This window comes from Thalassophryne amazonica, chromosome 2 (assembly GCF_902500255.1).
Source record: "Thalassophryne amazonica chromosome 2, fThaAma1.1, whole genome shotgun sequence".
NCBI lineage: Eukaryota > Metazoa > Chordata > Actinopteri > Batrachoidiformes > Batrachoididae > Thalassophryne > Thalassophryne amazonica.
The window spans coordinates 99,014,425-99,086,513 of record NC_047104.1 but is presented as its reverse complement, the minus strand read 5'-3'; the positions used below and the strand labels follow the sequence as shown (position 1 = coordinate 99,086,513).

General features: G+C 43.1%; 1 long non-coding RNA gene across 1 annotated transcript; it reads right to left on the bottom strand.

Moving 5' to 3' along the window:
- Positions 1 to 28,043: 28,043 nt before the first annotated feature.
- LOC117502664 lies at positions 28,044 to 46,642 on the bottom strand. The gene is made up of 3 exons (XR_004558378.1): positions 46,633 to 46,642; positions 43,125 to 43,127; positions 28,044 to 28,163 (listed from the first exon to the last, which is right to left on the bottom strand). It is a non-coding gene; the product is annotated as an uncharacterized LOC117502664 (long non-coding RNA).
- Between the last annotated feature and the right edge of the window lie 25,447 nt (positions 46,643 to 72,089).

Sequence of the window (72,089 nt, the reverse complement as noted above, 5' to 3'; positions counted from 1 at the left end):
GCACGCACACAAGTGATTTGCCACCCCCTGTTGGACTGACATCCTTGACCCAAAATACATAAGCATACCAAACAGCAAATGTCAACTGTCCTCAGTTTGTCCATTTCCGAAGTTATACATACACATACATGCATGCACGTATGGAGAGATTTTTATCTTTTGCGTATTCTGCTGCAAGCAGGTGCTTCTATTTTTAGACACAACATAGACGGTGGCAGAAGAAATCAAATTCATCACACATTTTAGTCAGGGTACTGGCAACATAATACGTAACTGACTCATGGTAATAACAACATGACACTTAATTAAACTGAACTAAACCAACTGAACTAAAAAACACAAAATCAAAAACACTAGTAACACTGTTAAACTAACGTAAACCACAATAACACCATTTAAAACCCCAACACTCGAACTCCCATGGTGCATTGCAGCTCTACGTCCATTGTTTACTGGTTAGCTAAAATCGCTAATTTCTCAAAAATGTTAGCACTCCCCAGTTTTTTCATGATTGTAGCAATACACATGGCTCAGCTTTGCCTTGTTGAATGGAACATTCCATCTTTAACCTCATGAAATATTTGTCCCATTGAAAGAATGAAAAAACATTCATTATTTGTTTTATATAACAGCTAAAATAGATCCTTGTCATTTGATATTTTATTCATTTATAAACAACAGAAAAGGGACTTACATTTTGGTGTGCATCACTGGTGCTATGACATCAACAGTCCAACACAAACTTTAAAAAAAGTGTCCAAAATTGTTCTCAGTCAACTTGCAAGAACGGTTCCGATAGTTCAAAAATAATTCTGATACCGTGCACTGACTTCGTATACTTCCTCAGTCCAGTGAAAAATTGCCTCAGAAAATTGTCCAGATTTTCATCTTGGCTGCATCCTCTACATCAACAGCTTTTCATGCCTCCAGACGGCTTATGGCGTAGTGGATTTGTTTTTTTGTGTTCGAAGAATTAGCACCATCGTTCATCAGCAAAACAAACCCCGCCATGTTTAGCTAAATGCCAACAGCTAAATGCATTCACACGGGAAACCCCAAACTAACCTGCAAAATCATGTCTGAAGTAAGGTCACAAAAGACAGAGTGAGGAATAAAAGTCATATCAAAGACAAATGATATGGAAAGATTGAGCAGCGATGCAACAGCAGCCTTCAGTTACTGTGTGTGTGTGTGTGTGCGTGTGTGTCACATGTGTATGAAGTGATGCTTGCAGTGTGTTTCAGTGTTACAGTATTTATTCTTGTTTTTAAGTATGCCACGCTATGCTTGGCTCACATGCCCTCTGGACAAGGTGTCATTACTACAAACAGCAGTGTGGTTAAGAAAGTGGGGATTGCCACATGGGCACACAGATTGGATCTGGTCACTTGCTATATATAATGTGTACAATCAGTGGGATAACCAGTGGGATAACATTTGAATATGATTTGAACTGGCAGTTTGAACAAAGCCTAGATGTCTCCATGACAAGTTGCATGTATTGTTAGCATGAAGTCTAGAACACCAAAACAATGACTCAACAAACTACACTGAGCTGTAGTTTACAAGCAATCTTTTCACTTGTGCTGTTGAAGTTTGGAGTGGTGTTACCCAGTGATCTCTGTGGTTAACTGCCCTGTTTTACTTACAGAACAAGGGCTGTAATAGCACTACGGTGTGAGTTAACTGAAGGACTTGCTGACAAATCAAGTGCATCAGGGATAGGAGAAGAAGATGGAACAGAGCAGAAAGGAGAGAATTTTATTGCAGCAGCTTTTAATGCAAACCCCAAGTGACTGCACCAGCCAAGAAGTCCAACCAGGAACTGTAAGAGTTGATGAGGGTGTCCGGCTGAATGATATACACTAGTGGCCACTGGCGAGAGCTGTCCATTAGTTACAGGGGTTCCTGTAATGTCCAGCTCCAGTACATTATTTCCAAATGCATCAGTCAGCGTCATGCAGCACAGATAAATTCTAATGCTTAAGATCTGTAATGCATACTCTCACCACTGCTATATTACGCCGCAGGTTAGGAGGGCAGGAAAAAAGAAGGGGAGAAATGTAATTTATTTTTCACTGCAGCCAGTAGTCTTCCCATTAGTTTCAAACGTGAAATAAGTTATGGACTTTCACAAGCGCCTTTAGCCAGCAGAGCACACTGCACACAAGTCGGCAGGCTGACGAGGTGGAGCTGAAGAATGAAAAGCTGGAGGGTTGCATGTGTGGTTCTGATGACCCAAGTCCCATGCTGTAGAGTGACGTGAAAGCAAGCCTTTGTCATGCAGGACGAAATTTCATGACACAATTGACAGTATATGACATAGAACCTCCTGTCCTCTACATTATATTTAGGACAGTGTCAATATGTAGCTAATTAAATCATTTGAGATCAATGGATGTTTGTAAGCAGTTATCACCTAAACATAACTAGAAGTCCCCCTTACTCTGGATGGCATACTTTGAAAGCCCCTTGTGCATGCCTTGTGTGTCAAAAAAGCAAAAAAATAAAACAAAAATGGCCAGGATTCTCAAGGGACTTAGAAGGGGCGGAAAACATGTTTCTGTGTAAATGCTCCAGCATCCTTTGGGTTTTTTTTACTTTCTAAAATGCAATTTCGGGTCAATATTTGATGTTCTATGAGCAACCTATACATACACTGAGCTTTCTCTGTGTGACCATCGGTGACTTCCAGCTATCTTGGCAATCCTTCTACTTCCTCTGTGCTTCATCTCTGCATGCTCTCTGCTTCCTCTGTGCCATTGGTGCTGGCAGCCATACACTTTTTTACAGCTTTTTTTCATGAAAATCATTCAGTATTACAACAATAAAAATAGTTTGTGTGAAAGCTACATTTAATGTCTTGATAGAAACGTGCATTGCACAAAAGATACCTTCTTTTTTGCTTGGGTGGGCAAAAAAAGAGACAAGCTTTCCATCGTGGAGCGTTCTCAGCATTGATTCAAGAGTGCTATGATGTCATGATAAACAATTCTGACGCTTAACATTCCATTCGTTTGTGGAAAACATTCAAGCGTGCTGCTCCAGTGAGTTGTCATGAAAAGAAAACACCAACTGAATATTTTCATTGATTTAGCAGTAGCAGTAGGTGCACTGTAAGCAGTGATGCTGACAGCAGTGAGGGATCATAGAGCAGTTCTCAGGCACTCATCTCCATGGAGGTCACTCACATCTGATCACATCTCAGCTCTTAAAAAAAATCCCTATGTGTCAGATCATTTTTGGAGGGAAATCGCATTAAAATGAATTAGAAATCAAACCACAGCTGTTTGCATTGCCATCATCCAGACCATTCTGTGGCATCTTCCCACATTTGTGGCCTCACAAGGGACTGCATTCCTGTGTGTTTGGGGGTGGGGGGTGGGGGCATAAGCAGGTATAGAAAATGGATGGGGGGATGAATGTATGAATGAACTATATGTCAACAGATTATTTTAAGTTACACAATTTTAAACATGTCTATTTCAGGAACACAACAGACTAGGTCCTTGGATTAGTTTTGTGCTCTTGCTAATAAAGAGGTCATTTTTAACTCCAGAAAGATTTGAAATTCTTGAGCAGATGAAAAAGATTCTTAACGTTTGGTTTCATTATTGTCCCTGTGATGGCAGAAAAAGACATGAGTTTGTTTTGTGCAAAACCATAAATACAAGTGGAAATTCACACGTCACGCAGCTGGTCTGCTCTGTGTAAGCCTGATCCCATCAGATCTCAGAAGCTAAGCAGTGCAGGATCTGGTTAGTACTTGAATGGAAGACCTCTTCGGAACACCGTTGGCTGTGTTTCTCCAGGTAAAACTGGAGTTGCGTCAGGAAGGGCATCCGGTGTAAAACTTGTGCCAAATACCAATGCGGATCTGGCTGTATCTGTTGTGGTGACCCCCGAACAAAAATGGGAGCAGGTGAATGAACAACATCAAGTAGAAATTCACACCATTTTCCACATATTGAAAGGAATCAGGATCCCTGTCTCTGCATGGATGGCAACCACCTAGGCAGAAAATCAGATCAGCCAAGTGAAAAGTGGGCGTACCCTTGGCCTTGTCCTGTTGCTGTGGTGCTCAACACTGAAGCATCTGTGTTCTGCCTCATGCACATACAAGTGCGCCACCTGACCAAAATATTGTAGCTGATGTTCCTTCACAGTGCAAGTAATCTGCTTCATGTGAATCTCCCAAAGTAGTTGATCATTCGATACAAAGTATTTCCAACAGTACCAAGCCACTATTTAGCATCCAGAGCTCACAACCATATAGTAAGAGATAGAATCAAGGCCCAAGACATGGACCTTTGTTCTTATGCCAAGGTACCAACATATTTGGGGACCTCATGATTCGCAAATCCCTCTATTCATTGCAAAATACCAAGCCAAGTAAAACCCATGTCTGTGCTGTTGTCTCTGGGACATCCTGAGAATTCATGGAATCCCCAAGAAGTTAATGGACATCAAAAGCGGCCTCTGCACAGATACTGAGAGTGCTGGACGGAGCCAAGGCAGAGAGTTTTTCTTAGTTAAAACTGGTATTCATCGGACACGTGTTCTTCTTCTGAGACTGTCCAATGCTTCTATTGACTGGGTTTTTCTATTGACAGCACTGGGTGCTGTGATCTTTGCGAAATCAATAGATATGCTGATTGCAGCACTTGAGAAGCTGAGTAAGGACTACTTCCAAGGTGCTGGGTCCACCTCCGGGCTGCTCCTGTTTAAAGCACTTAAAATACAAAAGGTGGCACTTATTCAAATGACCCTAGAGTTAAAAATGGGTGACCATGAGAAAAAAGTCCTTTCCATTCAAATCCTTTTTTAATGTTCTGTATCCTCACATCAGCATGCCCAGGGCATCCCACATGAAACTCTTCCTGCAAAGTGGTGGGCAGATATGCAGGTTTCTCAGAAGTCCCACCCCTCCATATATTTGAATAAATGTCTGATTTCATCATAAATAACTCACCCCATTTAGTGCCAGACTGTGCCAGATCCATTCTGCCTTTTGCACAACTTTTGTACTGCAAGCTCTAATATTGACATCATTGTCAACATAACTACTACTGATTCGAAAAAAATAATTAAATAAATAAATTGTGTGCAGGTGTAAAATGAAATTACAAAAAAATATATTTATTGTGCAACTTTTATTTAAAAAAGGGGCAGGTGGATGCTCAAGGGCAGGGGGTTCCAATGAGCAGATATAGTATGTGTGTAGGAGGTGTTTAAGCCCCGGTCACACGGCACTAACAAAGACACTGAAGCCAAAACTAAACAAGAAATCTGGACTTACATTGACCCTCGGAGGCATTGTTTAACCATCGTCCAGCTTTGTTTGTGTAGCTGGCACTTCATCAGAATTTTCAAACTGTTGAAAATGTGAACGAATCTCGATGACAGCTTCAATCCATTTTGCTTTCTGTGGTGACGGTTCCTCATCGTTAGCGTAGTTCCCGTACCGTCAGCATTCTATTTGATTGTCGTCCAACGTCATCCAACCTCACTGACGACATCTGAACAGATCAATAATTAAAGCTCAGATGAGCAGAACGTGACTCGTCCATGTGTGGGACAAAAAGCAACATTGTCATACAGAAACAATAGCGGCAAGAACGTTGTATCAACTACTGTAATTATTTATGCACGTTCACATGCTGTCTATGGCTCGAACGTTCAGAGCATCCGGCATAAAACTTGTGCCAAATACCAATGTGGACCTGGCTGTATCTGCCAGATCCAAATTGTCAAGACAACTCTCGTGCCTGCAGGTGCTGTGAAGAGCACAGGCTGGCTGCAGACTTGATCACAGGCTGGCACTCAGTCTGATACCTGCTGTCAAGTCACGTCATCATGAATGTTTCATTTTGATTTGGTTTAGAGCATCAAGGTCGCCGTTCGCTTCGTTTTTCTTTTGTTAGTTTCGGTTTTGTTTTGTTCTTTTATGCGTTCTGGACTCCCAGGCTTTTCGGTGATGGGAGAAGTGCCGGCATATTTGTCCACTTTTTCTCGTCAATATGTGACTTTGGGATTTTTTTTCCCTTCGTTCCGTGATCGCCATATGCCGTGTGACCGGGCCTTTAAGAATGTCTGTGTTATGCTCATGACTTGGCCTGACCATTTGAATACTTGTTGAATCCTTCAAAAATGGAAATATTCCTATGACAGAATGAACACACATAAATGGAATTTTCAGAAACAGAGACTACAACGTCACACCTATCTTTGCTTTCATGAGTGTGAGCTGCTTTTTAAATTAGTAACTGAAACTGTAATGGAGAGAACACATTGTACACCAGATATGAAAACCATATTGCACTGGGTCCAATCATTTCAATCCCATTTTTGTCACACGGTGCTTCTTGTGTTTCTTCCTATGGCTAAAGCTCAACACGCCAGATTATTCTACTCCATCCTGCCCCGTCTTTCACCTCTTCTTCAGTCAGTGCTGCCACCAGCATGCAGCATCCTCCTTCACTTCAGCCAGACACTTTCTCTTTGGGCTGATGTTGCACAGGGTTTCTGCTGCTGGAACAAAAACAGGGGCCAGAAACTGGTGTCTATTTTTGTAAACTGTCAATCAACAGTGAGAGGATACCAACTAAAACATTTCCTTTTTAACAGTCAAGGCACGGACTTTCTCATTGATTTGTTGAAATTGACAAAAAGAAACAAACACTCATGATTAATGAACTAACAAAGTGAACTTTGTGAATGAATGAACTCTCTGTGATTTATGGCCAGATCCAGCTGTGAGTCATGAATGTTGGAATCAGTGTGACAAAAAACACATCTGAACTAGAAGGCTGTGCCACTTCCATTTGAAGGAACATTAAAAAGGGTACATGGCTGTTTATATCGAATAAATTTCAATATCTATCTACTACATATCTATATTATAATAGTCAAGTGGCCTCTGTGTGTGTGCGTGTGTATAGCTGCGATCATGCAGAAACCGGGAAGAGCTGACATTTGCCGATTGGTATGCTTATGTATTTTGGGTCAAGGATGAATGCTGTGAAAATTGAAAGTTGATAGAACAAATATTTTTGTAGAAATTGGCAATTTTAGCTAACCAGCAAACAAGGAACGTTGTACTGCAATGCATCATGGTAGTTTGAGGTTTTAAATGTTGTTATTGTGGTTCATGTTAGTTAGTAACAGTGTTAGTAACAGTGTTGTTAGTGTTACTGATTTATTCTGTTTTTGCAGTGTCATTGGTTTAGTCAGTTCATTTACTCAGACTCACTTTTACTATCACTCGACACTTACAGGCAGAACAAAATGCAGTTTCTCCGGGTCTTGGTGTAGTTAACTGGGACATTTTTTTTATTTATTTTTTTTAGTTAGTTAGTTTAGTTTTGTTGCTGGCACCATACAGTAGCTTGCAAAAAGTATTCAGCCCCTTGGTATTTCACACATTGTAATTTGTTTATGCCATTTCAAATACAAAAAGTACATCAGGCTTCTCAATTTCTAAAATGATCTTTCTTAGACTTAAACTGACACTAAATCTCTATACATAAATTAATTAAAAATATAAAAGCCAGAATGGTGGGTTGTATAAGTAATCTGCCCCTTTGGTATAATACCTGTAAATAATCAGTTTAATGACATTTTCTTCACACAAGTCGGGGTGTTGTGTGGGCCGTTGAAGAGGAGGTCATCTTTTCACAGCGTCCCGTCATGTACGCGTCAGACGCTAGCCGGGTGGCTTACGTAATAAATCTGCTTCGAGGAGAGGCATGCGCCTGGGCTACGGCGCTCTGGGAGCAGAATTCACGGCTCCTAACGACATATACTGGGTTTGTGAGGGAGTTCAGACAGGTGTTCGACCACCCTCATAGAGGCGAGACCGCTTCAAGCGTGCTGCTATCGATAAGACAGGGGCATCGGAGCGCAGCGAAGTATGCAGTTGACTTCCGCATCGCGGCAGCGCGAGCCGGCTGAAATGCTGTTGCGCTCCACGCCGCCTTTGTAAACGGACTGTCTCTGGTCCTTAAGGAGCACCTGGTGGCGAAGGACGAGCTGCGGGATTTAGACGGGCTTATCGACCTAGTTATACGGTTAGACAACCGATTAACAGAACACCGACGGGAGCGAGACGAAGGGCGTGGTCAGGTACAAGCCGTCCCTCTTCCTCCCGGGTCCGAAAGGGAGCCGTCTTCCCCACGCTCCACAGCCAGGGTACTCCACGTGATGACAGCTCCCCCTGCTGACGCTGCTATGGAAACGAGCAGGGCCAAAAGGCGATCAGATCAGAGACAAAGGAGGCTGGTCCGTGGGGAGTGTTTTCACTGCAGCTCAACCGAGCACACGCAGAAAAACTGCCCCAAACGGTCAAAACAGCAGTACTCGTCCTTAGAGACTGGGCTAAGGGTGGGTCATAATACCCACGCGGGGAAGCCCGTAAATCTGCATGCATCCCAGTCACGATCCTGAGTGGGGATCTGACCCTTCATGCCCCAGCACTGGTAGACACGGGGTCGGAAGGGAATCTGCTGGACAGCAGATGGGCAAGGGAAGTCGGGCTCCCTCTAGTGGCTCTACCTTCACCTATGAAGGTACGGCCACTAGATGGCACCCTTCTTCCATTAATCACACACCAGACACAACCAGTGACATTGGTGGTGTCTGGTAATCGCAGGGAGGAGATCGTGTTCTATGTAACACCTTCCACCTCCCGGGTGATTTTGGGTTATCCTTGGATGATAAAACACGATTGGCCGTCTGGGGTTGTGGCTCAGTGGAGCGAAACCTGCCACCGGGAGTGTCCCAGATCCTCGGTTCCGCCTGGTGTGACAGCTAGTGAGGAGGTTAAAATCCAGAACTCCACCTCCCCGATGGGTGCTGGTTTCTTTTTTGTGGGCAAGAAAGACGGCGGACTCTGTCCATGCATTGATTGCAGGGGGCTGAACGAGATCACTGTTCGCAACCAATACCCCCTGCCCCTGTTAGATTCAGTGTTCACGCCCTTGCATGGAGCCCAAATATTCACGAAACTGGATCTTAGGAATGCGTACCACCTGGTTCGGATCCGGAAGGGAGACGAATGGAAGAACATGTTAACACCCCGTTAGGTCACTTTGAGTACCTGGTCATGCCGTTCGGCCTCACTAACGCCCCCGCGACGTTCCAAGCTTTGGTAAATGACGTCTTGCGGGACTTCCTGCATCGGTTTGTCTTCGTATATCTGGACGATATACTCATCTTTTCCCCGGATCCTGAGACCCATGTTACGCATGGTACGTCAGGTCCTGCAGCGGTTGTTGGAGAACCGGCTGTTTGTGAAGGGCAAGAAGTGCGAGTTTCCACCGCACTTCTTTGTCCTTCCTGGGATTTATCATCTCCTCCAACTCCGTCGCCCCTGATCCGGCCAAGGTAGTGGCGGTGAGAGAGATTGGCCCCAACCTACAAACCGTAGGAAACTACAGCAGTTCCTCGGTTTTGCTAATTTTTACTGGAGGTTCATCAAGGGCTATAGTCAGGTAGTTAGCCCCCTGACAGCCCTGACCTCCACTAAAGTCCCCTTCACCTGGTCGGATTGGTGCGAAGCCGCGTTTAGGGAATTGAAATGTCGGTTCTCGACTGCACCAGTTCTGGTGCAGCCCGATCCTACTCGCCAATTTATTGTTGAAGTGGATGCCTCTGACTCAGGGATAGGAGCCGTGCTATCCCAGAGCGGGGAGTCCAATAAGGTTCTCCATCCTTGTGCCTATTTTTCCCTCAGGTTGACCCCGGCAGAAAGGAACTATGACGTCGGCAACCGGGAACTTCTTGCGGTGAAGGAGGCTCTGGAGGAGTGGAAACACCTGTTGGAGGGAGCTTCGATGCCATTCACGGGTTTTCACAGACCATCGGAACCTGGAGTACATTCGGACCGCCAAGCGTCTGAACCCCAGGCAAGCCCGCTGGCCACTGTTCTTCGGGCGTTTTGACTTTCGGATCACATACCGCCCCGGACGAAGAACCAACGGTCTGACGCCCTGTCCCGGGTGCACGAAGAGGAGGTCAGGACCGAGCTGTTCAGACCCGACGGAAACCATCATTCCCGAGTCCACTGTCGTGGCCGCCCTCACCTGGGACGTGGAGAAGACCGTCCGGGAGGCCCTGACACGGAACCCGGACCCGGGAACTGGCCCGAAAAAACAAAATGTACATCCCACCAGAAGCCAGGGCTGCAGTGCTGGACTTCTGCCATGGTTCCAAATTCTCCTGCCACCCAGGGGTACGAAGAACCGTGGCAGTCATTCGGCAGTGCTCTCGTGGGGGTCTTTGGAAACCGACGTCCGGGAGTACGTCCAGGCCTGCACCACCTGTGCCAGGGGCAAAGCAGATCATCATAAGACCCAAGGCCTCCTCCAGCCTCTGCCCGTGCCTCATCGCCCCTGGTCTCACATCGGCCTGGACTTCGTCACGGGCCTCCCACCGTCCCAGGCAAGACTGTCATCCTCACGATAGTGGACCGGTTTTCCAAGGTGGCCCACTTCGTGGCCCTCCCGAAGCTCCTGACGGCCCAGGAGACTGCAGACCCCCTGGTCCACCACGTCATGCGTCTGCATGGGATTCCATCGGACATTGTCTCGGATCGTGGCCCTCAGTTCTCCTCCCAGGTCTGGAGGAGTTTCTGCAGGGAATTGGGGGCCAACGTAAGCCTCTCGTCCGGGTACCACCCCCAGACGAACGGGCAGGCAGAGCGGACGAATCAGGATTTGGAGCAGGCCCTCCACTGCGTGACCTCCGCGCACCCGTCGGCCTGGAGTGACCATCTGGCCTGGATCGAGTACGCTCATAATAGCCAAGTATCTTCTGCCACTGGCCTCTCCCCTTTCGAGGTATGTTTGGGGTACCAGCCCCCATTGTTCCCGCTAGTGGAGGGAGAGGTCGGGGTGCCCTCAGTCCAGGCCCATCTGAGGAGGTGCCATCGGGTGTGGCGTACCGCCCGCTCTGCCCTGCTCAAAGCCCGGACGAGGGCTAAGGCCCATGCGGACCGCTGGCGTGCCCCGGCCCCTACGTATCAGCCCGGGCAGGCGGTTTGGCTATCTACGAAAGACATACCTCTACAAATGGAATCCCAGAAACTAAAGGACAGATTTATGGGACCCTTCACCATCGTGAAGGTCCTCAGTCCAGCCGCAGTGAAGCTGAAGCTGCCAGCTTCACTGTGGATACATCCGGTATTCCACGTCTCCAGACTCAAACCCTGCCACACCTCTCCCCTCTGTGCCCCTGGACCGGCGCCGCCGCCTGCCCGGATCATCGACGGGGAGCCGGCTCGGACTGTGCGCCGGCTCCTGGACGTTCGTCGCAAGGGCCGGGGATTCCAGTATTTGGTGGACTGGGAGGGGTACGGACCCGAAGAACGCTCCTGGGTGAAGAGGAGCTTCATCCTGGACCCGGCCCTCCTGGACGATTTCTACGCCCGGCACCCGGACAAGCCTGGTCGGGCGCCAGGAGGCGCCCGTTGAGGGGGGGGGGGTCCTGTTGTGTGGGCCGCTGAAGAGGAGGTACTGCTGGCCCACCACCACCAGATGGCGCCCTGCTTGAAGTGCGGGCTTCAAGCATGAGAGGGCGTCATAGCAACCGGGAGTGACAGCTGTCACTCATCATCAGCACCAGCTGTCACTCATCCACATCACCACCACCATAAAGGCCGGACTGCAACTCCATCTCCCCGCCGAGAAATCAGCCATCAGAAGAGGTAATTTCTCTGCAGTGAGAGTATAGTCAGAACGTTTTGCAGCCGTTTTCCTGTGGCGTTTCCTTATCTGTGATATTGGCGTAAAGTGTGATCAGCGACGGCTTCGCTTCACACTCCAACCAGATAATTGGTTAGACAGGAGCTGCATGAGTGTGTGATTGGAGGTGGAGGTGCTCCCTCCCAGAAGAATACAGACTGTGGGATTACTGAGTGTGCGAACTCACACTCATCAACACTGTTTCTGTTCTCTGCCAGCAGTACCAGGTCTGACAGCTGGAGATGGTGACCACCTGGGGACACAGGACCTTGGCGGCTCCGGTGTTCTTCAGATCCGTTGGCAAGTGAGGGCCGTGTGGGATCCGGCTCGGCTCAAGACGGATGTCTCCTATCCTCAAGCCTGCCCACACATCACTCAAATCTGTAATTCGGTGGTACCTAAACTGTGATTGTCTGTATTTTGTTGTGCACTACAACATTAAATTGTTACTGTTTGGCTTATCCATTGCCCGTTCATTTAACGCCCCCTGTTGTGGGTCCGTGTCCTACACCTTCACAACACAGGATGGATATATGAATATTTTCCAAGTCACTGAATATGTCTTGAACTTTATTTACCTCAATTATGAAGAAATACAAACAATATGGCACTCTATGTTAAATCTGTGTGGAGTAGATAGTTCTCAAAAACTGAGTGACTGTGCAAGAAGGAGAAGTGTGAGGAAAGCCATCAAGACATCCAGACAACCCAGAAGAAGTTACAGGCTTCTGTGACTGGAGAAATTATGCATAATGCATATTTTGAATTTTATATCCCCAATTATACAGCTTCATGATGAAGTGGTATAGAGGAGCATTTTTATTAAAAAGAAGACCTGAAAGTTCAGCTACAATTTGCCAGGAGGTACATCTGAGATGCAAGCCTTGATTTAACGTTTTGGTGTAAGAAAACCCTGTAATAATTAATTTATGGTACGTAGAACACTAGTTCTGCCATATATATATATATATATATATATATATATATATATATATATATATATATATATATATATATATATATATAAGGTCTGTTAGAAAAGTATCGGACCTTTTTATTTTTTGCAATAACCTTATGGATTTGAATCACGTGTGATTGCATCAGCCAAGCTTGAACCTTCGTGCGCATGCGTGAGTTTTTTCATGCCTGTCGGTTGCGTCGTTCGCCTGTGAGCACGCTTTGAGTGAGCACTGGTCCTCCCCCCTCGTTGGATTTTCATTGTGAGGAAAATGTCTGAACGGCTGGAGCAGCGCTGCATGAAATTTTTCCAGAAACTGTGAGAGACAGCCAGGTTGGAAACCATTCGGAAAATTCAGATGGCTTTCAGGGACGATTTTATGCTATGTCCACCTCTCTTGCCATTTTCTCTGGTTGTCAGACGACGTCCCGGATCAACACAGCCTTCACTTTGGAAATGATCTGGTCGTTTCAGCCTGTTGATGGCCGCTCGAAGCGCAGTGCGCCCTCAGTGCTGTGGGCTGTCTTTAATCCGGTTGTAATGCTCCTTAATCTGTGTGATGGCCCATAAGATCTTCACCGAAAGCCATCTGAATTTTCCGAATGGTTTCCACCTGGCTGTCCTCTCACAGTTTCTGAAAAATGCTGCTTTTAAGAAGAAACCGCCTCTGTCCTCTGTAGACAAAGGAGAACTGGTTTCCCCCCCCCCCCCCCAAAAAAAAAAAATCATTTCTCTTAACCCCATACTGATACGTGGGGAATTTCACCCAAGTCATCCAGAGGCATACATTTTTAACTTATGGTTCAACCTTTTAACCAAACTAATGTCGGACAAGTTATTTAAATTAATGTCATGTCTGAAGTTTTTATAAGTGAAAATGCGCTAATTTTAAGGTTTTAGTGAGGATATATGCTATGCCCAGCACTGCATTATGAGTAGGATAGGTAATCTCAGTACGTTCACGACATGAGAAATGCATTTGAAACACTCTGATCAGGCTCTACGGACAACAGCATTAAACTCTAGTGCCTAAAACTCTAGTGAATATATTCTCTGCGTTTATAGTAGACATTATTGTGTCTGCGTTTATTAAATTCCACTCATCTTAAATGTAGCAGACATGGATTATCTGGAATTTTGTTTTGGCAAGTTTTCAAGGTCTCTACTGCCATCTACTGGCCAGTATAGTATTCATTCATCCTATTGACGTATCCCATAATCCCTTGCATGCCAGAGAGTCGCTGCAGTCAACAACATGTAGAGAATCAACATGATGACAGTTGTAAATTAATATTATACTACAAAAATGTATTTTTTATGCTTTTCATCACGTTAATAAGAGACTGCATGCATGATACCCTGAAACTTGCTAAAACAATTATAACAAATAATCCATGTCTGTTACAGTTAATCTGCACGGAATTTAATAAACGCAAACCGAATTTCAGACATATTATATATATTAGTCTCTAGCAAAGAGGACAAACAGTGTTCTAAAGAACAATAATCAAGACATTAAAGAGCAAACTTCACTTTCCCCAGAACGACATGAACAGCTCCCATTGAAAATAACGGAGAGACAGCCTGTGATTCTCGCATGTTTACATAAAATAGACACAATAACAACGTCTATAAACCCAGAGAATATATTCACGAGAGTTTTAGGCACAATATAAAAATAGTTTTATGTTGCGATGTTAATGGTGTTGTCTGTGTGCAGCGGACGGTTAAAGTGCAGCGTGATCAGAGCGTCTCAATGCAGTTCTCAATGTTACTGAGATCTCGCAGTGCGGCGACCTCTCCAAGGTTTTGTGGGATTTGAAATGTCAATAGGGCTAATAGCCAACATTTATGGGTCAAGACAATATTGAGTGCACGTTTTACAATATAATAAAACGTGCGCACAACATCATAAGACGTGCGCACATTCTGTCCACATGCAAAACATTTTGCGATGACACTTCCAGGGCTCCGTAAAAATGCCTGTTTTTACAAAAAAAAAAAAGGAATATTTTACAAAAGCACATTTGCATCTGTAAACACCAACACACGACACATCACATTAACGTGTTGGTTTACATAATGAATGACTGAACCAATCAGTGTTTAGCAGAGGCACATTTTACCCAGAATCCTTTGTGATCTGTCTGTGTTTGTTACAAAACCTCAGAATTAGTGCATTATTCAACATTAAAAGATATGTTATTTTTTAACTTTGTACAAATGACAGAATTGACATTAATGGAGTTATTCTATCGGTATTAATGTTATTTATAAATCAAAAACATAAGTCAGTACTGCTTTATTTTCCAAGACCTCCGCCTGACGGAGCGTTGTGATTGGTAGAGAGCTGGGCTTTATGGCTGCTCTCAGGTTGCTTCTGTGCTGGAAGCCATGTAGTAAACAAGAGCTTCCAGCAGGGGGCGAATGTTCAAAGACAGAAGTGTGGGCTCATTGTTTGGGTTGTTGTCGCTTTTGATGCTACCAGAAGTGATCGTGGTGTTAAAACTCAAATTCAGTTTATTAGTAGTTGCAAATATACCAGAGACAATACTGGAATTTATTGGTTATCGGTTATCTGTAACTTCTGATACATTTTTGGGTGGTTTATCATTTTATCTTTATCAAAGATAACTTTTCAGTTATCTGATTATCTGTTATCTAAGTTAATTTTTTGGTTATTCTTGCCCACCACTGCTTGTATGTAGCATTTACAGTGCAAAGGCAGTTGGAGATTGCAGACTTTACCCAGGCTGATCACTATAGTGTTTTTGTTGTTGTTGTTGTTGTTGTTACAGTACATCCCATCAGGTATAAACTGAAAAATGTAATTGTTTGTTTTGAGATCCAAGGCTTACCTCTGCACAAAATTTCTTTGAAATCTGTCCCGAAGTATTTGTTATACTGTAAAGAGTTAAAACAGCAAACCAAACAAAAAACAGAACTTCTCCTGCAGAGGTAAAAAATTATTCATGGCATGAAAGACATTTGACATTTTCAAAATGAACAGTGCTAGCTTAAGAGATGGTGCCAACGTCTTGGAATATGCAAAGAAAATGAAAATGAAAAATGTAACAAGTAAACTTTTCTTTGCCACATTCTAACTCAAGCCTGGCTTTTTGCATCTTAAATTAGATAAGACAGCAATTCTGTTTATGTGCCATCTCACACCACATCATCCAACCAACCAAACAGATGGGACTTTTAAACAGATGAATTATGAAGAGGCTACAAGAAGTTTAATTACCCCATACCCCAATCTGAATAATGCAGAATTGTGCTTACAACAGTGTAAGTCAACACTGTGTGCAATACTTAACATAACTGCTGAACTCCTCTGGGCCCCCTCCCACCGGTGTGTATTTCAGGGTTATACTCATTACATCTCTGCCAACATGTTTACGCCTCCATTGACTGTGGCAGGTGCTGCATGATGAATGCAGCCATTCAGAAGAGGGACATGTGGCAGTGGACATGTTTACCCTCTGGCACTTGTCTCTGGTTCACCAGGCAGGAGAGGACAGGCAGTCTTGGAAACATCTGCTATAGTAAGTGTGCAGTGGATTGGACAGAGACACGTACACGTACCTGCCAAACAATAACTGCCACTATAAAGTTATTTAATGCTACTATATTCGCATATTTCTTTTCACGTTATCTGCTGTGCAACGGTAAACATGAACCATTGACAGGTAACACATACTGTATGTACCACTATGAGAATGGGCAGACAGAGAGAATGTGAAATGCAGATAATTTATGTTTCTGCCTTTCTGTGTCCTTCTAATTGATGCGTTTCTTTTTCAATCATCTGCTACCAAGTCATACTGGAGGTAATATCCTGATACTGATTCTTCAGAAAGCTTTCTTGCATACATTAAAGGACATATCGCATGTTATTTAACTTCCCGGATAGCTACACAACATCAAGGTATTCATGATTGTAAATCTATCCATGCACATGCAGTAATAACTAGTGGTCCCTGATATATTTTATTGCTAATTATTCCTCTCGCTCCGTGAGTTGGCAGATGCATTTCTGGAAACTGTCTTACTCAGCATTTCTCTTTATTTCTCGGTGTGTGACATACATTTTACGAAAACCAGAAATATCCTGGTGGCCGACAGACAGAGTGAAATGAACACTGCTACGTCCAATAACAAAGCTTCTGAGCTTTCATTTGAAAGCGATGGCTCGGATTTACAGAGGATGTGCATAGAGGAGATGACATATTTCACTGCAAAACTCTTAACCTTTTTCAGAGTCTGATGGATTTTGGAACCTAATGTGTGTTGCAGGATGGTATTTTACTGCCACAAGGAGATAATGGAATTTCTATCTAACATGGCAGAATTGTGAGAGAACTTTGTGAGGAAAAAATGGTGGAGCTGCCATGTGACATTATTCTCCATCCGAGGACACTGAGTGGACATGGTCATTGTTTTCCGGCTGGCAGTCATGTGCAATCCGTGCGTGAGGACCTATAGTGGACCTAGACATTGTTCTCCGCCTGGCGATTGTGCGCGATCTGTGTGGGAGGAATTCTTTGGTGGAGTTTACATATTTAATCTTGGAAATCATTATGCAAGTGGGTGAGTGCCCTATTCAGTTTTTTCCATCAATGAGAACACTTATAACCATGCACAAAGCTAAGTCTCTAGCAGAGACTGTTTTAATAGGCTGCGTTCATGGTGGATGCGCATGTGCACTAAGTCTTCTCACAGTGGAGAGCAGCTCCTGCTATAACTGTGACTGCATCAAATTAATAGTTATGACCTAAAAACTAATCATCATAGCACAATAAGTGTTATGATATTGTGTCACACTTATGTGTGACACTGACTGTGACACTGACTACTGTCGCCTGTGTGTCTAGGGGTTGGTAAGGTTAGACCTTATTGTATGAAGCTCTTTGAGGCAGCGTTGTTGTGATTTGGTGCTATATAAATGAAATAAATTGAATTGAATGTAAACTTTGCAATTAATCTGTGGCTCTGTTCTCAATGTTAGCAGCTATATTTCATTCAAGCACGCACTGGGACATTTTCCTCAAGCTATGTAAATGCTGTTGGAAATACTTGGAAAAACAAGAGCAATCAGAGATTTCTGACATCTGCCAATCTAGATCTGGATCACCTCCAAAATTCGATGGAGTCTTCATGCCCTAATATCTATCTGTGGTGCAAATTTGGTGAGAATCCATGAAGTAGTTTTGAAGTAATCCTTCAAAGCCTATAAAGGGAAATATTGATCCAGAATCCAGATCTGGATCCGGATCAACTCCAAAATTTAATGGGTTCTTCTATGGCATAATATCGATCTCTGGTGAGACTTTTGTAAAAATCTGTTCAGTAGTTTTGATGTAATCCTGCTAACAGACAGAAAATAAATAAACGTAGATGAATTTATTACGTCCTTGGTGGACGTAACGAGTACTCACGAATACTTTTTCGGCAGTCTCCGTAGCTGTTTGCTGAGAATGCCATATACTTTGTGACCAATCACGGAAGTGCATAAATTTATCCCAGTGTATCATCAGGTGGTCACTAACAGCCTAAATCTAAATTGTTATGATTTCAGTGGGACATGTCCTTCAAATGTTAAGAAAATGGAAGTGTCTGTGATCGCTGCCAGAAGGGACCTGTGTTGTGAAAGTGTTGGAACACGGACCCACAACAGGGGGCGCAATGAACGGACAATGGAGAAAGTAAATACAAGTTTTACTGTTGTGAAAATGCACAACCAATACAACAATTGACAATTTGGGTTTACACCGAATTCCACTGGGTGTGTGGGCAGGCTCGAAGGTAGGAGACGTCCGTCCAAGTCGAGCCGGAACCACCCAGATTTCCCCTGCCACCGAACCCTGGAAATACTGGAACCGCCAAGTCCCGAATTCCCAGGTGGCCACTGCCTCCGCTCGTCGGATCCGGTACTGCTGGCAAGAGAACAAACACACAGGTGTGGATGCGGCTGCACCCAGTACACAGAGAGGGAAGAAGCTGACTCCACCTCACGTCAATACTGCAGAAAGGTGAGTACTTCTCCAAGCAATTTAGCTCACAATAATCAGCTGTCCTGCAAAGGTTTAACAAATCTTTTAGCCAGTTAATCAGAATATTAATGCAGAGAACGTTACCTTTAACGTAAGGCGATATCTCGGCACTGAGGTGGAGACGCCGTCCTCCTGATATACCTCTGTGCTGAGTGGAACAGCTGAGTCTGGTGATGGGTGACAGCTGTCACCCAGGCTACTCCCATTAGGCGGCAGCGCCCTCTGGTGCCTGGAGCCCGCACTCCAGGCAGGGCGCCCTCTGGTGGTGGTGGGCCAGCAGTACCTCCTCTTCAGCGGCCCACACAACAACCTGTTTCTATGAGCAATTTGCCCTCAGGTGGTAAAGGATGATGTGCATGAACAAATAGTTGCTGGTTAGATTCTCATATCTACGTACATGTTGAAGTAGCCTTAATCAAATCACTGAACCTCAGATTGGGCCTGACCTTGTATGGCAGCTCCTCATATTGAAGTGAGTGCTTGATGCATCGATGCAAAGCACTTTGAACATCCATCCTCAGCTAGAAAGGCTCTATAGCAGTGCATCCATTTACATATTTGCAAGTCGACTGTAATACCTTTCACACAGCCATTGTACTCAGGAAATATCAATGCTATTCGTCCACAGACTGGAATGTATGTAAGAAGAGAAAATGTCAGAAAAGCTGTGATTATTGTTATCTCCTAACCAATGTGTTGTTAACAGATAGTCTCAGTTGACAATAGGGGAGTGGTATGAGTGTGCTATCATCGTGATAAACATATGACATTATTGGTGCCAGTGAAAGTCGATGGAAAAAAAATATTGTCAAAATAGAAAACAGGAATGTTAATATAATCTCTAATTCATTCTTCAATCTCACTGTACATTTGTATAAGTGACAATTAAAGGCATTCAATTCAATAATTAAAGTGGTTTTAAAAGAGAGTTTATGTGAATGTAATGAAGGCCATTAAACATCAAATTCATTGAAACTCCCACCTGATGGGAGTAGGCTCAAACCTACTCCCATCAGGTGGTAGTTTCAACACTGCTAGTTTGTTAATAGGTATTGGTTCATGTTATGTAAGTTCTTTAGGACTGTGATTGTGATGCCATGTAGAGTGTCCATGGGTGACACTGACTTCATACCAGCAGAGGGTCTTCACCCACCCACTGATGCAGATTGGCAGGTGTTGGAAGTACATCATATGTGCAACCCCAATTCCAATGAAGTTGGGATGTTGTGTAAAATGTAAATAAAAACAGAATACAATGATTTGCAAATCCTCTTCAACTTATATTCAATTGAATACACCACAAAGACAAGATATTTAATGTTCAAACTGAGAGACTTTTTTGTTTTTGTGCAAATACAGTGAGGAAAATAAATATATGAACACCCTGCGATTTTGCAAGTTCTCCCACTTAGAAATCATGGAGGGGTCTGAAATTTTAATCTTAGGTGCATGTCCACTGTGAGAGACATAATTAAAAAAAAAAAAAAAAAATCCGGAAATCACAATGTATGATTTTTTTTAATAATCTATTTGTATGTTACTGCTACAAATAAGTATTTCAACACCTGTGAAAATCAATGTTAAGATTTGGTACAGTAGTCTTTGTTTGCATTTACAGAGTTCAAACGTTTCCTGTAGTTTTCACCAGGTTTGCACACACTGCAGCAGGGATTTTGGCCCACTCCTCCATACAGATCCTCCATACTTCTCTAGATCTTTCAGGTTTGGAGTTTCAGCTCCCTCCAAAGATTTTCTATTGAGTTCAGGTCTGGAGACTGGCCAGGCCACTCCAACACCTTGAAATGCTTCTTACGGAGCCCCTCCTTAGTTGCCCTGGCTGTGTGTTTGGGGTCATTGTCATGCTGGAAGACCCAGCCATGACCCATCTTCAATGCTCTTATTGAGGGAAGGAGGTTGTTTGGCAAAATCTCGCAATACATGACCCCATCCATCCTCCCTTCAATACGGTGCAGTCGTCCTGTCCCCTCTGCAGAAGAGCATGCCCAGAGTATGATGTTTCCACCCCCATGCTTCACGGTTGGGATGGTTTTCTTGGGGTTGTTCTCATCCTCTAAACATGGTAAGTGGAGTTGATTCCAAAAAGCTCTATTCTGGTCTCATCTGACCACATGGCCTTCTCCCATGCCTCCTCTGGATCATCCAGATGGTCACTGGTGAACTTCAAACGGGCCTGGACATGTGCTGGCTTGAGCAGGGGGACCTTGTTGCCCTGCAGGATTTTAAACCATGACGGCATCATGTGTGACTAATGTAATCTTTGTGACTGTGGTCCCAGCTCTCTTCAGGTCATTGACCAGGTCCTCCTGTGTAGTTCTGAGCTTTCTCAGAATCATCCTTACCCCACAAAGTGAGATCTTGCATGGAATCCCAGACTGAGGGAGATTGACAGTTATCTTGTGTTTCTTCCACTTTCGAATAAATAATCAGAACAGTTGTCTTCTACCAAGCTGCTTGCCTGTTGTCCTGTAGTCCATCCCAGCCTTGTGCACGTCTACAGTTTTGTCCCTGGTGTCCTTAGACAGCTCTTTGATCTTGGCTATGGTGGACAGGTTGGAGGGTGATTGATTGAGTGTGTGAACAGGTGTCTTTTATACAGGTAACAAGTTCAAACAAGTGCAATTAATACAGATAGAGTGCAGAATAAAAGGGCTTCTTAAAGAAAAATTAACAGGTCTGTGTGAGCCAGAATTCTTGCTGGTTGGTAGGGGATCAAATACTTATTTGCAGCAGTAACATACAAATAAATTATTAAAAAATCATACATTGTGATTTCCGGATTTTTTTTTTTTTTAGATTATGGCTCTCACAGTGGACATGCACCTAAGATGAAAATTTCAGACCCCTCCATGATTTCTAAGTGGGAGAACTTGCAAAACCGCAGGGTGTTCAAATACTTATTTTCCTCACTGTATTTGCTTATTTTTAAATGGATGCCTGCAACACGTTTCAAAAAAGCTGGGACAGGGGTGACAACACTCAAAGAACACCTGTTTGGAACATTCCACAGATGAACAGGTTACTACTACTGTCGCCTGTGTACCTGTGTGTCTAGGGGTTGGTAAGGTTAGACCTTACTTGTGTGAAGCTCTTTAAGGCAGCTTTATTGTGATTTGGCGCTATACGAGGGCTGTCAATAAAGTAACGGTCCTTTTTATTTTTTTCAAAAACTATATGGATTTCATTCATATGTTTTTACGTCAGACATGCTTGAACCCTCGTGCGCATGCGTGAGTTTTTCCACGCCTGTCGGTGACGTCATTCGCCTGTGAGCACTCCTTGTGGGAGGAGTCGTCCAGCCCCTCGTCGGAATTCCTTTGTCTGAGAAGTTGCTGAGAGACTGGCGCGTTGTTTGATCAAAATTTTTTCTAAACCTGTGAGACACATCGAAGTGGACACGGTTCGAAAAATTAAGCTGGTTTTCAGTGAAAATTTTAACAGCTGATGAGAGATTTTGAGGTGATTCTGTCGCTTTAAGGACTTTTCACGGTGCGAGACGTCGCTCAGCGCTCTCAGGCGGCGTCATCAGCCTGTTCAAGCTGAAAACCTCCACATTTCAGGCTCTATTGATCCAGGACGTCGTGAGAGAACAGAGAAGTTTCAGAAGAAGTCGGTTTCAGCATTTTATCCGGATATTCCACTGTTAAAGGAGATTTTTTTAATGAAAGACGTGCGGACGGATCCGCGCATCGGGACGCAGCCGACGCGGTGCGGCGGCACAGGAAAAACACCTCCGTGTTGATAACCATTTGTAAAATCCAGGCGGCTTTTGATGGCTTTCAGTGGAGTGAGTATATGAGAAATTGTTTAACAGGCAGGACATGTTCCAACTTGTCCTTAAGGCTTTCAACAGAGGTGTTTTTCCTGTGCCGCCGCACCGCGTCTGCTGCGTCCCGACGCGCGGACCCGTCCGCACGTCTTTCATTAAAAAAATCTCCTTTAACAGTGGAATATCCGGATAAATGCTGAAACCGACTTCTTCTGAAACTTCTCTGTTCTCTCACGACGTCCTGGATCAATAGAGCCTGAAATGTGGAGGTTTTAAGCTTGAAACAGGCTGATGACGCCGCCTGAGAGCGCAGCGCGACGTCTCGCACCGTGAAAAGTCCTTAAAGCGACAGAATCACCTCAAAATCTCTCATCAGCCGTTAAAATTTTCACTGAAAACCAGCTTAATTTTTCGAACCGTGTCCACTTCGATGTGTCTCACAGGTTTAGAAAAAATTTTGATCAAACAACGCGCCAGTCTCTCAGCAACTTCTCAGACAAAGGAATTCCGACGAGGGGCTAGACGACTCCTCCCACAAGGAGTGCTCACAGGCGAATGACGTCACCGACAGGCGTGGAAAAACTCGCATGCGCACGAGGGTTCAAGCATGTCTGAGGTAAAAACATATGAATGAAATCCATATAGTTTTTGAAAAAAATAAAAAGGACCGTAACTTTATTGACAGCCCTCGTATAAATGTAATAAACTGAATTGAATGTAAACGTTGCAATTAATCTGTGGCCCTGTTCTCAATTTTAGCAGTTATATTTCATTCAACACATTTCAAAAAAGCTGGGACAGGGGCAACAATGCTCAAAGAACACCTATTTGGAACATTCCACAGGTGAACAGGTTAATTGGAAACAGTTGACTGTCATGACTGGGTATAAAAGGAGCATCCCCAAAAGACTCGGCCATTAACAAGCAAAGATGGGGCGAGGATCACCGCTTTGTGAACATCTGCGTGAAAAAATAGTGCAACAGTTTAAGAACAATGTTTCTCAACATTCGATTGCAAGGATTTGAGGGTTTCCATAATCTACAGTCCATAATATAATCAGAAGATTCAGAGAATCTGGAGAACTTTCTACATGTAAGCGGCAAGGCCAAAAACTAACAATGAATACCCGTGACCTTTGATCCCTCAGGTGGCACTGCATTAAAAAACGACATCATTGTGTAAAGGATCTTACCACGTGGGTTCAGGAACACTTCAGAAAACCATTGTCAGTTAACACAGTTTGTCATTACATCTACAAGTGCAAGTTAAAACTCTACCATGCAAAGCAAAAGCCATACATCAACAACATCCAGAAATGCCACCCCCCTCTCTGGGCCTGAGCTCATTTGAACTGGACAGACGCAAAGTGGAAAAGTGTGCTGTGGTCTGATGAGTCCACATTTCAAATTGTTTTTGAAAATGATGGATGTTGTGTCTTCCGGACAAAAGAGTAAAAAAGCCATCCAGATTACCAGCGCAAAGCTCAAAAGCCAGCATCTGTTTTGGTATGGGGGTGTGTTAGTGCCCATGGCATGGGCAACTTACACATCTGTGATGGCACCATCAATGCTGAAAGGTACATCCAAGTTTTGGAGCAACACATGCTGCCATCCAAGCAACGTCTTTTTCAGGGACGTCCCTGCTTATTTCAGCAAGACAATGCCAAGCCACATTCTGCATGTGTTACAACAGCGCGGCTTTGTAGTAAAAGAGTGCGGGTGCTAGACTGGCCTGCCTGCAGCCCAGACCTGTCACCCATTGAAAATGTGTGGCACATTATGAAGCTTAAAATACGACAACGAAGACCCCGGACTGTTGAATAGTTGAAGTCGTACATCAAGCAAGAATGGGAAAGAATTCCACCTAGAAAGCTTCAACAATTAGTGTCCTCTGTTCCCAAACGCTTGAGTGTTGTTAGAAGGAAAGCTGATGTAACACAGTGGTAAACATACCACTGTCCCAGGTTTTTTGAAACGTGTTGCAGGCATCCATTTCAAAATGAGCAAATATTTGCACAAAACAATAAAGTTTATCAGTTTGAACATTAAATATCTTGTCTTTGTGGTGTATTCAATTGAATGTAGATTGAAGAGGACTTGCAAATCATTGTATTCTGTTTTTATTTACATTTTACACAACGTCCCAACTTCACTGGAAATGGGGTTGTAACTCTAATAGTAAAGCTCAACTGCCTCGCTTCCATGGTCCGCGCATCAATACAGCTGACATTCCTTCCTTCCACAGTATGCCATTATGTCTATTGTCCCTGATACCTGAGGGAGACCACCTTGGCCCATCTTGCGGCCTGCAGTGCATTTCCCTCACAAACATTTTCCTCCTTTGTCACACTGTGCTCACTGTAATTCCCAAACCTTCTCTTCCTTGCTGTACATTTCCCACAGTGTCAGCATGTTAAAGAGCTGCTACTGCTTTCTCCAACTGTTCTCCATTTGCACCCTGCTGCCAAGGTTGAAATGGTAAATGGACTGCATTTATATAGCACTTTTCCATCTGCATCAGACGCTAAAAGCACTTTACACATCAATGCCTCACATTCACCACGATGTCAGGGTGCTGCCATGCAAGGCGCCCACTACACACCACAAGCAAATAGGAGATAAAGGACAGCAATGCTTATCTTTGGTGTGGACATCATGGCAGAGACAATGAAGAAGTTGGGTCTAAGTGTAGCTTTGGATACATTCGATCACTATATTTTGTTGGAGAGAACTGAAGGTGTGGGGAGGAAGAAAAGTAGCATAAAATACTAAATAGGAAGAAAAGTGTCATAAAAATCATAGAATTATTAATAATTTGTTTTCTATTAATTACTTCTTTTATTTTTATGTTAATTTTGTTTAAAATACTGTTTCATGATCCCTGTATGCAGACTGTATGTGTGTTATGCACCCACCATTTAATCTGATTATTGCATTGTTGGAATAGTAGACAGACTGCGCTGGACTTTAAGCCATGTTTTTACACCAGGTAAACACATGCTGAGAGACAATATCAAACAACACACACACACACACACACACGTGGGTGCTGGACATGAGATTGACAACTCTGTTATTTCGAGATTTGGCATGACATCTGCATTGCTGTGTGCATTCCTCTGTGACGAGTGAAAAATAAATCCCAAAGTGTCACCCAAGGACAGGTAGCCTGAATTGCAGGGTGGCAGTTCAACTCCTATACCACAGAGCCAGCTACTTTCTATGTTGCAGTGTCCTTCTAAAATTCCTCAAAGAGAAAGGTAGGCTGTTAAAGTACTGCAGATTACAAACAAAAAAGTTCAAATTCAGGAAGCCAAGAACAAACTAAATACATGGTAAACCTGTTTGGACGTAACACACTGTATAAACGGGCCTCACCCAACAATCTTTACACTGACACAGCATATTTCACTTCCTATAGATTAAACCTTACTACAACGAAGAAGGGTTAGTTCCTCAAATCGGAAAACAACAACATCATTAAACCCGCTTTACACAGGGACAGGGTCTGTCCAGCGGTCCTTGTATGGTCATGAAATCCCATCAAATGCAGCAGGACGCCAAAGCGACATTCAGCTGCCGCCAGGACCTTACAAGGTCCTCTCGGTATTCTCTCACAAACTGCCACAATCGCAGTGGCAGATGTGAAGTATGAAGCCGCACCTGATTTCCACACAAGAGTCGCTAAGCCTGGTAGACACACAGACACCACAGAGGCCACACAAAAACACCTCACAGAGCACCCCATGACTGCGGAGAGGTGCACAATGACCGTGGCGTTTTTTGTCACACCAGTAGCAGATCATCCACTGACCGACCGCAATGATGTGAGTTTGGACAAGAACTGAGAATTTAAAAAAAAAGAACACAGCCAATGGATGCATTTTATCACACAATAAATGTTATGCTGTGCCTTTAGCATACAACATTAATCCCGACGAGTTTCACTCAGCATGTTACTGCAACAGAGACGTTTGATCCATTAGGACACTTCACTGCACAACAAGCCAGATTATTCCAGGTGTTTGTCATACAATACTCCAAACTAGAGCACTGCGCTCATAGAGTGTAAACATATTTATATATATTTAATTTATATTTAAATATTTAGCATCACGTCACATGGCCGGAGTGACGTGGGTTTGGCCGTGAACTCAGACACAAAGCGTCACCATTGCTCTTAGAGATCCAGCCAACCAGATTCACTCATGGTTTCATTTATAAACATAAAAGTAATTCCAGACAGTTTATTGACGTTAACTGCAACTCTGACAATTTTACAAAGTGAAAATATCACACATATCTTTTAAAGTAGATATGTGTGATCAGTTGCCCCAAGTTGGAGCGCCTTGGGGCAACTGTTTGTTGTGATTTGGCGCTATATAAGAAAAAAGTTGATTGAGTTGATTGATAAAGTAATGTGCTAATTCTGAAGGTTTGCGTGTTAACCAACACATGCACCAAAAGGCATTATGGGAAATGATGTTGCTCTTTGTTTCTGCGGCTCCATCTGATCAGTTCCCTCTCGACCCAGCGTCACTACAAACATTTGCTGAAAAAAGCTTCTCCCAGCAGGTTGATATCATCACTCATCATCTGCTTGTGGTCATAACTCCCAGATCTGCAACAATGACTGTATCTCTTTTTCTTGACGCGAAGCCAAAATGGCGATTATCCTCCTTGTTCATCGGCCTTTCGAAAAGCCAGATACTGATGTAGAAATCTCCGCCCCATTTGTTGCTGCATTCAACTCCAGCGAAGGTGTCAAAATGCATACAACACTGCCATCCACTGGATGGCAGTGTTGTGTGCTACATATTTGTGAACCTCTGTGTGGTTTTGTGCACAGAATGTCTCAAAATTCCATAACTGAGCAAAGCAATGAATGCGTTTGATCAGTGAGCCACAAATACTGAATCACACTTCACAATCAGGATTTTCAGTTTTGCAAATGCCGGGGTTTTTTTTAATGAATGTAAAAATGATATATTTACAAATGCACATATATTTGTAAAAACCAACACACAAGTTACAAATGTTTGTGGATCACTCTCTCTGCATTTGCAAGTATTAATGAGACAAATTTAACTCCATAAAAAGAAGAAAAAAGGTGGATTTTCTGAAGAGGACAACAGTCATGTGACTTTTTCAGTAGTTGCAGTGTTTTTGTTTTTTAACGGTTTCTATATTTCATGGGTCAGTTGTTTTCCAGCCATAAAAAGTCCAGTGAAAGGTGTTATTTGCCAAGTGATGACATTTTTCTGCAGATTTAGCTGACGCTGTCCGCGAATGACAGGGAAACACATGTGCACACCCACACAAGCTCAATCCAAACTGACAAGAGTGAAAAATTAACCATTTAATATTTATCTAATTTTGTACTCTCTATCAGTGCACATGAACAATGAAGAACTGCTCAAAATCTAGCGTATATGTCAAAAAACAGCAGATCTCTGTGAAAATGTGACATCCTCTGTAGCGCAGAAACTCTAGGGGAGACAACACGCACAAGGGCCGCTGAAGCAGTTACACAGAAAGCTGTTTTTGCTTCACCTCTGTGGATCAGGTACGTTTTAAACCACACGACAGACTCACAACTGCCACCGTCCTGTGTAAACGGGCTGTGGAACAGTCAGCATTGTGTACTTTTATACAATTAGACTGAATCATTCACAGGAAGGCTGTATTTCAGTAAAGTCCATGAATCTGTGCAAGTTCAGATGTTGTTACTAGTGTACTAAATCTTCCAAGCTGGTGAAACAAGACTGCCATTTATACTGGAATATGCCCATTCATTCATTCATTTCTGGGTTGCAGTGGCAGCAGACTGTGCAGCTCATCCCACACTTCTCTATTCTTGGCCATGCTCTGTATCAATTCCTGAGGGATCCCGAGCCATTCCCAAGCCAGCTGGGAAATATAATCCCTCCATGTCCTGGGTCTTCCAGTTGGACGGCCTGGAACCTAGGGAGATGACCAGGGGGCATCCACACCAGATGCCCGAACCAACTCAGTTGGCTCATTTCTAAGTGAAGAAGCAGTGGCTCTACTCCAAGTCACTCCCAGATAGTTGAGCTTCTCACCCTGCCCAGGAGTGTCAGCCCAGATACCCAACGGACGAATCTTATTTCCACCCCTTGTATCTGCGACCTTAGTGTTTTGGTCATTACCCAAAGTTCATGATCATAGTTGAGGACAGGAGCATCAATCAACTGATAAATTGAGAGCCTCTCCTTTAGACTCAGCTCCTTCTTCACCACGATGGTCCAGTACAGGGTCTATAAAACATTAAACATTTGCCTAATGGACTGAATGCTGAGAGGTCAACAGGTGAAAGGAATGATAACCTTCAGTGAGGGTCAAAATCTACTCTTGCTTTTCATTTCAACAGCACCATTCATTTAATACAAAATTGCTGTTCTCTGTGCTCTGTTGGTTTATTATGAAGCTGGTACAATTAGATAAAAATCCACAGCTATAGTGATATTAAACGATCATGTCATGTAATTACACATTTGCAGTACATGTTGGCAGTAAATCTGAAAGTATAATTTGGAAATGTTGGCACCCATTCAGGTTGTTGTTGGCTGATTTTGTGATTAAGCTGGGACCTGTGATTTTAGAGGTCTAACATGGCAAATCGGGCTTTTATTATTTTACCACATATTCTTTATAATGGCAAAGGGGTCACATTTAAAGACCTTTCAGCAAAGTGGAAATTGAGAAATGACGCTCCAGTTTATTTCAAATATCCTGTTTCACCCTCTGGCCAAAATCCTTCTGCTTCATTTAAATATTCCCACAGAAGCTGTGATCCCACTCAGTCTTAAAGATAATGTGGCTCTTTTCGGAAGGGCTCTGTAAGCCTCTAGTTGTTTTTTATGGAAATGGCAGAAGGTAGAAGCTTTTTTTTTTTTTTTTTTTTTTTTTACAAAAATTGAGTAAATAATAATCTGCACCCCTGGCCATTAGCACTCATACTCCTGTACACTCATCAAACTAAAATTAGTTAAAATCAAACTAAATAAAAGTAAAACCTAACAGAGAGATATCAGTCAAGTTAAGTCTGGGAGTGTGCACTGGTGCTGTGCCTCACCACATCCACAACACCATGGAACTGTCCTGGGTTGCAGCCACCAAGGCAGACAACCGGTCCATCCCCACACTTCTAAAACAACCATCTATCTGCCACAGCCAGGACAAATGTGGACATCCACTTGGAAATCTGCAGGCACTGGAGTGCTTAACACTCAGGCACATTCATGTTGGATCATGCACAGTGAAGCGCCATTTGGAGTCTCATTTCCCAAGAAGAAACCACAGAGAGCACTAAGGGTCTTGTCTTTGGAGGATGGCAGCTGGTGTGGTGTTGAGGGTTATTCACTGCACAGCAGGGTCCAGGTCCAAACCTGAGGTGGCTTGTGTGGGTAGACACTTTGAATGTCCTTTCACTCAGTAAGGATGACCATCTTGGAAAAATGAACCTCTGTAACTCTGGTGTGTGCCATACTTTTATAGTGCTTTTCTTACTCCCGCATTTGGAGATGCGGAAGCACTCAGACAGATCTGGATCAGCCATGAGCAGGGTGGGGAGGAGGGAGGGACTGATGGGATATCGAGGGGATTGGTTGGTTGGAGGTGAAGGAGGGGTGGTAGGAAAGAGTCACTCGCTTTATATAAACATAACTCATCTGGATATATGCTGGATATATGTTTATCGCACTTTTAGTTTTTATTTTATCCTTCAGTGTATTATTTAACAAAGATATTGAACCAAAGTTGAGTATAAAAAAATTTAAACAATGTAACTTTTGTGTTACATGAGTAACTGTAGAAATTAAACCATGTCAGCATATTCATTGGAGATTTATTCCAGTTTTTCGCTTCTATGCCTTGGTAATGTCCAGAGATGGCCACAAAGTAAAATGAGAAAGTTTTGTCCATTTTCAGACTAGCGAAACAATTTTATGATATAAGAACGTTAATACGAGTAACACTGGAACTGCTGCAATATTTCAAATGTGGTAAAAGCTCATCAGATGAGTGTACTTCCAAATTCATAGGTACTTTCATCAGTGACCTGTTGGTGCTTGTTGTTATGGATACTGTTCAGATGTACTGTACGAGGGCTGTCAATAAAGTAAGGGTTCTTTTTATTTTTTTCAAAAACTATATGGATTTCATTCATATGTTTTTACGTCAGACATGCTTGAACCCTCGTGCGCATGCGTGAGTTTTTCCATGCCTGTCGGTGACGTCATTCGCCTGTGAGCACTCCTTGTGGGAGGAGTCGTCCAGCCCCTCGTCGGAATTCCTTTGTCTGAGAAGTTGCTGAGAGACTGGCGCGTTGTTTGATCAAAATTTTTTCTAAACCTGTGAGACACATCGAAGTGGACACGGTTCGAAAAATTAAGCTGGTTTTCAGTGAAAATTTTAACGGCTGATGAGAGATTTTGAGGTGATTCTGTCGCTTTAAGGACTTCCCACGGTGCGAGACGTCGCTCAGCTCTCTCAGCCGCCGTCGTCAGCCTGTTCAAGCTGAAAACCTCCACATTTCAGGCTCTATTGATCCAGGACGTCGTGAGAGAACAGAGAAGTTTCAGAAGAAGTCGGTTTCAGCATTTTATCCGGATATTCCACTGTTAAAGGAGATTTTTTTAATGAAAGACGTGCGGACGGATCTGCGCGTCGGGACGCAGCCGACGCGGTGCGGTGGCACAGGAAAAACACCTCCGTGTTGATAACCATTTGTAAAATCCAGGCGGCTTTTGATGGCTTTCAGTGGAGTGAGTATATGAGAAATTGTTTAACAGGCAGGACATGTTCCAACTTGTCCTTAAGGCTTTCAACAGAGGTGTTTTTCCTGTGGCGGAGCGTCGCGGCGGCTGCGTCCCGACGCGCGGACCCGTCCGCACGTCTTTCATTAAAAAAATCTCCTTTAACAGTGGAATATCCGGATAAAATGCTGAAACCGACTTCTTCTGAAACTTCTCTGTTCTCTCACGACGTCCTGGATCAATAGAGCCTGAAATGTGGAGGTTTTAAGCTTGAACAGGCTGACAACGGCGGCGACATCTCTCATCAGCCGTTAAAATTTTCACTGAAAACCAGCTTAATTTTTCGAACTGTGTCCACTTCGATGTGTCTCACAGGTTTAGAAAAAATTTTGATCAAACAACGCGCCAGTCTCTCAGCAACTTCTCAGACAAAGGAATTCCGACGAGGGGCTGGACGACTCCTCCCACAAGGAGTGCTCACAGGCGAATGACGTCACCGACAGGCATGGAAAAACTCATGCATGCGCACGAGGGTTCAAGCATGTCTGACGTAAAAACATATGAATGAATCCATATAGTTTTTGAAAAAAATAAAAAGGACCGTTACTTTATTGACAGCCCTCGTACATCTCCCCAAACTTATCCAAACTAATTTAATGCACATTCAGCCTCAACTCATTCAGCTGATTGTGTCTAGACACACAGAGGGGATTGGACCTGTATGATTTTAGTACTTCTTTACCGTTTGAACAAAGGGAAGCAACACATTACTTCTATTTATGTTTATGTTTATTTAACACACTCAGAGAATTTAAGTGCAGAATGTCCAAAGAAAACATTTAATCTCAGAATAAGCAGGATGTAATTTAACATAATGTATTATAGTTGTTATAATCCATGCAGTGCAATGGCAAAAATACATTTTTGTAAGATTCAACAATTGCATACAATTGTCACGTGTAAAGGGGGTTGAAGATGAATAATTCAAAGTATCAATACAATTCATGCCTCCAAAAAAACCCATCTCTCTCTCTCATGTTTTTAAAATTATTAAACATCAACTAGCCTAAGTTTACATCTTTGGGAACTTGCTGTTTTCCAAAATTTTTATAATCAAACATTGACCCTTGTTAATTTGATCAAGTGCCCTTAAAACCAAAACTAAAATGTATGCACACAGTTTTCAGATACATTCAAGCAAAACAAACAAGAAAACAAATCCTCTTTCCACATTTAGTCCAAATTTAAAGGTGTCCCTTTTGATTTCTTTAAAGATTATATCAAAGGAAGATTTTTGCTTGCACCACTATAAATTTTTCTTTAGGATTAAATCAGACCCAAGGTTTTATATCAACATATGATCAAAAGTTACCTTGCCTGGAAGCAATTTATTATTTTGACACACATGGATAAAACAGCAACAAGATAATATGGGACATGCTGATCTTTGAACCACAAACCTGGTCAGCCTCAGCATTGTAGAGCCTAAAAGATATGCACAAGAACTTTAATTGTGATGGAAAGTGCCAAAAAGCAATGTATAATTGAAGCAGAATGAAAGTGACAGACACAGCTAGTAGACATAGGTGAACAGAGATGCCACTGGGAAGAACTCAGGATAAAATCTGGAATATTTCACACAAACATTTTGCTCAATATTGCTCACACTTTTACTTTGTCAATTTTCCATGTTTAATAAACAATAAAACCTCTCCCACACAGAAATCAATGGAAACCATGGATGTCCTATATACACCAGCACTCGTGTGATAGGCGTACGCGTTGTGTGACTGTTGCCCGAGGTTCATGCACAGGTTCAGTGGCATGTAATGAAACGCGTCGTCTATTACTTCCTGGCCTATGTTTTATCATCTTTGTTTCTTTTCCCCCCATTTAATCATAGATTTGGAGTTTCTGAACAAGCTGTTGCTTTCCAGCCTGTCACACAGCCGTCTTGTGTGTGACACGTTTGTGACGAGTGTTTTGAACATGACCAAAACACTCGTCACAAACATGTCACAGACATGCCACACACAAGACATCAGTGTAACAGGTGGAAAAGCTGCCACACCCTGGTGAGGGGCAGAAACTGTGTGGCATTGTATGACTTGTTTTTGGCAGATAGTGGTGAGTTGGGTGGTGAGTGCAATATGCACCTCTAAACACGCTGTTTGTGTGAGAGTAGCTTGACAGTGTTTTTACTCTGTTTTTTGCCAAAATCAGTGGAGAGTCTTAATATTTTATTATCCTCCACTGGCCATGCAGGAATGGGGATTTTTTGGGGGGGGGTATAGAATGGCGCTTGGTCTGTTTTTCTTTCAACACTATAGCTTATGAACACCCTCTCCAGTTTATTCTAAAACTGATATGCATAACGATGCATATCAAGACACTGATCCACAAAATTTACTTTTGATAGTAAAAACCTGACTTCACTTGCCACTTAGTTTTACCCTCAATGTATCCAAAAACAAAACACTAATTTATAATTGGGATGTCTCTACTTTTAAGATTAGGCTTAAAACTTTCCTTTTTGCTAAAGCTTATAGTTAGGGCTGGATCAGGTGACCCTGAACCATCCCTTAGTTGCTGCTATAGACGTAGCTGGGGGGTTCCCATGATGCACTGTTTCTTTCTCTTTTTGCTCTGTATGCACCACTCTGCATTTAATCATTAGTGATCGATCTCTGCTCCCCTCCACAGCATGTCTTTTTCCTGGTTCTCTCCCTCAGCCCCAACCAGTCCCAGCAGAAGACTGCCCCTCCCTGAGCCTGGTTCGGCTGGAGGTTTCTTCCTGTTAAAAGGGAGTTTTTCCTTCCCACTGTAGCCAAGTGCTTGCTCACAGGGGGTCGTTTTGACCGTTGGGGTTTTACATAATTATTGTATGGCCTTGCCTTACAATATAAAGCGCCTTGGGGCAACTGTTTGTTGTGATTTGGCGCTATATAAAAAAAAATTGATTGATTGATTGATTGATGTCTTTATGCATAAAATATGCATAAACTGCTGCAAATATATGTCGTTTTTGCAGATATAGCTACTGATTCACCGTGCCCCAGTTTATGAAGTGATGCTTGCAGTGTGTTCAGTGTTACAGTATTTATTCTTGTTTTTAAGTATGCCACGCTATGCTTGGCTCACATGCCCTCTGGACAAGGTGTCATTACTACAAACAGCAGTGTGGTTAAGAAAGTGGGGATTGCCACATGGGCACACAGATTGGATCTGGTCACTTGCTATATATAATGTGTACAATCAGTGGGATAACCAGTGGGATAACATTTGAATATGATTTGAACTGGCAGTTTGAACAAAGCCTAGATGTCTCCATGACAAGTTGCATGTATTGTTAGCATGAAGTCTAGAACACCAAAACAATGACTCAACAAACTACACTGAGCTGTAGTTTACAAGCAATCTTTTCACTTGTGCTGTTGAAGTTTGGAGTGGTGTTACCCAGTGATCTCTGTGGTTAACTGCCCTGTTTTACTTACAGAACAAGGGCTGTAATAGCACTACGGTGTGAGTTAACTGAAGGACTTGCTGACAAATCAAGTGCATCAGGGATAGGAGAAGAAGATGGAACAGAGCAGAAAGGAGAGAATTTTATTGCAGCAGCTTTTAATGCAAACCCCAAGTGACTGCACCAGCCAAGAAGTCCAACCAGGAACTGTAAGAGTTGATGAGGGTGTCCGGCTGAATGATATACACTAGTGGCCACTGGCGAGAGGTCCATTAGTTACAGGGGTTCCTGTAATGTCCAGCTCCAGTACATTATTTCCAAATGCATCAGTCAGCGTCATGCAGCACAGATAAATTCTAATGCTTAAGATCTGTAATGCATACTCTCACCACTGCTATATTACGCCGCAGGTTAGGAGGGCAGGAAAAAAGAAGGGGAGAAATGTAATTTATTTTTCACTGCAGCCAGTAGTCTTCCCATTAGTTTCAAACGTGAAATAAGTTATGGACTTTCACAAGCGCCTTTAGCCAGCAGAGCACACTGCACACAAGTCGGCAGGCTGACGAGGTGGAGCTGAAGAATGAAAAGCTGGAGGGTTGCATGTGTGGTTCTGATGACCCAAGTCCCATGCTGTAGAGTGACGTGAAAGCAAGCCTTTGTCATGCAGGACGAAATTTCATGACACAATTGACAGTATATGACATAGAACCTCCTGTCCTCTACAATATTTAGGACAGTGTCAATATGTAGCTAATTAAATCATTTGAGATCAATGGATGTTTGTAAGCAGTTATCACCTAAACATAACTAGAAGTCCCCCTTACTCTGGATGGCATACTTTGAAAGCCCCTTGTGCATGCCTTGTGTGTCAAAAAAGCAAAAAAATAAAACAAAAATGGCCAGGATTCTCAAGGGACTTAGAAGGGGCGGAAAACATGTTTCTGTGTAAATGCTCCAGCATCCTTTGGGTTTTTTTTACTTTCTAAAATGCAATTTCGGGTCAATATTTGATGTTCTATGAGCAACCTATACATACACTGAGCTTTCTCTGTGTGACCATCGGTGACTTCCAGCTATCTTGGCAATCCTTCTACTCCCTCTGTGCTTCATCTCTGCATGCTCTCTGCTTCCTCTGTGCCATTGGTGCTGGCAGCCATACACTTTTTTACAGCTTTTTTTCATGAAAATCATTCAGTATTACAACAATAAAAATAGTTTGTGTGAAAGCTACATTTAATGTCTTGATAGAAACGTGCATTGCACAAAAGATACCTTCTTTTTTGCTTGGGTGGGCAAAAAAAGAGACAAGCTTTCCATCGTGGAGCGTTCTCAGCATTGATTCAAGAGTGCTATGATGTCATGATAAACAATTCTGACGCTTAACATTCCATTCGTTTGTGGAAAACATTCAAGCGTGCTGCTCCAGTGAGTTGTCATGAAAAGAAAACACCAACTGAATATTTTCATTGATTTAGCAGTAGCAGTAGGTGCACTGTAAGCAGTGATGCTGACAGCAGTGAGGGATCATAGAGCAGTTCTCAGGCACTCATCTCCATGGAGGTCACTCACATCTGATCACATCTCAGCTCTTAAAAAAAATCCCTATGTGTCAGATCATTTTTGGAGGGAATCGCATTAAAATGAATTAGAAATCAAACCACAGCTGTTTGCATTGCCATCATCCAGACCATTCTGTGGCATCTTCCCACATTTTGTGGCCTCACAAGGGACTGCATTCCTGTGTGTTTGGGGGTGGGGGGTGGGGGCATAAGCAGGTATAGAAAATGGATGGGGGGATGAATGTATGAATGAACTATATGTCAACAGATTATTTTAAGTTACACAATTTTAAACATGTCTATTTCAGGAACACAACAGACTAGGTCCTTGGATTAGTTTTGTGCTCTTGCTAATAAAGAGGTCATTTTTAACTCCAGAAAGATTTGAAATTCTTGAGCAGATGAAAAAGATTCTTAACGTTTGGTTTCATTATTGTCCCTGTGATGGCAGAAAAAGACATGAGTTTGTTTTGTGCAAAACCATAAATACAAGTGGAAATTCACACGTCACGCAGCTGGTCTGCTCTGTGTAAGCCTGATCCCATCAGATCTCAGAAGCTAAGCAGTGCAGGATCTGGTTAGTACTTGAATGGAAGACCTCTTCGGAACACCGTTGGCTGTGTTTCTCCAGGTAAAACTGGAGTTGCGTCAGGAAGGGCATCCGGTGTAAAACTTGTGCCAAATACCAATGCGGATCTGGCTGTATCTGTTGTGGTGACCCCCGAACAAAAATGGGAGCAGGTGAATGAACAACATCAAGTAGAAATTCACACCATTTTCCACATATTGAAAGGAATCAGGATCCCTGTCTCTGCATGGATGGCAACCACCTAGGCAGAAAATCAGATCAGCCAAGTGAAAAGTGGGCGTACCCTTGGCCTTGTCCTGTTGCTGTGGTGCTCAACACTGAAGCATCTGTGTTCTGCCTCATCATACAAGTGCGCCACCTGACCAAAATATTGTAGCTGATGTTCCTTCACAGTGCAAGTAATCTGCTTCATGTGAATCTCCCAAAGTAGTTGATCATTCGATACAAAGTATTTCCAACAGTACCAAGCCACTATTTAGCATCCAGAGCTCACAACCATATAGTAAGAGATAGAATCAAGGCCCAAGACATGGACCTTTGTTCTTATGCCAAGGTACCAACATATTTGGGGACCTCATGATTCGCAAATCCCTCTATTCATTGCAAAATACCAAGCCAAGTAAAACCCATGTCTGTGCTGTTGTCTCTGGGACATCCTGAGAATTCATGGAATCCCCAAGAAGTTAATGGACATCAAAAGCGGCCTCTGCACAGATACTGAGAGTGCTGGACGGAGCCAAGGCAGAGAGTTTTTCTTAGTTAAAACTGGTATTCATCGGACACGTGTTCTTCTGAGACTGTCCAATGCTTCTATTGACTGGGTTTTTCTATTGACAGCACTGGGTGCTGTGATCTTTGCGAAATCAATAGATATGCTGATTGCAGCACTTGAGAAGCTGAGTAAGGACTACTTCCAAGGTGCTGGGTCCACCTCCGGGCTGCTCCTGTTTAAAGCACTTAAAATACAAAAGGTGGCACTTATTCAAATGACCCTAGAGTTAAAAATGGGTGACCATGAGAAAAAAGTCCTTTCCATTCAAATCCTTTTTTAATGTTCTGTATCCTCACATCAGCATGCCCAGGGCATCCCACATGAAACTCTTCCTGCAAAGTGGTGGGCAGATATGCAGGTTTCTCAGAAGTCCCACCCCTCCATATATTTGAATAAAATGTCTGATTTCATCATAAATAACTCACCCCATTTAGTGCCAGACTGTGCCAGATCCATTCTGCCTTTTGCACAACTTTTGTACTGCAAGCTCTAATATTGACATCATTGTCAACATAACTACTACTGATTCGAAAAAAATAATTAAATAAATAAATTGTGTGCAGGTGTAAAATGAAATTACAAAAAAATATTTATTGTGCAACTTTTATTTAAAAAAGGGGCAGGTGGATGCTCAAGGGCAGGGGGTTCCAATGAGCAGATATAGTATGTGTGTAGGAGGTGTTTAAGCCCCGGTCACACGGCACTAACAAAGACACTGAAGCCAAAACTAAACAAGAAATCTGGACTTACATTGACCCTCGGAGGCATTGTTTAACCATCGTCCAGCTTTGTTTGTGTAGCTGGCACTTCATCAGAATTTTCAAACTGTTGAAAATGTGAACGAATCTCGATGACAGCTTCAATCCATTTTGCTTTCTGTGGTGACGGTTCCTCATCGTTAGCGTAGTTCCCGTACCGTCAGCATTCTATTTGATTGTCGTCCAACGTCATCCAACCTCACTGACGACATCTGAACAGATCAATAATTAAAGCTCAGATGAGCAGAACGTGACTCGTCCATGTGTGGGACAAAAAGCAACATTGTCATACAGAAACAATAGCGGCAAGAACGTTGTATCAACTACTGTAATTATTTATGCACGTTCACATGCTGTCTATGGCTCGAACGTTCAGAGCATCCGGCATAAAACTTGTGCCAAATACCAATGTGGACCTGGCTGTATCTGCCAGATCCAAATTGTCAAGACAACTCTCGTGCCTGCAGGTGCTGTGAAGAGCACAGGCTGGCTGCAGACTTGATCACAGGCTGGCACTCAGTCTGATACCTGCTGTCAAGTCACGTCATCATGAATGTTTCATTTGATTTGGTTTAGAGCATCAAGGTCGCCGTTCGCTTTCGTTTTTTTTGTTAGTTTCGGTTTTGTTTTGTTCTTTTATGCGTTCTGGACTCCCAGGCTTTTCGGTGATGGGAGAAGTGCCGGCATATTTGTCCACTTTTCTCGTCAATATGTGACTTTGGGATTTTTTTTCCCTTCGTTCCGTGATCGCCATATGCCGTGTGACCGGGCCTTTAAGAATGTCTGTGTTATGCTCATGACTTGGCCTGACCATTTGAATACTTGTTGAATCCTTCAAAAATGGAAATATTCCTATGACAGAATGAACACACATAAATGGAATTTTCAGAAACAGAGACTACAACGTCACACCTATCTTTGCTTTCATGAGTGTGAGCTGCTTTTTAAATTAGTAACTGAAACTGTAATGGAGAGAACACATTGTACACCAGATATGAAAACCATATTGCACTGGGTCCAATCATTTCAATCCCATTTTTGTCACACGGTGCTTCTTGTGTTTCTTCCTATGGCTAAAGCTCAACACGCCAGATTATTCTACTCCATCCTGCCCCGTCTTTCACCTCTTCTTCAGTCAGTGCTGCCACCAGCATGCAGCATCCTCCTTCACTTCAGCCAGACACTTTCTCTTTGGGCTGATGTTGCACAGGGTTTCTGCTGCTGGAACAAAAACAGGGGCCAGAAACTGGTGTCTATTTTTGTAAACTGTCAATCAACAGTGAGAGGATACCAACTAAAACATTTCCTTTTTAACAGTCAAGGCACGGACTTTCTCATTGATTTGTTGAAATTGACAAAAAGAAACAAACACTCATGATTAATGAACTAACAAAGTGAACTTTGTGAATGAATGAACTCTCTGTGATTTATGGCCAGATCCAGCTGTGAGTCATGAATGTTGGAATCAGTGTGACAAAAAACACATCTGAACTAGAAGGCTGTGCCACTTCCATTTGAAGGAACATTAAAAAGGGTACATGGCTGTTTATATCGAATAAATTTCAATATCTATCTACTACATATCTATTATAATAGTCAAGTGGCCTCTGTGTGTGCGTGTGTATAGCTGCGATCATGCAGAAACCGGGAAGAGCTGACATTTGCCGATTGGTATGCTTATGTATTTTGGGTCAAGGATGAATGCTGTGAAAATTGAAAGTTGATAGAACAAATATTTTTGTAGAAATTGGCAATTTTAGCTAACCAGCAAACAAGGAACGTTGTACTGCAATGCATCATGGTAGTTTGAGGTTTTAAATTGTTATTGTGGTTCATGTTAGTTAGTAACAGTGTTAGTAACAGTGTGTTAGTGTTACTGATTTATTCTGTTTTTGCAGTGTCATTGGTTTAGTCAGTTCATTTACTCAGACTCACTTTTACTATCACTCGACACTTACAGGCAGAACAAAATGCAGTTTCTCCGGGTCTTGGTGTAGTTAACTGGGACATTTTTTTATTTATTTTTTTTAGTTAGTTAGTTTAGTTTGTTGCTGGCACCATACAGTAGCTTGCAAAAAGTATTCAGCCCCTTGGTATTTCACACATTGTAATTTGTTTATGCCATTTCAAATACAAAAAGTACATCAGGCTTCTCAATTTCTAAAATGATCTTTCTTAGACTTAAACTGACACTAAATCTCTATACATAAATTAATTAAAAATATAAAAGCCAGAATGGTGGGTTGTATAAGTAATCTGCCCCTTTGGTATAATACCTGTAAATAATCAGTTTAATGACATTTTCTTCACACAAGTCGGGGTGTTGTGTGGGCCGTTGAAGAGGAGGTCATCTTTTCACAGCGTCCCGTCATGTACGCGTCAGACGCTAGCCGGGTGGCTTACGTAATAAATCTGCTTCGAGGAGAGGCATGCGCCTGGGCTACGGCGCTCTGGGAGCAGAATTCACGGCTCCTAACGACATATACTGGGTTTGTGAGGGAGTTCAGACAGGTGTTCGACCACCCTCATAGAGGCGAGACCGCTTCAAGCGTGCTGCTATCGATAAGACAGGGGCATCGGAGCGCAGCGAAGTATGCAGTTGACTTCCGCATCGCGGCAGCGCGAGCCGGCTGAAATGCTGTTGCGCTCCACGCCGCCTTTGTAAACGGACTGTCTCTGGTCCTTAAGGAGCACCTGGTGGCGAAGGACGAGCTGCGGGATTTAGACGGGCTTATCGACCTAGTTATACGGTTAGACAACCGATTAACAGAACACCGACGGAGCGAGACGAAGGGCGTGGTCAGGTACAAGCCGTCCCTCTTCCTCCCGGGTCCGAAAGGGAGCCGTCTTCCCCACGCTCCACAGCCAGGGTACTCCACGTGATGACAGCTCCCCCTGCTGACGCTGCTATGGAAACGAGCAGGGCCAAAAGGCGATCAGATCAGAGACAAAGGAGGCTGGTCCGTGGGGAGTGTTTTCACTGCAGCTCAACCGAGCACACGCAGAAAAACTGCCCCAAACGGTCAAAACAGCAGTACTCGTCCTTAGAGACTGGGCTAAGGGTGGGTCATAATACCCACGCGGGGAAGCCCGTAAATCTGCATGCATCCCAGTCACGATCCTGAGTGGGGATCTGACCCTTCATGCCCCAGCACTGGTAGACACGGGGTCGGAAGGGAATCTGCTGGACAGCAGATGGGCAAGGGAAGTCGGGCTCCCTCTAGTGGCTCTACCTTCACCTATGAAGGTACGGCCACTAGATGGCACCCTTCTTCCATTAATCACACACCAGACACAACCAGTGACATTGGTGGTGTCTGGTAATCGCAGGGAGGAGATCGTGTTCTATGTAACACCTTCCACCTCCCGGGTGATTTTGGGTTATCCTTGGATGATAAAACACGATTGGCCGTCTGGGGTTGTGGCTCAGTGGAGCGAAACCTGCCACCGGGAGTGTCCCAGATCCTCGGTTCCGCCTGGTGTGACAGCTAGTGAGGAGGTTAAAATCCAGAACTCCACCTCCCCGATGGGTGCTGGTTTCTTTTTTGTGGGCAAGAAAGACGGCGGACTCTGTCCATGCATTGATTGCAGGGGGCTGAACGAGATCACTGTTCGCAACCAATACCCCCTGCCCCTGTTAGATTCAGTGTTCACGCCCTTGCATGGAGCCCAAATATTCACGAAACTGGATCTTAGGAATGCGTACCACCTGGTTCGGATCCGGAAGGGAGACGAATGGAAGAACATGTTTAACACCCCGTTAGGTCACTTTGAGTACCTGGTCATGCCGTTCGGCCTCACTAACGCCCCCGCGACGTTCCAAGCTTTGGTAAATGACGTCTTGCGGGACTTCCTGCATCGGTTTGTCTTCGTATATCTGGACGATATACTCATCTTTTCCCCGGATCCTGAGACCCATGTTACGCATGTACGTCAGGTCCTGCAGCGGTTGTTGGAGAACCGGCTGTTTGTGAAGGGCAAGAAGTGCGAGTTCCACCGCACTTCTTTGTCCTTCCTGGGATTTATCATCTCCTCCAACTCCGTCGCCCCTGATCCGGCCAAGGTAGTGGCGGTGAGAGATTGGCCCCAACCTACAAACCGTAGGAAACTACAGCAGTTCCTCGGTTTTGCTAATTTTTACTGGAGGTTCATCAAGGGCTATAGTCAGGTAGTTAGCCCCCTGACAGCCCTGACCTCCACTAAAGTCCCCTTCACCTGGTCGGATTGGTGCGAAGCCGCGTTTAGGGAATTGAAATGTCGGTTCTCGACTGCACCAGTTCTGGTGCAGCCCGATCCTACTCGCCAATTTATTGTTGAAGTGGATGCCTCTGACTCAGGGATAGGAGCCGTGCTATCCCAGAGCGGGGAGTCCAATAAGGTTCTCCATCCTTGTGCCTATTTTTCCCTCAGGTTGACCCCGGCAGAAAGGAACTATGACGTCGGCAACCGGGAACTTCTTGCGGTGAAGGAGGCTCTGGAGGAGTGGAAACACCTGTTGGAGGGAGCTTCGATGCCATTCACGGGTTTTCACAGACCATCGGAACCTGGAGTACATTCGGACCGCCAAGCGTCTGAACCCCAGGCAAGCCCGCTGGCCACTGTTCTTCGGGCGTTTTGACTTTCGGATCACATACCGCCCCGGGACGAAGAACCAACGGTCTGACGCCCTGTCCCGGGTGCACGAAGAGGAGGTCAGGACCGAGCTGTCAGACCCGACGGAAACCATCATTCCCGAGTCCACTGTCGTGGCCGCCCTCACCTGGGACGTGGAGAAGACCGTCCGGGAGGCCCTGACACGGAACCCGGACCCGGGAACTGGCCCGAAAAACAAAATGTACATCCCACCAGAAGCCAGGGCTGCAGTGCTGGACTTCTGCCATGGTTCCAAATTCTCCTGCCACCCAGGGGTACGAAGAACCGTGGCAGTCATTCGGCAGTGCTTCTCGTGGGGGTCTTTGGAAACCGACGTCCGGGAGTACGTCCAGGCCTGCACCACCTGTGCCAGGGGCAAAGCAGATCATCATAAGACCCAAGGCCTCCTCCAGCCTCTGCCCGTGCCTCATCGCCCCTGGTCTCACATCGGCCTGGACTTCGTCACGGGCCTCCCACCGTCCCAGGGCAAGACTGTCATCCTCACGATAGTGGACCGGTTTTCCAAGGTGGCCCACTTCGTGGCCCTCCCGAAGCTCCTGACGGCCCAGGAGACTGCAGACCCCCTGGTCCACCACGTCATGCGTCTGCATGGGATTCCATCGGACATTGTCTCGGATCGTGGCCCTCAGTTCTCCTCCCAGGTCTGGAGGAGTTTCTGCAGGGAATTGGGGGCCAACGTAAGCCTCTCGTCCGGGTACCACCCCCAGACGAACGGGCAGGCAGAGCGGACGAATCAGGATTTGGAGCAGGCCCTCCACTGCGTGACCTCCGCGCACCGTCGGCCTGGAGTGACCATCTGGCCTGGATCGAGTACGCTCATAATAGCCAAGTATCTTCTGCCACTGGCCTCTCCCCTTTCGAGGTATGTTTGGGGTACCAGCCCCCATTGTTCCCGCTAGTGGAGGGAGAGGTCGGGGTGCCCTCAGTCCAGGCCCATCTGAGGAGGTGCCATCGGGTGTGGCGTACCGCCCGCTCTGCCCTGCTCAAAGCCCGGACGAGGGCTAAGGCCCATGCGGACCGCTGGCGTGCCCCGGCCCCTACGTATCAGCCCGGGCAGGCGGTTTGGCTATCTACGAAAGACATACCTCTACAAATGGAATCCCAGAAACTAAAGGACAGATTTATGGGACCCTTCACCATCGTGAAGGTCCTCAGTCCAGCCGCAGTGAAGCTGAAGCTGCCAGCTTCACTGTGGATACATCCGGTATTCCACGTCTCCAGACTCAAACCCTGCCACACCTCTCCCCTCTGTGCCCCTGGACCGGCGCCGCCGCCTGCCCGGATCATCGACGGGGAGCCGGCTCGGACTGTGCGCCGGCTCCTGGACGTTCGTCGCAAGGGCCGGGGATTCCAGTATTTGGTGGACTGGGAGGGGTACGGACCCGAAGAACGCTCCTGGGTGAAGAGGAGCTTCATCCTGGACCCGGCCCTCCTGGACGATTTCTACGCCCGGCACCCGGACAAGCCTGGTCGGGCGCCAGGAGGCGCCCGTTGAGGGGGGGGGGTCCTGTTGTGTGGGCCGCTGAAGAGGAGGTACTGCTGGCCCACCACCACCAGATGGCGCCCTGCTTGAAGTGCGGGCTTCAAGCATGAGAGGGCGTCATAGCAACCGGGAGTGACAGCTGTCACTCATCAGCACCAGCTGTCACTCATCCACATCACCACCACCATAAAGGCCGGACTGCAACTCCATCTCCCCGCCGAGAAATCAGCCATCAGAAGAGGTAATTTCTCTGCAGTGAGAGTATAGTCAGAACGTTTTGCAGCCGTTTTCCTGTGGCGTTTCCTTATCTGTGATATTGGCGTAAAGTGTGATCAGCGACGGCTTCGCTTCACACTCCAACCAGATAATTGGTTAGACAGGAGCTGCATGAGTGTGTGATTGGAGGTGGAGGTGCTCCCTCCCAGAAGAATACAGACTGTGGGATTACTGAGTGTGCGAACTCACACTCATCAACACTGTTTCTGTTCTCTGCCAGCAGTACCAGGTCTGACAGCTGGAGATGGTGACCACCTGGGGACACAGGACTTGGCGGCTCCGGTGTTCTTCAGATCCGTTGGCAGTGAGGGCCGTGTGGGATCCGGCTCGGCTCAAGACGGATGTCTCCTATCCTCAAGCCTGCCCACACATCACTCAAATCTGTAATTCGGTGGTACCTAAACTGTGATTGTCTGTATTTTGTTGTGCACTACAACATTAAATTGTTACTGTTTGGCTTATCCATTGCCCGTTCATTTAACGCCCCCTGTTGTGGGTCCGTGTTCCTACACCTTCACAACACAGGATGGATATATGAATATTTCCAAGTCACTGAATATGTCTTGAACTTTATTTACCTCAATTATGAAGAAATACAAACAATATGGCACTCTATGTTAAATCTGTGTGGAGTAGATAGTTCTCAAAAACTGAGTGACTGTGCAAGAAGGAGAAGTGTGAGGAAAGCCATCAAGACATCCAGACAACCCAGAAGAAGTTACAGGCTTCTGTGACTGGAGAAATTATGCATAATGCATATTTTGAATTTATATCCCCAATTATACAGCTTCATGATGAAGTGGTATAGAGGAGCATTTTATTAAAAAGAAGACCTGAAAGTTCAGCTACAATTTGCCAGGAGGTACATCTGAGATGCAAGCCTTGATTTAACGTTTTGGTGTAAGAAAACCCTGTAATAATTAATTTATGGTACGTAGAACACTAGTTTTGCCATATATATATATATATATATATATATATATATATATATATATATATATATATATATATAAGGTCTGTTAGAAAAGTATCGGACCTTTTTATTTTTTGCAATAACCTTATGGATTTGAATCACGTGTGATTGCATCAGCCAAGCTTGAACCTTCGTGCGCATGCGTGAGTTTTTTCATGCCTGTCGGTTGCGTCGTTCGCCTGTGAGCACGCTTTGAGTGAGCACTGGTCCTCCCCCCTCGTTGGATTTTCATTGTGAGGAAAATGTCTGAACGGCTGGAGCAGCGCTGCATGAAATTTTTCCAGAAACTGTGAGAGACAGCCAGGTGGAAACCATTCGGAAAATTCAGATGGCTTTCAGGGACGATTTTATGCTATGTCCACCTCTCTTGCCATTTCTCTGGTTGTCAGACGACGTCCCGGATCAACACAGCCTTCACTTTGGAAATGATCTGGTCGTTTCAGCCTGTTGATGGCCGCTCGAAGCGCAGTGCGCCCTCAGCTGCTGTGGGCTGTCTTTAATCCGGTTGTAATGCTCCTTAATCTGTGTGATGCCCATAAGATCTTCACCGAAAGCCATCTGAATTTTCCGAATGGTTTCCACCTGGCTGTCTCTCACAGTTTCTGAAAAAATGCTGCTTTAAGAAGAAACCGCTCTGTCCTCTGTAGACAAAGGAGAACTGGTTTCCCCCCCCCCCCCCCAAAAAAAAAAAATCATTTCTCTTAACCCCATACTGATACGTGGGGAATTTCACCCAAGTCATCCAGAGGCATACATTTTAACTTATGGTTCAACCTTTTAACCAAACTAATGTCGGACAAGTTATTTAAATTAATGTCATGTCTGAAGTTTTATAAAGTGAAAATGCGCTAATTTTTAAGGTTTTAGTGAGGATATATGCTATGCCCAGCACTGCATTATGAGTAGGATAGGGTAATCTCAGTACGTTCACGACATGAGAAATGCATTTGAAACACTCTGATCAGGCTCTACGGACAACAGCATTAAACTCTAGTGCCTAAAACTCTAGTGAATATATTCTCTGCGTTTATAGTAGACATTATTGTGTCTGCGTTTATTAAATTCCACTCATCTTAAATGTAGCAGACATGGATTATCTGGAATTTTGTTTTGGCAAGTTTTCAAGGTCTCTACTGCCATCTACTGGCCAGTATAGTATTCATTCATCCTATTGACGTATCCCATAATCCCTTGCATGCCAGAGAGTCGCTGCAGTCAACAACATGTAGAGAATCAACATGATGACAGTTGTAAATTAATATTATACTACAAAAATGTATTTTTTATGCTTTTCATCACGTTAATAAGAGACTGCATGCATGATACCCTGAAACTTGCTAAAACAATTATAACAAATAATCCATGTCTGTTACAGTTAATCTGCACGGAATTTAATAAACGCAAACCGAATTTCAGACATATTATATATATTAGTCTCTAGCAAAGAGGACAAACAGTGTTCTAAAGAACAATAATCAAGACATTAAAGAGCAAACTTCACTTTCCCCCAGAACGACATGAACAGCTCCCATTGAAAATAACGGAGAGACAGCCTGTGATTCTCGCATGTTTACATAAAATAGACACAATAACAACGTCTATAAACCCAGAGAATATATTCACGAGAGTTTTAGGCACAATATAAAATAGTTTTATGTTGCGATGTTAATGGTGTTGTCTGTGTGCAGCGGACGGTTAAAGTGCAGCGTGATCAGAGCGTCTCAATGCAGTTCTCAATGTTACTGAGATCTCGCAGTGCGGCGACCTCTCCAAGGTTTTGTGGGATTTGAAATGTCAATAGGGCTAATAGCCAACATTTATGGGTCAAGACAATATTGAGTGCACGTTTTACAATATAATAAAACGTGCGCACAACATCATAAGACGTGCGCACATTCTGTCCACATGCAAAACATTTTGCGATGACACTTCCAGGGCTCCGTAAAAATGCCTGTTTTTACAAAAAAAAAAAGGAATATTTTACAAAAGCACATTTGCATCTGTAAACACCAACACACGACACATCACATTAACGTGTTGGTTTACATAATGAATGACTGAACCAATCAGTGTTTAGCAGAGGCACATTTTACCCAGAATCCTTTGTGATCTGTCTGTGTTTGTTACAAAACCTCAGAATTAGTGCATTATTCAACATTAAAAGATATGTTATTTTTTAACTTTGTACAAATGACAGAATTGACATTAATGGAGTTATTCTATCGGTATTAATGTTATTTATAAATCAAAAACATAAGTCAGTACTGCTTTATTTTCCAAGACCTCCGCCTGACCGGAGCGTTGTGATTGGTAGAGAGCTGGGCTTTATGGCTGCTCTCAGGTTGCTTCTGTGCTGGAAGCCATGTAGTAAACAAGAGCTTCCAGCAGGGGGCGAAATGTTCAAAGACAGAAGTGTGGGCTCATTGTTTGGGTTTGTTGTCGCTTTTGATGCTACCAGAAGTGATCGTGGTGTTAAAACTCAAATTCAGTTTATTAGTAGTTGCAAATATACCAGAGACAATACTGGAATTTATTGGTTATCGGTTATCTGTAACTTCTGATACATTTTTGGGTGGTTTATCATTTTATCTTTATCAAAGATAACTTTTCAGTTATGATTATCTGTTATCTAAGTTAATTTTTGGTTATTCTTGCCCACCACTGCTTGTATGTAGCATTTACAGTGCAAAGGCAGTTGGAGATTGCAGACTTTACCCAGGCTGATCACTATAGTGTTTTTGTTGTTGTTGTTGTTGTTGTTACAGTACATCCCATCAGGTATAAACTGAAAAATGTAATTGTTTGTTTTGAGATCCAAGGCTTACCTCTGCACAAAATTTCTTTGAAATCTGTCCCGAAGTATTTGTTATACTGTAAAGAGTTAAAACAGCAAACCAAACAAAAAACAGAACTTCTCCTGCAGAGGTAAAAAATTATTCATGGCATGAAAGACATTTGACATTTTCAAAATGAACAGTGCTAGCTTAAGAGATGGTGCCAACGTCTTGGAATATGCAAAGAAAATGAAAATGAAAAATGTAACAAGTAACTTTTCTTTGCCACATTCTAACTCAAGCCTGGTTTTGCATCTTAAATTAGATAAGACAGCAATTCTGTTTATGTGCCATCTCACACATCATCCAACCAACCAAACAGATGGGACTTTGAAACAGATGAATTATGAAGAGGCTACAAGAAGTTTAATTACCCCATACCCCATCTGAATAATGCAGAATTGTGCTTACAACAGTGTAAGTCAACACTGTGTGCAATACTTAACATAACTGCTGAACTCCTCTGGGCCCCCTCCCACCGGTGTGTATTCAGGGTATACTCATTACATCTCTGCCAACATGTTTACGCCTCCATTGACTGTGGCAGGTGCTGCATGATGAATGCAGCCATTCAGAAGAGGGACATGTGGCAGTGGACATGTTTACCCTCTGGCACTTGTCTCTGGTTCACCAGGCAGGAGAGGACAGGCAGTCTTGGAAACATCTGCTATAGTAAGTGTGCAGTGGATTGGACAGAGACACGTACACGTACCTGCCAAACAATAACTGCCACTATAAAGTTATTTAATGCTACTATATTCGCATATTTCTTTTCACGTTATCTGCTGTGCAACGGTAAACATGAACCATTGACAGGTAACACATACTGTATGTACCACTATGAGAATGGGCAGACAGAGAGAATGTGAAATGCAGATAATTTATGTTTCTGCCTTTCTGTGTCCTTCTAATTGATGCGTTTCTTTTTCAATCATCTGCTACCAAGTCATACTGGAGGTAATATCCTGATACTGATTCTTCAGAAAGCTTTCTTGCATACATTAAAGGACATACGCATGTTATTTAACTTCCCGGATAGCTACACAACATCAAGGTATTCATGATTGTAAATCTATCCATGCACATGCAGTAATAACTAGTGGTCCCTGATATATTTTATTGCTAATTATTCCTCTCGCTCCGTGAGTTGGCAGATGCATTTCTGGAAACTGTCTTACTCAGCATTTCTCTTATTTCTCGGTGTGTGACATACATTTTACGAAAACCAGAAATATCCTGGTGGCCGACAGACAGAGTGAAATGAACACTGCTACGTCCAATAACAAAGCTTCTGAGCTTTCATTTGAAAGCGATGGCTCGGATTTACAGAGGATGTGCATAGAGGAGATGACATATTTCACTGCAAAACTCTTAACCTTTTTCAGAGTCTGATGGATTTTGGAACCTAATGTGTGTTGCAGGATGGTATTTTACTGCCACAAGGAGATAATGGAATTTCTATCTAACATGGCAGAATTGTGAGAGAACTTTGTGAGGAAAAAATGGTGGAGCTGCCATGTGACATTATTCTCCATCCGAGGACACTGAGTGGACATGGTCATTGTTTTCCGGCTGGCAGTCATGTGCAATCCGTGCGTGAGGACCTATAGTGGACCTAGACATTGTTCTCCGCCTGGCGATTGTGCGCGATCTGTGTGGGAGGAATTCTTTGGTGGAGTTTACATATTTAATCTTGGAAATCATTATGCAAGTGGGTGAGTGCCCTATTCAGTTTTTTCCATCAATGAGAACACTTATAACCATGCACAAAGCTAAGTCTCTAGCAGAGACTGTTTTTAATAGGCTGCGTTCATGGTGGATGCGCATGTGCACTAAGTCTTCTCACAGTGGAGAGCAGCTCCTGCTATAACTGTGACTGCATCAAAATTAATAGTTATGACCTAAAAACTAATCATCATAGCACAATAAGTGTTATGATGATATTGTGTCACACTTATGTGTGACACTGACTGTGACACTGACTACTGTCGCCTGTGTGTCTAGGGGTTGGTAAGGTTAGACCTTATTTGTATGAAGCTCTTTGAGGCAGCGTTGTTGTGATTTGGTGCTATATAAATGAAATAAATTGAATTGAATGTAAACTTTGCAATTAATCTGTGGCTCTGTTCTCAATGTTAGCAGCTATATTTCATTCAAGCACGCACTGGGACATTTTCCTCAAGCTATGTAAATGCTGTTGGAAATACTTGGAAAAACAAGAGCAATCAGAGATTTCTGACATCTGCCAATCTAGATCTGGATCACCTCCAAAATTCGATGGAGTCTTCATGCCCTAATATCTATCTGTGGTGCAAATTTGGTGAGAATCCATGAAGTAGTTTTGAAGTAATCCTTCAAAGCCTATATAAAGGGAAATATTGATCCAGAATCCAGATCTGGATCCGGATCAACTCCAAAATTTAATGGGTTCTTCTATGGCATAATATCGATCTCTGGTGAGACTTTTGTAAAAATCTGTTCAGTAGTTTTGATGTAATCCTGCTAACAGACAGATAAAATAAATAAACGTAGATGAATTTATTACGTCCTTGGTGGACGTAACGAGTACTCACGAATACTTTTTCGGCAGTCTCCGTAGCTGTTTGCTGAGAATGCCATATACTTTGTGACCAATCACGGAAGTGCATAAATTTATCCCAGTGTATCATCAGGTGGTCACTAACAGCCTAAATCTAAATTGTTATGATTTCAGTGGGACATGTCCTTCAAATGTTAAGAAAATGGAAGTGTCTGTGATCGCTGCCAGAAGGGACCTGTGTTGTGAAAGTGTTGGAACACGGACCCACAACAGGGGGCGCAATGAACGGACAATGGAGAAAGTAAATAACAAGTTTTACTGTTGTGAAAATGCACAACCAATACAACAATTGACAATTTGGGTTTACACCGAATTCCACTGGTGTCGTGTGGGCAGGCTCGAAGGTAGGAGACGTCCGTCCAAGTCGAGCCGGAACCACCCAGATTTCCCCTGCCACCGAACCCTGGAAATACTGGAACCGCCAAGTCCCGAATTCCCAGGTGGCCACTGCCTCCGCTCGTCGGATCCGGTACTGCTGGCAAGAGAACAAACACACAGGTGTGGATGCGGCTGCACCCAGTACACAGAGAGGGAAGAAGCTGACTCCACCTCACGTCAATACTGCAGAAAGGTGAGTACTTCTCCAAGCAATTTAGCTCACAATAATCAGCTGTCCTGCAAAGGTTTAACAAATCTTTTAGCCAGTTAATCAGAATATTAATGCAGAGAACGTTACCTTTAACGTAAGGCGATATCTCGGCACTGAGGTGGAGACGCCGTCCTCCTGATATACCTCTGTGCTGAGTGGAACAGCTGAGTCTGGTGATGGGTGACAGCTGTCACCCAGGCTACTCCCATTAGGCGGCAGCGCCCTCTGGTGCCTGGAGCCCGCACTCCAGGCAGGGCGCCCTCTGGTGGTGGTGGGCCAGCAGTACCTCCTCTTCAGCGGCCCACACAACAACCTGTTTCTATGAGCAATTTGCCCTCAGGTGGTAAAGGATGATGTGCATGAACAAATAGTTGCTGGTTAGATTCTCATATCTACGTACATGTTGAAGTAGCCTTAATCAAATCACTGAACCTCAGATTGGGCCTGACCTTGTATGGCAGCTCCTCATATTGAAGTGAGTGCTTGATGCATCGATGCAAAGCACTTTGAACATCCATCCTCAGCTAGAAAGGCTCTATAGCAGTGCATCCATTTACATATTTGCAAGTCGACTGTAATACCTTTCACACAGCCATTGTACTCAGGAAATATCAATGCTATTCGTCCACAGACTGGAATGTATGTAAGAAGAGAAAATGTCAGAAAAGCTGTGATTATGTTATCTCCTAACCAATGTGTTGTTAACAGATAGTCTCAGTTGACAATAGGGGAGTGGTATGAGTGTGCTATCATCGTGATAAACATATGACATTATTGGTGCCAGTGAAAGTCGATGGAAAAAAAATATTGTCAAAATAGAAAACAGGAATGTTAATATAATCTCTAATTCATTCTTCAATCTCACTGTACATTTGTATAAGTGACAATTAAAGGCATTCAATTCAATAATTAAAGTGGTTTTAAAGAGAGTAAAAGAGAGTTATGTGAATGTAATGAAGGCCATTAAACATCAAATTCATTGAAACTCCCACCTGATGGGAGTAGGCTCAAACCTACTCCCATCAGGTGGTAGTTTCAACACTGCTAGTTTGTTAATAGGTATTGGTTCATGTTATGTAAGTTCTTTAGGACTGTGATTGTGATGCCATGTAGAGTGTCCATGGGTGACACTGACTTCATACCAGCAGAGGGTCTTCACCCACCCACTGATGCAGATTGGCAGGTGTTGGAAGTACATCATATGTGCAACCCCAATTCCAATGAAGTTGGGATGTTGTGTAAAATGTAAATAAAAACAGAATACAATGATTTGCAAATCCTCTTCAACTTATATTCAATTGAATACACCACAAAGACAAGATATTTAATGTTCAAACTGAGAGACTTTTTTTTTTGTGCAAATACAGTGAGGAAAATAAATATATGAACACCCTGCGATTTTGCAAGTTCTCCCACTTAGAAATCATGGAGGGGTCTGAAATTTTAATCTTAGGTGCATGTCCACTGTGAGAGACATAATTAAAAAAAAAAAAAAAAAATCCGGAAATCACAATGTATGATTTTTTTTAATAATCTATTTGTATGTTACTGCTACAAATAAGTATTTCAACACCTGTGAAAATCAATGTTAAGATTTGGTACAGTAGTCTTTGTTTGCATTTACAGAGTTCAAACGTTTCCTGTAGTTTTCACCAGGTTTGCACACACTGCAGCAGGGATTTTGGCCCACTCCTCCATACAGATCCTCCATACTTCTCTAGATCTTTCAGGTTTGGAGTTTCAGCTCCCTCCAAAGATTTTCTATTGAGTTCAGGTCTGGAGACTGGCCAGGCCACTCCAACACCTTGAAATGCTTCTTACGGAGCCCCTCCTTAGTTGCCCTGGCTGTGTGTTTGGGGTCATTGTCATGCTGGAAGACCCAGCCATGACCCATCTTCAATGCTCTTATTGAGGGAAGGAGGTTGTTTGGCAAAATCTCGCAATACACCCCATCCATCCTCCCTTCAATACGGTGCAGTCGTCCTGTCCCCTCTGCAGAAGAGCATGCCCAGAGTATGATGTTTCCCCCCATGCTTCACGGTTGGGATGGTTTTCTTGGGGTTGTTCTCATCCTCTAAACATGGTAAGTGGAGTTGATTCCAAAAAGCTCTATTCTGGTCTCATCTGACCACATGGCCTTCTCCCATGCCTCCTCTGGATCATCCAGATGGTCACTGGTGAACTTCAAACGGGCCTGGACATGTGCTGGCTTGAGCAGGGGGACCTTGTTGCCCTGCAGGATTTTAAACCATGACGGCATCATGTGTGACTAATGTAATCTTTGTGACTGTGGTCCCAGCTCTCTTCAGGTCATTGACCAGGTCCTCCTGTGTAGTTCTGAGCTTTCTCAGAATCATCCTTACCCCACAAAGTGAGATCTTGCATGGAATCCCAGACTGAGGGAGATTGACAGTTATCTTGTGTTTCTTCCACTTTCGAATAAATAATCAGAACAGTTGTCTCTTACCAAGCTGCTTGCCTTGTTGTCCTGTAGTCCATCCCAGCCTTGTGCACGGTCTACAGTTTTGTCCCTGGTGTCCTTAGACAGCTCTTTGATCTTGGCTATGGTGGACAGGTTGGAGGTGATTGATTGAGTGTGTGAACAGGTGTCTTTTATACAGGTAACAAGTTCAAACAGTGCAATTAATACAGATAGAGTGCAGAATAAAAGGGCTTCTTAAAGAAAAATTAACAGGTCTGTGTGAGCCAGAATTCTTGCTGGTTGGTAGGGGATCAAATACTTATTTGCAGCAGTAACATACAAATAATTATTAAAAAATCATACATTGTGATTTCCGGATTTTTTTTTTTTTTAGATTATGGCTCTCACAGTGGACATGCAACCTAAGATGAAAAATTTCAGACCCCTCCATGATTTCTAAGTGGGAGAACTTGCAAAACCGCAGGGTGTTCAAATACTTATTTTCCTCACTGTATTTGCTTATTTTTAAATGGATGCCTGCAACACGTTTCAAAAAAGCTGGGACAGGGGTGACAACACTCAAAGAACACCTGTTTGGAACATTCCACAGATGAACAGGTTACTACTACTGTCGCCTGTGTACCTGTGTGTCTAGGGGTTGGTAAGGTTAGACCTTACTTGTGTGAAGCTCTTTAAGGCAGCTTTATTGTGATTTGGCGCTATACGAGGGCTGTCAATAAAGTAACGGTCCTTTTTATTTTTTCAAAAACTATATGGATTTCATTCATATGTTTTTACGTCAGACATGCTTGAACCCTCGTGCGCATGCGTGAGTTTTTCCACGCCTGTCGGTGACGTCATTCGCCTGTGAGCACTCCTTGTGGGAGGAGTCGTCCAGCCCCTCGTCGGAATTCCTTTGTCTGAGAAGTTGCTGAGAGACTGGCGCGTTGTTTGATCAAAATTTTTTCTAAACCTGTGAGACACATCGAAGTGGACACGGTTCGAAAAATTAAGCTGGTTTTCAGTGAAAATTTTAACAGCTGATGAGAGATTTTGAGGTGATTCTGTCGCTTTAAGGACTTTTCACGGTGCGAGACGTCGCTCAGCGCTCTCAGGCGGCGTCATCAGCCTGTTCAAGCTGAAAACCTCCACATTTCAGGCTCTATTGATCCAGGACGTCGTGAGAGAACAGAGAAGTTTCAGAAGAAGTCGGTTTCAGCATTTTATCCGGATATTCCACTGTTAAAGGAGATTTTTTTAATGAAAGACGTGCGGACGGATCCGCGCATCGGGACGCAGCCGACGCGGTGCGGCGGCACAGGAAAAACACCTCCGTGTTGATAACCATTTGTAAAATCCAGGCGGCTTTTGATGGCTTTCAGTGGAGTGAGTATATGAGAAATTGTTTAACAGGCAGGACATGTTCCAACTTGTCCTTAAGGCTTTCAACAGAGGTGTTTTTCCTGTGCCGCCGCACCGCGTCGGCTGCGTCCCGACGCGCGGACCCGTCCGCACGTCTTTCATTAAAAAAATCTCCTTTAACAGTGGAATATCCGGATAAAATGCTGAAACCGACTTCTTCTGAAACTTCTCTGTTCTCTCACGACGTCCTGGATCAATAGAGCCTGAAATGTGGAGGTTTTAAGCTTGAAACAGGCTGATGACGCCGCCTGAGAGCGCAGCGCGACGTCTCGCACCGTGAAAAGTCCTTAAAGCGACAGAATCACCTCAAAATCTCTCATCAGCCGTTAAAATTTTCACTGAAAACCAGCTTAATTTTTCGAACCGTGTCCACTTCGATGTGTCTCACAGGTTTAGAAAAAATTTTGATCAAACAACGCGCCAGTCTCTCAGCAACTTCTCAGACAAAGGAATTCCGACGAGGGGCTAGACGACTCCTCCCACAAGGAGTGCTCACAGGCGAATGACGTCACCGACAGGCGTGGAAAAACTCGCATGCGCACGAGGGTTCAAGCATGTCTGAGGTAAAAACATATGAAGGAAATCCCTATAGTTTTTGAAAAAAATAAAAAGGACCGTAACTTTATTGACAGCCCTCGTATAAATGTAATAAACTGAATTGAATGTAAACGTTGCAATTAATCTGTGGCCCTGTTCTCAATTTTAGCAGTTATATTTCATTCAACACATTTCAAAAAAGCTGGGACAGGGCAACAATGCTCAAAGAACACCTATTTGGAACATTCCACAGGTGAACAGGTTATTGGAAACAGTTGACTGTCATGACTGGGTATAAAAGGAGCATCCCCAAAAGACTCGGCCATTAACAAGCAAAGATGGGGCGGAGGATCACCGCTTTGTGAACATCTGCGTGAAAAAATAGTGCACACAGTTTAAGAACAATGTTTCTCAACATTCGATTGCAAGGATTTGAGGGTTTCCATAATCTACAGTCCATAATATAATCAGAAGATTCAGAGAATCTGGAGAACTTTCTACATGTAAGCGGCAAGGCCAAAAACTAACAATGAATACCCGTGACCTTTGATCCCTCAGGTGGCACTGCATTAAAAACCGACATCATGTGTAAAGGATCTTACCACGTGGGTTCAGGAACACTTCAGAAAACCATTGTCAGTTAACACAGTTTGTCATTACATCTACAAGTGGCAAGTTAGAAACTCTACCATGCAAAGCAAAAGCCATACATCAACAACATCCAGAAATGCCACCCCCCTCTCTGGGCCTGAGCTCATTTGAACTGGACAGACGCAAAGTGGAAAAGTGTGCTGTGGTCTGATGAGTCCACATTTCAAATTGTTTTTGAAAATGATGGATGTTGTGTCTTCCGGACAAAAGAGTAAAAAAGCCATCCAGATTACCAGCGCAAGCTCAAAAGCCAGCATCTGTTTTGGTATGGGGGTGTGTTAGTGCCCATGGCATGGGCAACTTACACATCTGTGATGGCACCATCAATGCTGAAAGGTACATCCAAGTTTTGGAGCAACACATGCTGCCATCCAAGCAACGTCTTTTTCAGGGACGTCCCTGCTTATTTCAGCAAGACAATGCCAAGCCACATTCTGCATGTGTTACAACAGCGCGGCTTTGTAGTAAAAGAGTGCGGGTGCTAGACTGGCCTGCCTGCAGCCCAGACCTGTCACCCATTGAAAATGTGTGGCACATTATGAAGCTTAAAATACGACAACGAAGACCCCGGACTGTTGAATAGTTGAAGTCGTACATCAAGCAAGAATGGGAAGAATTCCACCTAGAAAGCTTCAACAATTAGTGTCCTCTGTTCCCAAACGCTTGAGTGTGTTAGAAGGAAAGCTGATGTAACACAGTGGTAAACATACCACTGTCCCAGGTTTTTTGAAACGTGTTGCAGGCATCCATTTCAAAATGAGCAAATATTTGCACAAAACAATAAAGTTTATCAGTTTGAACATTAAATATCTTGTCTTTGTGGTGTATTCAATTGAATGTAGATTGAAGAGGACTTGCAAATCATTGTATTCTGTTTTTATTTACATTTTACACAACGTCCCAACTTCACTGGAAAATGGGGTTGTAACTCTAATAGTAAAAGCTCAACTGCCTCGCTTCCATGGTCCGCGCATCAATACAGCTGACATTCCTTCCTTCCACAGTATGCCATTATGTCTATTGTCCCTGATACCTGAGGGAGACCACCTTGGCCCATCTTGCGGCCTGCAGTGCATTTCCCTCACAAACATTTTCCTCCTTTGTCACACTGTGCTCACTGTAATTCCCAAACCTTCTCTTCCTTGCTGTACATTTCCCACATGTGTCAGCATGTTAAAGAGCTGCTACCTGCTTTCTCCAACTGTTCTCCATTTGCACCCTGCTTGCCAAGGTTGAAATGGTAATGGACTGATTATATAGCACTTTTCCATCTGCATCAGACGCTAAAAGCACTTTACCACATCAATGCCTCACATTCACCCACGATGTCAGGGTGCTGCCATGCAAGGCGCCCACTACACACCACAAGCAAATAGCAGATAAAGGACAGCAATGCTTATCTTTGGTGTGGACATCATGGCAGAGACAATGAAGAAGTTGGGTCTAAGTGTAGCTTTGGATACATTCGATCACTATATTTTGTTGGAGAAGAACTGAAGGTGTGGGGAGGAAGAAAAGTAGCATAAAATACTAAATAGGAAGAAAAGTGTCATAAAAATCATAGAATTATTAATAATTTGTTTTCTATTAATTACTTCTTTTATTTTTATGTTAATTTTGTTTAAAATACTGTTTCATGATCCCTGTATGCAGACTGTATGTGTGTTATGCACCCACCATTTAATCTGATTATTGCATTGTTGGAATAGTAGACAGACTGCGCTGGACCTTTAAGCCATGTTTTTACACCAGGTAAACACATGCTGAGAGACAATATCAACAACACACAGCACACACACACAACGTGGGTGCTGGACATGAGATTGACAACTCTGTTATTTCGAGATTTGGCATGACATCTGCATTGCTGTGGCATTCCTCTGTGGACGAGTGAAAAATAAATCCCAAAGTGTCACCCAAGGACAGGTAGCCTGAATTGCAGGGTGGCAGTTCAACTCCTATACCACAGAGCCAGCTACTTTCTATGTTGCAGTGTCCTTCTAAAATTCCTCAAAGAGAAAGGTAGGCTGTTAAAGTACTGCAGATTACAAACAAAAAAGTTCAAATTCAGGAAGCCAAGAACAAACTAAATACATGGTAAACCTGTTTGGACGTAACACACTGTATAAACGGGCCTCACCCAAACAATCTTTACACTGACACAGCATATTTCACTTCCTATAGATTAACCTTACTACAACGAAGAAGGGTTAGTTCCTCAAATCGGAAAACAACAACATCATTAAACCCGCTTTACACAGGGACAGGGTCTGTCCAGCGGTCCTTGTATGGTCATGAAATCCCATCAAATGCAGCAGGACGCCAAAGCGACATTCAGCTGCCGCCAGGACCTTACAAGGTCCTCTCGGTATTCTCTCACAAACTGCCACAATCGCAGTGGCAGATGTGAAGTATGAAGCCGCACCTGATTTCCACACAAGAGTCGCTAAGCCTGGTAGACACACAGACACCACAGAGGCCACACAAAAACACCTCACAGAGCACCCCATGACTGCGGAGAGGTGCACAATGACCGTGGCGTTTTTTGTCACACCAGTAGCAGATCATCCACTGACCGACCGCAATGATGTGAGTTTGGACAAGAACTGAGAATTAAAAAAAAAAGACACATGCCAATGGATTGCATTTTATCACACAATAAATGTTATGCTGTGCCTTTAGCATACAACATTAATCCCGACGAGTTTCACTCAGCATGTTACTGCAACAGAGACGTTTGATTCCATTAGGACACTTCACTGCACAACAAGCCAGATTATTCCAGGTGTTTGTCATACATACTCCAAACTAGAGCACTTGCGCTCATAGAGTGTAAACATATTTATATATATTTAATTTATATTTAAATATTTAGCATCACGTCACATGGCCGGAGTGACGTGGGTTTGGCCGTGAACTCAGACACAAAGCGTCACCATTGCTCTTAGAGATCCAGCCAACCAGATTCACTCATGGTTTCATTTATAAACATAAACGTAATTCCAGACAGTTTATTGACGTTAACTGCAACTCTGACAATTTTACAAAGTGAAAATATCACACATATCTTTTAAAGTAGATATGTGTGATCAGTTGCCCCAAGTTGGAGCGCTTGGGGCAACTGTTTGTTGTGATTTGGCCTATATAAGAAAAAGTTGATTGAGTTGATTGATAAGTAATGTGCTAATTCTGAAGGTTTGCGTGTTAACCAACACATGCACCAAAAGGCATTATGGGAAATGATGTTGCTCTTGTTTCTGCGGCTCATCTGATCAGTTCCCTCTCGACCAGCGTCACTACAAACATTTGCTGAAAAAGCTTCTCCCAGCAGGTTGATATCATCACTCATCATCTGCTTGTGGTCATAACTCCCAGATCTGCAACAATGACTGTATCTCCTTTTTCTTGACCGCGAAGCCAAAATGGCGATTATCCTCCTTGTTCATCGGCCTTATCGAAAAGCCAGATACTGATGTAGAAATCTCCGCCCCATTTGTTGCTGCATTCAACTCCAGCGAAGGTGTCAAAATGCATACAACACTGCCATCCACTGGATGGCAGTGTTGTGTGCTACATATTTGTGAACCTCTGTGTGGTTTTGTGCACAGAATGTCTCAAAATTCCATACTGAGCAAAGCATGAATGCGTTTGATCAGTGAGCCACAAATACTGAATCACACTTCACAATCAGGATTTTCAGTTTTGCAAATGCCGGGGTTTTTTTAATGAATGTAAAATGATATATTTACAAATGCACATATATTTGTAAAAACCAACACACAAGTTACAAATGTTTGTGGATCACTCTCTCTGCATTTGCAAGTATTAATGAGACAATTAACTCCATAAAAGAAGAAAAAAGGTGGATTTTCTGAAGAGGACAACAGTCATGTGACTTTTTCAGTAGTTGCAGTGTTTTTGTTTTTTAACGGTTTCTATATTTCATGGGTCAGTTGTTTTCCAGCCATAAAAAGTCCAGTGAAAGGTGTTATTTGCCAAGTGATGACATTTTTCTGCAGATTTAGCTGACGCTGTCCGCGAATGACAGGGAAACACATGTGCACACCCACACAAGCTCAATCCAAACTGACAAGAGTGAAAAATTAACCATTTTAATATTTATCTAATTTTGTACTCTCTATCAGTGCACATGAACAATGAAGAACTGCTCAAAATCTAGCGTATATGTCAAAAAACAGCAGATCTCTGTGAAAATGTGACATCCTCTGTAGCGCAGAAACTCTAGGGGAGACAACACGCACAAGGGCCGCTGAAGCAGTTACACAGAAAGCTGTTTTTGCTTCACCTCTGTGGATCAGGTACGTTTTAAACCACACGACAGACTCACAACTGCCACCGTCCTGTGTAAACGGGCTGTGGAACAGTCAGCATTGTGTACTTTTATACAATTAGACTGATCATTCACAGGAAGGCTGTATTTCAGTAAAGTCCATGAATCTGTGCAAGTTCAGATGTTGTTACTAGTGTACTAAATCTTCCAAGCTGGTGAAACAAGACTGCCATTTATACTGGAATATGCCCATTCATTCATTCATTTCTGGGTTGCAGTGGCAGCAGACTGTGCAGCTCATCCCACACTTCTCTATTCTTGGCCATGCTCTGTATCAATTCCTGAGGGATCCCGAGCCATTCCCAAGCCAGCTGGGAAATATAATCCCTCCATGTCCTGGGTCTTCCAGTTGGACGTGCCTGGAAGTCCTCCCTAGGGAGATGACCCAGGGGGCATCCACACCAGATGCCGAACCAACTCAGTTGGCTCATTTCTAAGTGAAGAAGCAGTGGCTCTACTCCAAGTCACTCCCAGATAGTTGAGCTTCTCACCCTGCCCAGGAGTGTCAGCCCAGATACCCAACGGACGAATCTTATTTCCACCCCTTGTATCTGCGACCTTAGTGTTTGGTCATTACCCAAAGTTCATGATCATAGTTGAGGACAGGAGCATCAATCAACTGATAAATTGAGAGCCTCTCCTTTAGACTCAGCTCCTTCTTCACCACGATGGTCCAGTACAGGGTCTATAAAACATTAAACATTTGCCTAATGATGACTGAATGCTGAGAGGTCAACAGGTGAAAGGAATGATAACCTTCAGTGAGGGTCAAAATCTACTCTTGCTTTTCATTTCAACAGCACCATTCATTTAATACAAAATTGCTGTTCTCTGTGCTCTGTTGGTTTATTATGAAGCTGGTACAATTAGATAAAAATCCACAGCTATAGTGATATTAAACGATCATGTCATGTAATTACACATTTGCAGTACATGTTGGCAGTAAATCTGAAAGTATAATTTGGAATGTTGGCACCCATTCAGGTTGTTGTTGGCTGATTTTGTGATTAAGCTGGGACCTGTGATTTTAGAGGTCTAACATGGCAAATCGGGCTTTATTATTTACCACATATTCTTTATAATGGCAAAGGGGTCACATTTACAAGACCTTTCAGCAAAGTGGAAATTGAGAAATGACGCTCCAGTTTATTTCAAATATCCTGTTTCACCCTCTGGCCAAAATCCTTCTGCTTCATTTAAATATTCCCACAGAAGCTGTGATCCCACTCAGTCTTAAAGATAATGTGGCTCTTTTCGGAAGGGCTCTGTAAGCCTCTAGTTGCTTTTATGGAAATGGCAGAAGGTAGAAGCTTTTTTTTTCTTTTTTTTTTTTTTTTTACAAAAATTGAGTAATAATAATCTGCACCCCTGGCCATTAGCACTCATACTCCTGTACACTCATCAAACTAAAATTAGTTAAAATCAAACTAAATAAAAGTAAAACCTAACAGAGAGATATCAGTCAAGTTAGTCTGGGAGTGTGCACTGGTGCTGTGCCTCACCACATCCACAACACCATGGAACTGTCCTGGTTGCAGCCACCAAGGCAGACAACCGGTCCATCCCCACACTTCTAAAACAACCATCTATCTGCCACAGCCAGGACAAATGTGGACATCCACTTGGAAATCTGCAGGCACTGGAGTGCTTAACACTCAGGCACATTCATGTTGGATCATGCACAGTGAAGCGCCATTTGGAGTCTCATTTCCCAAGAAGAAACCACAGGAGAGCACTAAGGGTCTTGTCTTTGGAGGATGGCAGCTGGTGTGGTGTTGAGGGGTTATTCACTGCACAGCAGGGTCCAGGTCCAAACCTGAGGTGGCTTGTGTGGGTAGACACTTTGAATGTCCTTTCACTCAGTAAGGATGACCATCTTGGAAAAAATGAACCTCTGTAACTCTGGTGTGTGCCATACTTTTATAGTGCTTTTTCTTACTCCCGCATTTGGAGATGCGGAAGCACTCAGACAGATCTGGATCAGCCATGAGCAGGGTGGGGAGGAGGGAGGGACTGATGGGATATCGAGGGATTGGTTGGTTGGAGGTGAAGGAGGGGTGGTAGGAAAGAGTCACTCGCTTTATATAAACATAACTCATCTGGATATATGCTGGATATATGTTTATCGCACTTTTAGTTTTTATTTATCCTTCAGTGTATTATTTAACAAAGATATTGAACCAAAGTTGAGTATAAAAAAATTTAAACAATGTAACTTTTGTGTTACATGAGTAACTGTAGAAATTAAACCATGTCAGCATATTCATTGGAGATTTATTCCAGTTTTTTCGCTTCTATGCCTTGGTAATGTCCAGAGATGGCCACAAAGTAAAATGAGAAAGTTTTGTCCATTTTCAGACTAGCGAAACAATTTTATGATATAAGAACGTTAATACGAGTAACACTGGAACTGCTGCAATATTTCAAATGTGGTAAAAGCTCATCAGATGAGTGTACTTCCAAATTCATAGGTACTTTCATCAGTGACCTGTTGGTGCTTGTTGTTATGGATACTGTTCAGATGTACTGTACGAGGGCTGTCAATAAAGTAAGGGTTCTTTTTATTTTTTTCAAAAACTATATGGATTTCATTCATATGTTTTTACGTCAGACATGCTTGAACCCTCGTGCGCATGCGTGAGTTTTTCCCATGCCTGTCGGTGACGTCATTCGCCTGTGAGCACTCCTTGTGGGAGGAGTCGTCCAGCCCCTCGTCGGAATTCCTTTGTCTGAGAAGTTGCTGAGAGACTGGCGCGTTGTTTGATCAAAATTTTTTCTAAACCTGTGAGACACATCGAAGTGGACACGGTTCGAAAAATTAAGCTGGTTTTCAGTGAAAATTTTAACGGCTGATGAGAGATTTTGAGGTGATTCTGTCGCTTTAAGGACTTCCCACGGTGCGAGACGTCGCTCAGCTCTCTCAGCCGCCGTCGTCAGCCTGTTCAAGCTGAAAACCTCCACATTTCAGGCTCTATTGATCCAGGACGTCGTGAGAGAACAGAGAAGTTTCAGAAGAAGTCGGTTTCAGCATTTTATCCGGATATTCCACTGTTAAAGGAGATTTTTTTAATGAAAGACGTGCAGACGGATCTGCGCGTCGGGACGCAGCCGACGCGGTGCGGTGGCACAGGAAAAAACACCTCCGTGTTGATAACCATTTGTAAAATCCAGGCGGCTTTTGATGGCTTTCAGTGGAGTGAGTATATGAGAAATTGTTTAACAGGCAGGACATGTTCCAACTTGTCCTTAAGGCTTTCAACAGAGGTGTTTTTCCTGTGGCGGAGCGTCGCGGCGGCTGCGTCCCGACGCGCGGACCCGTCCGCACGTCTTTCATTAAAAAAATCTCCTTTAACAGTGGAATATCCGGATAAAATGCTGAAACCGACTTCTTCTGAAACTTCTCTGTTCTCTCACGACGTCCTGGATCAATAGAGCCTGAAATGTGGAGGTTTTAAGCTTGAACAGGCTGACAACGGCGGCGACATCTCTCATCAGCCGTTAAAATTTTCACTGAAAACCAGCTTAATTTTTCGAACTGTGTCCACTTCGATGTGTCTCACAGGTTTAGAAAAAATTTTGATCAAACAACGCGCCAGTCTCTCAGCAACTTCTCAGACAAAGGAATTCCGACGAGGGGCTGGACGACTCCTCCCACAAGGAGTGCTCACAGGCGAATGACGTCACCGACAGGCATGGAAAAACTCATGCATGCGCACGAGGGTTCAAGCATGTCTGACGTAAAAACATATGAATGAAATCCATATAGTTTTTGAAAAAAATAAAAAGGACCGTTACTTTATTGACAGCCCTCGTACATCTCCCCAAACTTATCCAAACTAATTTAATGCACATTCAGCCTCAACTCATTCAGCTGATTGTGTCTAGACACACAGAGGGGATTGGACCTGTATGATTTTAGTACTTCTTTACCGTTTGAACAAAGGGAAGCAACACATTACTTCTATTTATGTTTATGTTTATTTAACACACTCAGAGAATTTAAGTGCAGAATGTCCAAAGAAAACATTTATCTCAGAATAAGCAGGATGTAATTTAACATAATGTATTATAGTTGTTATAATCCATGCAGTGCAATGGCAAAAATACATTTTTGTAAGATTCAACAATTGCATACAATTGTCACGTGTAAAGGGTTGAAGATGAATAATTCAAAGTATCAATACAATTCATGCCTCCAAAAAAACCCATCTCTCTCTCTCATGTTTTTAAAATTATTAAACATCAACTAGCCTAAGTTTACATCTTTGGGAACTTGCTGTTTTCCAAAATTTTTATAATCAAACATTGACCCTTGTTAATTTGATCAAGTGCCCTTAAAACCAAAACTAAAAATGTATGCACACAGTTTTCAGATACATTCAAGCAAAACAAACAAGAAAACAAATCCTCTTTCCACATTTAGTCCAAATTTAAAGGTGTCCCTTTTGATTTCTTTAAAGATTATATCAAAGGAAGATTTTTGCTTGCACCACTATAAATTTTTCTTTAGGATTAAATCAGACCCAAGGTTTTATATCAACATATGATCAAAAGTTACCTTGCCTGGAAGCAATTTATTATTTTGACACACATGGATTAAAATACAGCAACAAGATAATATGGGACATGCTGATCTTTGAACCACAAACCTGGTCAGCCTCAGCATTGTAGAGCCTAAAAGATATGCACAAGAACTTTAATTGTGATGGAAAGTGCCAAAAAGCAATGTATAATTGAAGCAGAATGAAAGTGACAGACACAGCTAGTAGACATAGGTGAACAGAGATGCCACTGGGAAGAACTCAGGATAAAATCTGGAATATTTCACACAAACATTTTGCTCAATATTTGCTCACACTTTTACTTTGTCAATTTTCCATGTTTGCATAATAAACAATAAAACCTCTCCCACACAGAAATCAATGGAAACCATGGATGTCCTATATACACCAGCACTCGTGTGATAGGCGTACGCGTTGTGTGACTGTTGCCCGAGGTTCATGCACAGGTTCAGTGGCATGTAATGAACGCGTCGTCTATTACTTCCTGGCCTATGTTTTATCATCTTTGTTTCTTTTCCCCCCATTTAATCATAGATTTGGAGTTTCTGAACAAGCTGTTGCTTTCCAGCCTGTCACACAGCCGTCTTGTGTGTGACACGTTTGTGACGAGTGTTTTGAACATGACCAAAACACTCGTCACAAACATGTCACAGACATGCCACACACAAGACATCAGTGTAACAGGTGGAAAAGCTGCCACACCCTGGTGAGGGGCAGAAACTGTGTGGCATTGTATGACTTGTTTTTGGCAGATAGTGGTGAGTTGGGTGGTGAGTGCAATATGCACCTCTAAACACGCTGTTTGTGTGAGAGTAGCTTGACAGTGTTTTTACTCTGTTTTTTGCCAAAATCAGTGGAGAGTCTTAATATTTTATTATCCTCCACTGGCCATGCAGGAATGGGGATTTTTTGGGGGGGGGGTATAGAATGGCGCTTGGTCTGTTTTTCTTTCAACACTATAGCTTATGAACACCCTCTCCAGTTTATTCTAAAACTGATATGCATAACGATGCATATCAAGACACTGATCCACAAAATTTACTTTTGATAGTAAAAACCTGACTTCACTTGCCACTTAGTTTTACCCTCAATGTATCCAAAAACAAAACACTAATTTATAATTGGGATGTCTCTACTTTTAAGATTAGGCTTAAAACTTTCCTTTTTGCTAAAGCTTATAGTTAGGGCTGGATCAGGTGACCCTGAACCATCCCTTAGTTATGCTGCTATAGACGTAGACTGCTGGGGGGTTCCCATGATGCACTGTTTCTTTCTCTTTTTGCTCTGTATGCACCACTCTGCATTTAATCATTAGTGATCGATCTCTGCTCCCCTCCACAGCATGTCTTTTTCCTGGTTCTCTCCCTCAGCCCCAACCAGTCCCAGCAGAAGACTGCCCCTCCCTGAGCCTGGTTCGGCTGGAGGTTTCTTCCTGTTAAAAGGGAGTTTTTCCTTCCCACTGTAGCCAAGTGCTTGCTCACAGGGGGTCGTTTTGACCGTTGGGGTTTTACATAATTATTGTATGGCCTTGCCTTACAATATAAAGCGCCTTGGGGCAACTGTTTGTTGTGATTTGGCGCTATATAAAAAAAAATTGATTGATTGATTGATTGATGTCTTTATGCATAAAAATATGGCATAACTGCTGCAAATATATATGTAGTTTTGCAGATATAGCTACTGATTCACCGTGCCCCAGTTTCTCCTACTATAGTCCATGAGCCAGTCATGAATTTTGACCTAATCGGTACCATTTAAGGGGACGAAATACACTTTAAAATCCAACCTCAGTGGACCATGACCTACACAAAAATGTATGATAGCCATCCCAGGGTGGTAGCTGTAGCCAGGTAGGGGTCAGTGAATAATTACACAGAGATCAAACTTTAAAAATGCTCCAATCGTGTTGAAAACTATATCACATTATTTTTCTGATCATAACAATTCCAAAAAGGTATAGTTTGGACTATCTATGATGGAATGTTCTGGAGTTATGGGGTAAAAACAGCAAAAATGGTGACAAAGGTCAATTTCAGTTTGTACAGGGGTCAAAAATTAAAGTTGCTTCAATTTCAGCAAAAATTATGCAAATTATTGGTTGAAATAACTGGATCAATAAATGGAATAGTTTTGACTGTGTTGAATGCTTTGTCTCCAAAGTAAAGGTCAAACAAGGTCAACATCATTGAATTCTATGACATGGGACATATGTTACCCTGTAACATGATAACTAAGCATGACAGATGGTGCAAACTATTCATTTTTAGAACCCTATTAACCCAAACAATAATTTGCAGAATTTTTACTGAAATTGGAGCAACTTTAATATTTGACCCCTGTACAAAGTGAAATTGACCTTTGTCACCATTTTTGCTGTTTTGACCCCATAACTCCAGAACATTCCATCATAGATAGTCCAAACTATACCTTTTTGGAATTGTTATGATCAGACAAGTAATGTGATATAGTTTTCAACATGATTGGAGCATTTTTAAAGTTTGACCTCTGTGTATTTCTTCAATGATCTCTACCTGGTTAGAGCTACCACCCTGGGATGGCTATCATACATTTTTGTGTAGGCCATGATACACTGAGGCTGGATTCTAAGTGTTGTTTTTTTTCCCCTTAAGTGGTACCGAAAACCTGCTTGGCCCATGGACTACTATATTTCCTCACCTTATGATGTTTTTGACAGAAAAAAACAGAAACCAAACACAAACCACTTCAAACACTGTGTACTCTGTACATTATATCATTGTTGAACAAGGTCTATAACCTCCGATTTACTAAAAATTTATAGGCATTATAATATTCTGTTTTCCCACCCTATGAACTTTTGGTCCATATACACTCAACAAAAATATAAACGCAACACTTTTGGTTTTGCTCCCATTTTGTATGAGATGAACTCAAAGACCTAAAACTTTTTCCACATATACAATATCGCCATTTCTCTCAAATATTGTTCACAAACCACTCTAAATCTGTGATAGTGAGCAATTCTCCTTTGTTGAGATAATCCATCCCACCTCACAGGTGTGCCATATCAAGATGCTGATTAGACACCATGATTAGTGCACAGGTGTGCCTTAGGCTGCCCACAATAAAAGGCCACTCTGAAAGGTGTAGTTTTATCACACAGCACAATGCCACAGATGTCGCAAGCTTTGAAGGAGCGTGCAATTGGCATGCTGACAGCAGGAATGTCAACCAGAACTGTTGCTCGTGTATTGAATGTTCATTTCTCTACCATAAGCCGTCTCCAAAGGCGTTTCAGAGAATTTGGCAGTACATCCAACCAGCCTCACAACCGCAGACCACGTGTAACCACACCAGCCCAGGACCTCCACATCCAGCATGTTCACCTCCAAGATCATCTGAGACCAGCCACTCGCACAGCTGCTGAAACAATCGGTTTGCATAACCAAAGAATTTCTGCACAAACTGTCAGAAACTGTCTCAGGGAAGCTCATCTGCATGCTCGTTGTCCTCATCGGGGTCTCGACCCGACTCCAGTTCGTCGTCGTAACCGATTTGAGTGGGCAAATGCTCACATTTGCTGCCGTTTGGCACGTTGGAGAGGTGTTCTCTTCACGGATGATGCGAAGGAGATGTGTTGCACTGCATGAGGCAAATGGTGGTCACACCAGATACTGACTGGTATCCCCCCCCAATAAAACAAAACTGCACCTTTCAGAGTGGCCTTTTATTGTGGGCAGTCTAAGGCACACCTGTGCACTAATCATGGTGTCTAATCAGCATCTTGGTATGGCACACCTGTGAGGTGGGATGGATTATCTCAGCAAAGGAGAAGTGCTCACTATCACAGATTTAGACTGGTTTGTGCACAGTATTTGAGGGAAATGGTGATATTGTGTATGTGGAAAAAGTTTTAGATCGTTGAGTTAATCTCATACAAAATGGGAGCAAAACCAAAAGTGTTGCGTTTATATTTTTGTTGAGTATAGCATCACACTCTGTCTGCATGCATTGGTCTGTCCTTTTTTTGGATTTTAAGTGTGACTTTTACATGCTTCAGTTACTCCTGGTGGAGGATGCTTGGCCATGAATCACCTTGTTGTAGCTTTATTAAACACTTAATATTTTTCCCAGTTGAAAGTCAGGAACTGAATTTCCAGTTTCCACTGAATTCAGCATCAACGTTGAACCTTGTGCATACACATACACGTTCTTCCTCCTGTGCATCATTTCATCTACAACATCTCATGGAGTGAAATTACTATATTTGTAATGAAATCCCCCAAAATATTCATATATACTACAGAAAGAAAGGTTATTTGTAATAGCACTGTCTCTCTCTCTTGCTGTCTCTCTAAATGGACTGCATTTATATAGCGCTTTTCCATCTGCATCAGACGCTCAAAGCGCTTTACAATTATGCCTCACATTCATCCCGATGTCAGGGTGCTGCCATACAAGGCGCTCACTACACACCGGGAGCAATAGGGGATTAAAGACCTTGCCCATGGGCCCTTAGTGATTTTCCAGTCAGGCAATCTCTCTCTCTCTCTCTCTCTCTCTCTCTCTCTCTCTCTCTCTCTCTCTCTCTCTCTCTCTCTCTCTTTCTACACACACACACACACACACACACACTGTGTGTGTGTGTGTGTGTTCCAGAAGATATCACTTCACTTTTCCACATTTTATATTGCAGCTTTACTCTGAACTAGAGTATATTCATTTTTTCACTCAAAATTATATTTTTGCTAATTTATTAAAAATAAAAAACTAAGAAATCACATGTACATAAGTGTTCACACCCCTTGTTCACTACTTTGTTGATGCACCTTTGGCAGAAATTACATCCTCAAGTCTTCTTGAATATGATACCACAAGCTTGACGCACCTATCTTTGGGCAGTTTTGTCCATTCCTCTTTGCAGCACCTCTCAGGGTCCATCAGGTTGGATGGGGAGCATCGGTGCACAGCCAGTTTCAGATCTCTCCAGAGATGTTCAGCCGGATTCAGGTCTGGGCTCTAGCTGGGCCACTCAAGGACATTCACAGATTTGTCTGAAGCCACTCCTTTGATATCTTGGCTGTGTGCTTGGGGTCATTGTTCTGCTGAAATATGAAACATCGCCCCAGTCTAAGGTCAAGAGTGCTCTGGAGCAGGTTTTCATCCAGGATGTCTCTGTCTCTTCAGATGCCTTTTGGGAAACTCCAGGCGGGCTTCCATGTGCCTTTTACTGCCGGGCTGCCATGTGTCTCCGTCTGGCCACTCTACCGTGCAAGCCTGATTGGTGGATTGTTGCAGAGATGGTTGTCCCTCTGATATGCCGCTGAGGACACATGTATGTTGTCAAAATTGCCATGACAACATATGTAATGGGTTAGCACTACCCATAAGCAAAATTGCCAGATACTAACAGAAATGCCATGTGGCTAGCTAAAACAATATATAAAAACTAGTAGATAAAAACTTGTTTCATGATCATACTTAGTTCACATGAATTACATACCAGGTATAATTATTGGGATAACTATCTGGCCAGATATCTTTGATGAAACCTTTGGTATGTGAATTTAACTGCAACTGCCAAATCATGATATATCAGATAGATCATGGGCTGAAGGAAATTAATCGTGGCTAAAGAGAAAATACATAATTTAGACACCTTGACTAATCATTAAAATATCATAGTGGTACCCAAGACCGCATACATACAGCACATACGCTTTAAAGTTTAAATTTGTCTACAGATTTGACATCTTGTATTCACTGTTGTTGGAATTATTATTATTATTTTCTTTTATTTTTTTGCAACTCAGAATCAACCTAAAGTGCACAACTTTTAAAATTGTTTTACTTTTGAATTGTCTTTAGGTGTTATTTCTTTATTTGATTATTTTATATTTGTCTTTCTTTCTTTCTTTGTTAATTACTTTTTATTACTGCTGTACTTTTGTTCAGACTGCTGGAACTAAAGTAGGGTGTTTGCTGCTTTTCTCTTCTGTGTTTTTTTTTTTTTTTTTTTCTAGTTCTTTGGTCTTATCATGAAACATAAACTGACAGTACATTTCAGACTGAACAAAGAAAATATTGTAAGTTAGACAAAAAATAAATAAATGAATGAATAAATTAAAATTTTTAAATGACGCATATTCCAATGGGACTTATAAACAGCATTCACAAATAAGTTAATCTTTACAACCCGCTGCAGTATAACAAGTCGGCAGATAAATGCTTATTTGGAGAAGTGTTAAGAAAATGTACCATGCGATGCTGGTGATACAGATATTCAGTAAGCACAACT